This window comes from Podarcis gaigeae (genome assembly GCF_964106915.1).
Source record: "Podarcis gaigeae genome assembly, chromosome: 3".
Taxonomy (NCBI): domain Eukaryota; kingdom Metazoa; phylum Chordata; class Lepidosauria; order Squamata; family Lacertidae; genus Podarcis; species Podarcis gaigeae.
The window spans coordinates 14,481,108-14,553,196 of record NC_139680.1 but is presented as its reverse complement, the minus strand read 5'-3'; the positions used below and the strand labels follow the sequence as shown (position 1 = coordinate 14,553,196).

Here is a 72,089-nt window from a genome sequence, read left to right as displayed (position 1 = left end):
AACATATCTGATTGGAGATCCCAGAAAATCACTGCCTCTCAGTGATGACAATCTTGGGCAAGATGGGCCAATAATTCTGCATACCCACCTGTGGAACACATGATTTTGTCCAGGAAGAAAAGCATAAAAATAGACTCAGGCAGGCTGAAGTCAAAAAGTTTCAGCAATGCTGCATTAAGAAGGATGGACTGGGGGCAATAACATCAGCCTCTGCGATATTTCTTTACTACTCCCTGCTCAGTTTCTGTTTGGGGTTGGCAAAACTGTGGGCTTTAAACATGATGCAGCCTCTTCACTTCACACATAAAGATATTGCGTGTGGGGCATGGTGCCCTGAACTTGTCCAACCCAGCAAGAATCTGCAGGAAAAATTAGCTCATCCTTGACTGCATACCATCACATCGACTTAACAAGGCATGGCAGCAGGAGGAGAAAACTGCAAACGTCCAACAGTTTCCTCATGCAACTTTCCTCATGTATATTCCCACGGCAACAATCTAAACAGTGAATAAACCCCCTTTTTTGTAAAAAAGCAAAGATAGGAAGCAACCTGTGCGTTAGTGAAACAGAGGCCGTGCAACAGAGGGGGCAACACATTGCTGTACAACCAAAGAGAGCTGAGCTCTTCTGGACTCTTTTCTTCTTTGGCGATCACTCGTAGCCAAGTAAGATTATCTTCCATAAACATGGTTTTAACAGTGAATCTGTAAGTGATTGCGGTGGCCAATTCTGGATCCACGTGTCCTTCCACAGTGGGGACATAGGTTTCTGGGCGGGAGTTGATCATGGTGAGGGTTTGCCAAGCGTGCCTTCCTCTTAGCACATTTCTCCCTTTCATCCTGAGTCCAAGGGTCTTCAAAACCCATGACATCTTTGGTAAAGGCTGTTCTACAATTGGAGCACTCGCGGGCCAGTGTTTCTCAGTTGTCAGTGTTTATGCTACATTTTTAATATTTGCCTTGAGAGAGTCTTTAAACCTCTTTTGTTGACCACCAGCATTATGCTTACCATTCTTAAGTACAGAATAGAGTATTTGATTTGGCAGACGATAATCAGGCATCTGCACAACATGACCAGTCCAACGAAATTGATGTTGAAGAATCATTGCTTTCACACTGGTGATCTTTTCTTCTTCCAGTACACTGGCATTCGCTCACAAGGGTCATAGGAACGTGCGAGCCCACTCACAACGACAAGGTGAAGATCCATTGAGTGAGCTGGCCTCTTTTACCAGATCATCAGCAAAGGAACTCTGTACCACAGAGTTGGTATATATCAGGGTTGCCTAATCTGTGACTGTCTAGATGTTATTGGACTACACCTCCCATCCAGGACAGCCAGTGGGGAGGGATGCTCCTTTGTCTCTGGCCTCCCGTCAGCCACATCACCGTGCTTACCAAGAGGAGCAAGGCAGTGAGCAGACCGCTGCGGTGCAAGCACAGTGGCAGGATTGCTGCATTTGCTCTGCTGCAGCACTTGCACTGTGCTGACCTCCCAGCCGCCTTGCTCTCTCTTTCCCAGAAAGCACAGCAACACAACTGATGGGAGACCAGGTGCGCAGTAGCATCTCTCCCTTGCCAGTCAGCCATGCTCCCACTATCCTTCACAATTGGACATGCTGGCTGAGACTGATGGGAGCTGTAGTCCAGCAATGTCTAGAGGGCACCAGATTCCATGCTGTTGCTTTAAATCCACATGACCCCCAAATATATGTGGGGTGGGGTGGGGCTAGGGAAGGAGAAGGAGAAGGAGAAGAAGGAGGAGAAGGAGAAGGAGAAGGAGAAGGAGGAGGAGAAGGAGAAGGAGAAGGAGAAGGAGAAGGAGAAGGAGAAGGAGAAGGAGAAGGAGAAGGAGAAGGAGAAGGAGAAGGAGAAGGAGAAGGAGAAGGTAGGGGGAGATAATATTTAACTGAGCATCAAGCATAAGCAATAGCAAAGACCTATGCCTATATTTATTTTAGGATTCCATGGGAATAGGCAAGATATTAGAATCTGAGCAGATTACAGCCACTCTCGTGTCATGACACCAGGACATGACATCATTAAACATTTTAGTTAGTTTTGACTGAAAGGGACTAGAAAGCAAGCATATTATCCCATGGTGCTTTTTTAAAGTATACTGTATCTCTTGTCTTTATCTCAGCCTGGTGCACTATGGGAATCTCCTAATACAGGATGATATCACAGTTTACATAAGAAAGCACCGGAAAGTGAAATTCCAAGAATCAGGGAGTCCCACTCTTAACTGTGGAAGTTGCTCCTCCTGTGGCTTCGAGTCAGCCTCTTAGTGTTAATGTAACCTATTTTTTTGTGGTTTAATAAATCACATACTTCTGCTTATGTAATGACTCAGAGTGAGTGATTGTGTTCTCTGTTGGCCCAGAGGTGGTGTGATCACATCCCGGCACAGCGCAGCAATGGAAAGCAATGGTTGCAACTGGAACCCTTTCAGACAGGCCGGGGCGTGCAGAGGTGGCAAGGGCCTGGTTTGGCTCGGAAAAGTTTAGTAGTTCCAGATGGATTTGTTTACAAAATATAAAACTTTCTTTTCTTTTTAAAATCAGCTTATGGCAACGTTTCCCTTTCCTCCCCCGCACCCCACAACAGAGGTACGAGGACCCATCTGTGGATTTCTGACGACCGAACCTGAGTAATAAAGCCATGTTTTCTCCTTCTTAATAAACTTTTCCAAGGACAATTACCTGCCGGAATTCTAATATCCATTAAAACTCAGCGCTGAATCGTGAAGTCACTCGCTGCCGGGTGCCAAAGTTTATTCCCTTACACTAGTAGTGAAATCTGAAGCGGCTGGCTACAGTGTACACCCCCTTCAATTAAACAGCTTGCCCATTGCAGTAAAAGTCCCTCCAGTTCGTTTCTGTTGGCGGCAAACAGCCTGACAGAATAATTTTTAAAACTTCGCTGTGTTGTAAGCTGCGTAATTATCTGTGGTGCTACCCACCCACCCCCCTCCAGCATATTCATGCTGTTCTCTCCCATGCTGCTCTCAGAAGTAGGAGCTGAGGAAAGCCTAAATTCCCACTGCTAGGATCAAGTGAAATCTGGAGACAGTCCTGGATTACCTCAACTTGTAATGTGGACAAGGCCTATGAAATTCAGATGTGGGCCAGAACACAAGGAGCATATCGTGGGCAAGTTTCCAGAAGGCGAACTACAGGAAACAAGAGATGTTTAAAAGCTGGACACATGCTACGTATTATTCTGTGCCAACCAGTGGCATTTTAGCCTAGCCTTTCCTAACACATATGCACAGAAGGGCGGTTTTCTCTGTAACAGGGGCAGCTAAACCTTGTTGGCCTGGAGGCCACATCCATACTTGGCTGTCATACCCACCATACACATGAAATGATCACGAGGGGGCTATTTGCGTTGTTAAAAAAATACCAATACAAAAACCTGTTGCCGACAACCTGCTTGCAATAGCTCAGCGACCCTTTGGCAGATTGAATCCCCGCCAAAAGCAAACCGTATTTCTAGGACTCGAAATTAGTGTAAGGCAACAACTTTTCCTTTAGCAAATGCCCAGAGTTCATTGATTGCTCGTAAACCTGATTAATGAAAAAAGGTGACCACAGTTCCTGCATCAGTGGGACCATAAAACAGCCTGCAGTGACAATAGAGTTTTGACCCATTTACACAACGAGTAACGGAAATGGATAAGATCTATACATCACATGCCTGGACATTCTGTTTGTATTTTGAGGGCATTTTTACTAGCAGGAGGCAAAGGGGGGGGGGAAGATTTGTTTCCATACAGTCTTCCCACTGTGACCCACAGAAAAGAAAATTATATCCTTGGGATGGAGGTGGGTCAAGGAAGTCTATCGTGTAGGGAATAGAATGTCTCCCCTGCTCATGCAATGAAATTATCCTCCATCAAAAATCACTTTGATGGTGTTGCATTCAGAATGTTTACCAAACATTTTTCAAAAGGGCTCCTGAGGGGTTTTTCCCAGTTATGGAAAAGTTGGTTTTCTTCTTCAGCAAGCTACCGACCAGTGCAGGCTAGATTATTAGGACAACTATGGCATGGCCTTCTCCTTAACAGCTAATCAACTTCTCAGCAGTACAGTGGTACCTTGCGTTAAGAACTTAATTCGTTCTGCAGGTTTGTTCTTAACCTGAAACTGTTCTTAACCTGAGGTATCACTTCAGCTAATGGGGCCTTCTGCTGCTGCTGCGCTGTCACCACACAATTTCTGTTCTCATCCTGAAGCAAAGTTCTTAACCCGAGGTACTATTTCTGGGTTAGTGGAGTCTGTAACCTGAAGCATCTGTAACCTGAAGCATCTGTAACCTGAGGTACCACTGTAATCTCATACCCTCCAACATTTCTCTGAAGAAAATAGGGAAATCCTATTCCATAATGATAATTTTACTATTTATACCCCACACATCTTACTGGGTTGCCCCAGCAGCTTCCAACATATAAAAATAATAATAAAACGTTAAACATTAAAAAACAACAACCCTTCCCTATACAGGATTGCCTTCAGATAGCTTGGGAACTGAATAACTCCATACCCTCCAACCTTCAATGAAAATAGGGTGTCCTAAGGAATAGTGAGACATTCTGGGATCAAATCAGAAACCGGGACACCTTCTCTAAATCTGGAATGCCCCTGGAAAATAGGGACACTTGGAGGGTCTGCAGTCCCAAGCTGCACCCACTTTCCACACCCCTTTCCTTGCTCATGAGTAGCCACAGCTTCTCAGGAAACTGTCAAGACACCCCCATCTCTTTTGTAATAGGGCCATATGAACCTACCCGGACCCTGAAATCATCTTCTGAGGCCCTTCTTTGTGTGCCTCCTCCTCAAGAGGTCCTGAGGGTGGCAACATGAGAATGTGCCTTCTCTGCAGCGGCTCCCCATCTGTAGAATACTCTCCCCAGGGAAGTTCGCCTGGCACCTTCATTATACACCTTTAGGCACCTTTATGTTGATCTTTTCTGTGAACTGCCCTGAGACCTCCAGGTATAGGGTGGTAAAGTAAAGGTAAAGGTACCCCTGACCATTAGGTCCAGTTGTGACCGACTCTGGGGTACAGCACTCATCTCGCTTTATTGGCCGAGGGAGCCGGCGTACAGCTTCCGGGCCATGTGGCCAGCATGACTAAGCTGCTTCTGGCGAACCAGAACAGCGCATGGAAATGCCGTTTACCTTCGCGCCGGAGCGGTACCTATTTATCTACTTGCACTTTGACGTGCTTTCAAACTGGTATGTTGGCAGGAGCAGGGACCAAGCAACGGGAGCTCACCCCGTCACGGGGATTCGAATCGCCGACCTTCTAATTGGCAAGTCCCAGGCTCTGTGGTTTAACCCACAGCGCCACCCACATCCTATAGGGTGCTATATAAGTGCAATAAAGAAGAAGAAGAAGAAGAAGAAGAAGAAGAAGAAGAAGAAGAAGAAGAAGAAGAAGAAGAAGACCACCTGCTATTTAACTCTGCTTGCTTGTGTGAGTAGTGTGCCTTCTGTCAGCCTATTAGTTCCTGTCCTTTTCCCAGCCTGATTGTCTTCAGAGCATCAGTGCTACCACAGAGAAGTCCCTGCAGTTCCAAACATAGAGTCCCCTTTTTGGGAAGCGGCACATCTGGAATGTTGAGAAAATGCACAAGCTGAGAGAAAACAATGGTTGCCATGTGGAGGTGTGCTCATTCACAAAATGGCTGCTGTGATGGCAGTGGCCAAGCATGAAACACCCTTTTCACAGAAGGATGAGGGTTAAATAATATTTCCTAAGAACCTGAGTGCACATCCAAGATGGCCGAGTCTCTCAAAAACAGCGCCAAAGACCTGCAAATTGCCCCCTGCAATGTTTGGTGGTGGAAATTCTGCATTTCCAGGTAGGCAAAAAATGAGCCCTCCCACTGAAGTTAGTGGGACATGTTTCTGTGTAGACCTAAACAGGATTGTTCTGTCTGTCTTATTTTTACTCACTCGCATCTCCACATCCTCTCACTTTTCTTCAGGGCCAGCAAAACCAGCTCACTCAAGGATACACTTTTAAGGGATTCCCAGGTTGAATAATGCATGTGCTGCAAATCTTACATTCTAGGAAAGTATCAATCAATCTTTCGGAACATTGGTAGATTAACGAAGACTTTGAAATGAATATTTCAAATGAATATTTCAAAGTGAGCGCAACACTCTTTCCCCTTATTCGAAAAGTGAAATGTAATTGAAAGATTCCATTAAAAGGAAGTTATTTCTTAAATTTTTATTATACCAGGGGGCGTGTGTGAGAAATTGTATATAAATGTGTGTGAGAGAGAGAGAATGGAAGAGATACGAGCAGTGTTACTAAATTGCCTCTTCTCCTATGTCCTGATTCTAATGAACATTTTGATACTGTCTTATTAATTCTTTTGCAATCAAATTGCAGTAAGGAGATGATCCAAGAAGACCCACAAGAACAAAATGCAGAAAGATTTATAAATTATGAGTCCTGGCACTTCACATGGAGGCCTGTCGAAAATGCAATTAGGCTTGAATTGAGAATCAAAAGTATTTTCACATGTTAACACAGCTGTGAAGACTGTTTGCAGTGAAACAGCTGGTTTCAAGTTTCATCCCGATCTTAAAACAACCCTCTTTTCTTCATATTGAGAGCAGGAGTTTCAGTATCTTGGATTGATGGATTTGTATTTGTTAAACCAGACTAATTTCTTTTGACAATGATACTCATCACCCAAGTTGTGTGTGGGTGTTTTCTAAACACACTTACTTCAGTCTTACCCAAGTTATGTGTGGGTGTTTTTTAAACACACTTACCACTTTACCACCTTCTCTCTTATGTGATGCATCCCACTGATTCATGTTGATAACTAGGCTTATGATAATAGCTTTTATTGTACTTTACAGTTAATCCAATTTCCTGATCCAATTCACTAACCCTTCCCCAACCTGGTGCCCTACAGACTATGTTGGATAACAATTCCCTTTATTCCTGACCATTGACCATACTGGCTGGGGCTGATGGGAACCTTTAACAGGACCCAGTTGGAGGAAACTGAGTAATCAGAATAGCAGAAGCCTGCGGAAGTGGCACTTCAGATTTACCCTAAAATTCCAAACTTCAGAAAGAACCATCTGCCAACTACAGATAATACAAATCAAATAAATAAATAAATAAATAAATAAATAAATACATACATACATACATACATACATTAGGAATGCCTATTGAATTCTTCCCACCCTAATTCCTTCCAGGATTTTGAAGTATGGAAGCCTTGTTTCCAGAACCACAGTGCTGCAATACTGAGTCATTAGGCGCTCTGTTTAATTTCCTAGACTTCATTCAAACTACCATGCTCATTCAGCATGAAAAAGATCACTTTGCACCTTTCTGTTTCTTATAGGATGCCAAATGTATGCCAGCACAGGATATCAGGGACTGGCTGGACACTGAAGAGAAGGCAGGTTGGAGACTGAAATACATGCCTCTTCCTAACTTGTAAATGTACTACTTTTGACAATAAAATATGTTTCCAAGCACAATTCCAAGTATTGGTGCTGATCTTAAAGCCCTAAACGGCCTCGGTCCAGTATACCTGAAGGAACATCTCCACCCCCATCATTCAGCCCAGACACTGAGGTCCAGCTTCAAGGGCCTTCTGGCGGTTCTCTCACTGCAAGAAGTGAGGTTGCAGGGAACCAGGCAGAGGGCCTTCTGGGTAGTGGCGCCCACCCTGTGGAACGCCCTCCAATCAGATGTCAAGGAAATAAACAGCAATCTGTCTTTTAGAAGACATCTGAAGGCAGCCCTGTTTAGGGAAGTTTTTAATGACTGGTGTTTTAATGTATTTTTAATCTCCTGTTGGAAGCCACCCAGAGTAGCTGAGGAAACTCTGTCAGATGGGTGGGGTATAATAAATTGTTGTTGTTGGTGGTGGTGGTGGTGTTGTTATAAAGTAGGGCTGCCATTTGTCTAGACATAGCCAGGATTCGTTTGTTGAAAAAAGCTTAACAACTTTGGCCCAAAGGAAAGGAAAGGAATCTTAATATGGTTGCATGATGGCACAAATATTCCTTTGGTGCAGAACTAATAATAAAATAATTTTATTTTTTATACCCTGCCCATCTGGCTGGGTTTCCTCACCCACTCTACATAGAACTACTCCAGACATAAGGCCTCAGACCTTACTCCCAGATAAGTGGCTAGAGGACTACAGCCTTAATCAAAATGCACATGTGCTGGACATGCACTGGCAGCCCATTCAAAGATCAAGAAGCAAACTGAAAACCAGGGATGGAGCATCCGTTTTGTTGCTTGAGCAAAATGGGAATGTGCCACCACCCTGCTACTGGCAACACCCCAGTCCCCTTGCATTGCATGGCAGTACCCATGAAACATGGGCAGTGGTCCCATCTTCCAGTGAGAGCCTGCAAAATATTGATGAAAACTGGTGCTGTTGCCACCACGGCTTCTCCAGATGCAGCAGGGTGGGCGAGATGCTTGAGGTGGCCGCCTTACCTAGCCTCATGGGCAGGCCAGACCTGCTGAAAACTGTGGCACACTCACATGTCCCAATTCCAAAATTCAAGGCAGAGACATCTGGAAGTCCAAGCCCACAGAGTAATGGGAATGGAATGAAGAAAACCCCAGCACTCCTATATTGGCATTCCTACTCCCCCATCTTTCTTTAGTCATTGTTTCATGCTAAATAACAACAACATATCCTCCAACATTTCCCTGATGAAAATAGGGACATCCTATTCCACAAGAACAACAACAACAATTTTATTTATACTCTGCCCACCTGACTGGGTTGCTCCAGGCACTCTGGGTGGCTTACAACATATATAAAAACATAATAAAACATTAAATATTTTTTTTAAAAAAACTTTCCTAAAAAAGGTTGCCTTCAGATGTCTTCTAAAGGTTGTATAGTTACAAATCTCCTTGGCTTGGGAGTTGCATAACTCCATACCCTCTCTGATGAAAATAGGGACGTCCTAAGGAAAAGTGGGGCATTGTGGGATAAAATCAGAAACTGGGACGGCTTCTGTAAATCTTGGACTGTCCCTGGAAAGTAGGCACACTTGGAGGGTTTGTTGTTGTTGTTGTTGTTGTGGTTGTTGTATTTGTATTTGTACCCTGCCTATCTGACATAATAAAACGTCACACATTAAAACTTTCCCTATACAGGGCTGCCTTCAGATGTCTTGTATAGTTGTTGTATAGTTGCTTATCTCTATGACATCTAATGGGAAGGTATTCCACAGGGTGGGCACCACTACCAAGAAAGCCCTCTGCCTGGTTCCCTGTAACCTCACTACTTGCGATGTGGAAACTGCCTGAGGCCCTCAGAGCCGGATCTCAGTGTCCAGGCTGAACAGCAGGGGTGGAGACACTCCTTCAGGTATGTAAGGCCGAGGCTGTTTAGGGCTCTAAAAGTCAGCACCAACACTTTGAATTGTGCTTGGAAACGTATATAACATGTTGGTATCCCCGATCCCCAGCCTGCCTCCAGCTATTGCTTCATGCTAAGATGCAGAAAGGAAGTGTTAATCTGATCCATCGCAGTTAGCAGCCCTAAAAATGCACCTCACCTGAAAGCCATGCTAATCTCAGAGGAATATTAGATGTTTCTGTTACAGTCCGACACTGAAAAGGGCCTGTTTTACTCCTTTCAAAGGGCTCAGAGCGACAGTAGGTTTGTTGTGTCCTGCAATGCACAGGAGAATAGATATGAATTACCAGGAATCTAGGAGGGCAACTTCTTGCGCACAGTGATTTATTTACTTATTTGCGCAGTGGATTTCCATCAGTCCACAAAACTAAAAGATATATCCCCAGCATTTCAGGGGCCAGTGGAAACAATAGCGGCCATAAAAATCTTTGGTGACTTCCCCTCGCTTGCTCGCTCATTCAACCCTTTCTTTTGGAAGAAGTTGCCCCCCACGTAAGCAGAAGCGAGAGAAGGGAAATTCACAAGAGAAAGCGGCAAGTGACAGCTTACGCGAAAGAACTGAAAATGAGCAGAAGGGGAGATAAAAGGGACGGCGAGAGAATGAGATTGCACAATGACATATTCTCCTATAAAACCACCTAATTCTCCTATTTGGTATTCATCACTGTCAGGAGCCATTGTGGGACCTGAATGAGGGCTTTATATTTAGCCTCATTATCAGCTCAATGATAGAGGGCAGACCATGCAAATGAAGTTCAGGACCATAGATATGTTGTTAAAATGCTGCAATTTGTCAGCATTTAGATAAACAAATGAGGGGCAAGCTGTGTCTGTGAAATGACCCATGGAGCACTTGTGGAATATTTTCTTTCCACTTGTTCACCAAAATATCTTCAGGGCTTCCGGCTTCTTAGAGATGTTTTTGTTCGGGCAAGTAAAACAACAACAGGAACACCTTTCTCCTTAAAAGAAAAACACCAAACTCCTAAACTTGCATTTTAAATTATGTTCGTGGGTGGGATCCAGAGCACCACTGGTGGTGTATTGCCTTTGCATTTGAATTTTTCAATTATCCCTTCCAGTGGCAACCCCCTAAAGCTTCCCAGATGCTATACATAGTTGGAGCCATTTAGAACTTCATCCCACAAGATGTGAGAGTCTATCACGGGAAATGAATATTGCCCCTCCTGCTTTCCACTTGTGTGTGGGAGAATCTGGGTGCCACCTCCCTCAAACAAGATGGCGGCAGCTCTCACTTTCTCTCTCCATTATTTTGTTGTAATTGAGCTTCATATGAGGAGAAGTTCCTCTCTCCAGGTTCTTATGGGGTCCCTCCCTCCGATACGTATCCCATATTCCAGACCTTTGTAGGTTCTGAGAAGAAGTCTGATTTCAGAATCTTGATTCTTGGTCGAGCAAATTTCATAGCACCATAAGGACTGTATTCCTTTTTCTGCCTCCCAATACCTCCATGTTGTTGTGGTGGTGCTGGTTGTCATCTCCTTCTCAAAGCTATTTTTCCAGTAATTTTTGTTTTATGGCTCACATTCACCTGATCTCTTTAACATACCCTCCAACTGTATTGTCTAACTAACACATTATGTATTTATTCCATTACTTGTGCTATTTGTATGAATTGGTATATATCTTCTGCATTCACCAGTAGAAAAAGGTCTTAGCTAAGTCCTACTGAAATTAATGGGCTATGGCTTAGCATCTCAGTGATCTTCCATCCAGATTTCCAAACAGTTCTATACTGACTTAAGCACCAGTAATTCTGCAGTGTTTGGTGTGTCAGGCCACTGAATGTATCCTACTTGTAAGCAAGGTTTCCTCAATTATGCAAAAAATACTTTAAAATAATATTACCAATAACAACAATAATATGTTTTATATGTATGGATTTGACTGGTACTATTTTGATATTAGAACTAAACATGTGCTAATCTGAAATTCAGACAACTGTAGCACTGGGGAGCTAGATTTGGAAAATGTAAAAAAGAGGAGGGGGCAGAGCAAATTGCCCTTTGGGTGTTAGAGAAAAATGGATTTTGAAGTTATAGATTCCTAAACTTGTCTTGGGAACTGCCCCAGGCCATCGGACCCCCCAGAAGTGACAAGCTCACGATGTCTGTCTATCTTTCCATAAGGATCTATTGTTTTGTTACAAGGAAAAATAAATGTACCTATCTTTATCTGGCAAATTTTGGAAGGTCTGCTATTAATGTCTCCAGCTCCTTTGCCTCGCGCGCAGCTGAAGTGACTTGAACATGCTTAAAGACATGAACAAAGGCCATTGAGTCAATTCTCTAGTTTCTTAAAGGGCTTTTAATGATGCCTTGAAAACCCGAACACCTTAGAAATCTAACTGAATGAATTGTAACACTCTCTGAAAAGCAAGATTAGGCTACAATAGGGTCTCAGTCAACTCTAGAAGCAGGCCTGCCTGAAAGCAGGCCTTCCTAGGATTATAAACAGCTGTTGAGCTACCTAATTCTTTCACAGCTTCCCCCCGCGTAGCTGGAAACTATGGTGGCATGGGATGGCCATCCATCTCAATCATTTTGTACAAAGCAGAGTCACTAAAGTCTCATTTGCAAGCCCTTTCTGTTTCTTGGCCAGCGTGCAGTCTTTTCTGCTCGTTTGAGGAGAATTATGTGGGCTTAATTAAGTGTAGTAACTTATTGGTAGCACAGCACCCGATCAAAGAGAGGTGCAGATGCGGGTGTCAAATGATGGGGCATCGCTGCTGTGAGGGAGACAAACCCGGGTGAGAAAACTATTCTGCATCACCCAAAAGGAGTTATTTGGGACTCAATTATCCCATTCATTGTGACTGTGGAGCACCAGATGGTTACAATGCAAAAGAGCTTTCCATGACCATAACATTACTCTGAACACTTTTTCTTCTTCTCCAGTTCACCATACAACAATTAGTTCCTTATTGGGTGTTTTGTTGAAATGAAGAAGCGGTGGCAAGGGAGGAGTAGGTTTGGGCTTCATGAACAGATTTAGTGCATCTACGGACAAAAAAAGGGAAGGCAGGGCGACGAATCAAAAGAAGAGATTGCAGCATGCCTCTGTTGTTTCGAAGGGCCCTTGGAGTAAGTGGCTTCACAGCTTATCTGGAATCCCCCTCCACAATGTGGGAGATGTAAAGTGTTTCTAATCTGACCGGCTGCTGTGCCGTCTGCCAAGACGTTTCCACCCAGCTGAGCAAGGTTCCTTCCCCCTATTTAATTCATTGAGTTGTCCTCAATAAAAATTAATTCCTTCTCATCAGCAGCATTCAAGCACACAGTGGGAACAAAACCAAATGAGCTCGTGAATATAGTGCTGGTCATTAAGCGGAGGCACCCAACTCCATCATGTTTTTTTGTTCTTCTTGTCCCCCTTGGGACTTGCGAAGACCTCACCATCCAACGAAAAGGGAAAATGCTCATTGATATCCACAAGAAGGACAGAGTTTCAACGGGGAAAATGAGCAGCAGGTTTTTTGAAATAAAAAAAATATATGAATGGGAGTAAATCCTTCTATACAGATCCTGTCCACAAAGTACAAGCTGTGAACTCCTGCCATGCTTGTGACCTGGGGCCTCCGGCTTATCCCATTCTGTCCGAAGCATTCTGTGAAGCTTAAGACTAGTTTGCGCCCATCCGCCAAAGTTATCCCCATTTGGAGTATATTCTAAACATTTTGTTACTTCAGCCTCTGGTGTATTCCCAATTGGTGTTTGCACTTATGCATTTCTTTTGGAAGCCAGAAACAATCTGTTTGCTTTAAGATTCCCACATTGTGCCCATATGGCACCCCATTTTCACATTTGTATCATCGTTCCCTCACCTCTTTTCTTTTCTTTTCTTTTTTCTTCTCTTCTCTTCTCTTCTCTTCTCTTCTCTTCTCTTTATACCATATTCAGCTGAACTGATGAGAAATGCCCATGATATGAGAATCAGGACAACTACTTTATCAATTCTGTCCTGTGTTGTGCTGTCTTCTCACAGCCAAAGGTAAAGTTATATGCTATCACTTTATAACTGATCAATTCATCTCGTGACTCCTACGATGCAATGGCCAGCTATATTAATAGCCCTAAAGTTAGAAATGGAAGCATTTCTAATTCTAGTTTCACTGGGTCCAAAACAAAGCCAGAATGGAAATACAGTGGTACCTCGAGTTACATACATTTCAGGTTACATATGTTTCAGGTTACAGACTCCGCTAACCCAGAAATAGTACCTCAGGTTAAGAACTTTGCTTCAGGATGAGAACAGAAATTATGCTCTAGTGGCGCGGTGGCAGCAGGAGGTCCCATTATCTAAAGTGGTGCTTCAGGTTAAGAACAGTTTCAGGTTAAGAATGGACCTCCGGAACGAATTAAGTACTTAACCCGAGGTACCACTGTATGGGGAACCGCCCCACCTGGAGCATAGATTCTCTGCAGCTTTTGAAAACAGTCCTTTTAACTTGTTTCACAAAGCCTTCCTTTAAGAGAATGGGATTTTTAGAATAGGAAAAAATATCGTTGAAAGAATGATGGCTACCACAGACCAAAGCAATAGTTGAGTTATAGATTACACTCATCTGACATACCCAGTTCTGCCTATCTTGGATTTCCCCTGATTCAGAGTGTTTTTAAAATATCATTACGATTCTCAAGTCACTGGGCAGCCGGGGGCTTCTCCCTTTGACTACTATAACCATGAGCAAGGCCTGGTGCTTACAGAGGTAAGGAGAAGTAATTCTTATTTCATTTTTAAAAGCTATTCATTAAAAGTAGATGAGGCTTTGAACTTAAAAAGAAGCAAATTCGATAAAGTGAAGGAAAATGAACCCTGATCTCTGCCAACTTTTATGTTTGATGTTGACTGGAACAAATACCAATGGAATAATAGAATTGTAGAGTCATGTAGTCCAAACCCCTGCAACAAAGAAATCTTTGCCCAACGTTGGGTTCAAACCCACGACCCTGACATTAAGGGCCTCATACTGTACCGGCTGAGCTACCCCAGAACATGAGCTCATATGCACTAAAATTCAGGCACTAAATTTCTGCTGGCTACCAAGAAATCACTGATGGTTCATTCATTTCTTTGAAACTCCACCTGGAAATATGCTGATCACTCTTCTCTTGCAATGAAGGCTGGCTGCAAGCCAAACCATACCTGTTGTTATGGTGAAAATTGTTTGTTGAACATACTGATGGTATAGATAATAATATATTTATGACTTTCCCATTCAAAACAACAGTACAGCTCTGATGGCGTCTGCTTGAAACCTGATTGTGTGGTTCCAAAGGCTGGCAGCCACATCCTATATTGGGGTTAGCCAAATAAAACTATATTTTGGTTTAAGTGCAGCTAGCTTTGAGGAAATGATGGTTAGGCTATTTGGGCCAGAGTTTATGTTGACTTTAAAACTGCAGCAGCCATGAGACAGAGCTCCTACCCCCAGCTTCAAAACAAAACAAAACAAAAGCTTTTCCAAGCAACATCTGTAGTAAGTTTTCAAGAAGTTAAGAAATGCAGAACACAATTCTGATTGTAACACTTGGGCTCTTATTGATCTCTCTGGGGTATTTAGCTCTCAGGTTCCTACTGCTTCTGCTATTTCTGTTACTTAACATTGATATTAAATACTCCTGCAGCCACTAACATCTTTTGCTAGTTACAACATGTTGAGCTGCCTAACACCAAGTAAGAACTTTGGCCCATAGGGATGGGTGAATATGTCAATTTTTGTTTATCTCTGTTTCTCATTTCTCCACTCTTAAGTTCAGTTCTTCAAATTTCCATATAAGTTTGTGATATATGTATACAGCTATCTCTATCCTCATGAAAATTCATTTTACTGCAAATTTCTCCTATTTTTTTGTATGCCTAACATTCACATTTTTGCAAAAGCAACTGCAAAGCCATTTCCCTTAACACAAATGCATGCTTTTCTAATATAAGGTTTTCTTTATTGATTTTATCCTACTATATGTAATCTGCTACACATTATTTGGCTGGAAAACTTCATTGCAAAATTCAGAGAAATACAATTTTTTAAAGGTTAGCTGTGCATCTGTTCAATCAATCCGTTTATGACGATCATAGACCAACATCTGTTTTCGTCTTCTTTTGGAAAGTAAAAGTTAGATAAGTTTGCCTTTAAATGCAAATCAATTCAAATTTCTCCTCCATTCCGATTGCTCCATCAGCTTGAGCATCATTTTCTCAAGGAGGAAGTAGCTCTCCAATATTTCAGTGACGGAGATGTCAGCATATGGTTGTGAAGCAGTGTTGTACCACTGAGCTACAGGTCCACAGGAACAGATTGGGATCTACTGGCTCTCAACAACAAAATAACTCCCTTTGCCAATAGCAGAAATGAAGAAAGTTGTGTGGGTTACCAGGAGTAGATTACTGAGTTGAAAGATTGCGAGTTCCATTCAGTTCTGGTGTACACATAAAATAAAGATTTCCGGTGTCAGAATTCTTAATTCTTAAGTGTTTTTCTTCTGCATCTCGCTCCAGTTCATGGTTCTTGGAGTTCTATCAAAAACCAAAGTAGATCTGGAAGTCTTCCCTCTCGGACAACACAATCACTACCTTAAGCCACTCACTTAGTTCTTCACTCCCTGTCCCTTCTTAGTTAGAGAACATATTTGGAACTGAGTAGTAATGTCAGCAGTTCTCTATAAAGTAGCAGTGCATTGTAAAGTACATCATAGGGGAGCTCAATTGCTCATAACTCACTCACACTCCTCCCCCCCCCCCCGGGAGGGGTGGAAGACAGGAGGTAGTGGAAGACAGGAGTGCCTGGCGTGCTCTGGTCCATGGGGTCACGAAGAGTCAAACACAACTAAATGACTAAACAACAACATGCATAATATATTCCGTAGTTGGATTCTGTGGATGCTGCATACAAGCTACCCCAAAAATGGCGTGCTGCAGATGTTTTGGATTAAAACTCCCATTATTAGTCATCACTGGCCATGCTGCCTGGGACTCATGAGGTTTAGACTCTAAAATGTTTGGAGGAAAGCTGCTGTATATTGTGCATAAAAAGGTAAAGGTAAAGGGACCGCTGACCATTAGGTCCAGTCATGGCCGACTCTGGGGTTGCGGCGCTCATCTTGCTTTATTGGCCGAGGGAGCCAGCTTAGACCTTCCGGGTCATGTGGCCAGCATGACTAAGCCTCTTCTGGCGAACCAGAGCAGCACACAGAAACACCATTTACCTTCCCACTGGAGCGGTACCTATTTATCTACTTGCACTTTGACGTGCTTTTAAACTGCTAGGTTGGCAGGAGCAGGAACCGAGCAACGGGAGCTCACCCCGTCACAGGGATTTGAACCGCCAACCTTCTGATCGGCAAGTCCTAGGCTCTGCAGTTTAACCCACAGTGCCACCCGTGTCCATATTGTGTATAGTGCATAGTATGCTATAATCACAAAGCTACAATGTGAAAGGGCTGAGGCTCAGTAGTAGGCACCTAGTTTAATCCTTGTCATCTTCAGGTAGGACTGGGAAGGACTTTCTCTCTGAAGTTTCAGAAATGCACTGTCAATTGCTGTAGATGACGCTGAGCTGGATCAACCAATGATCTGATTCAGAGTGATGAAGCTTCCTTTGTAGGGCTGTAAGAGAGATGGCTTTCTCCTCTTCACAATTGTTGCTGAGAGATGAGCTAAGGAGCAGGGCTCTGCCTACAATAGCTACAAGCTTTGCACCAACTTTGCTGAAGGCATATCCCAAGGGAACATGCAAATGGTTTCTTTTCGAAGGACACTTCTGCTCTCCATTTAACGAGCACTACAATTTTGATACAATTTTTAGAGGGACACGGGTGGCGCTGTGGGTTAAACCACAGAGCCTAGGACTTGCCGATCAGAAGGTCAGCGGTTCGAATCCCCGCAACGGGATGAGCTCCCATTGCTCGGTCCGTGCTCCTGCCAACCTAGCAGTTCGAAAGCACGTCAAAGTGCAAGTAGATAAATAGGTACCGCTACGGCGGGAAGGTAAACAGCGTTTCCGTGCGCTGTTCTGGTTCGCCGGAAGCGGCTTAGTCATGCTGGCCACATGACCCGGAAGCTGTACGCCGGCTCCCTTGGCCAGTAAAGCAAATGAGCACCGCAACACCAGAGTCGTCCGTGACTGGGCCTAATGGTCAGGGGTCCCTTTACCCTTTACCCTTTACCTTACAATTTTGATAGGCTTCTTTTGCTTTTTGCAGTTTAATTCTTTGATGAGAATACATTTCAAGTCCATTGCTTGAATTACAGGGCACTTAGCACTTCCCAAGGCAGTGGCAACACCAATTAAAATCCAGTTACCATTTTACGCTCCACATCTGCGATTAATGCATGAATTTAATTGAACCAATTCATTTCTAAATGTGTGTGTTTTTTCTTTGGGGGAGGGGGATTTCTGCCTTATTATTTTCAAATCCTCTGCATTTCCTGGAACACGGAGGAAGTCGGGGCGGGGGGAGAATCACACACAAAGACACACAAACTTTCCTGATGTACAATTATTTTTGACGTGGCTTGTAAACTCGGCTGTTGGAGGGGAAGGCCTTGTTGTTCTGCTTGCCCCTGAAGGTTTCCCTTGCTCCCTAAGGCCCCCTTTGGGGACCAGTTTCTGCCCCCAATCACTGTCTCTTGTTTGCCCTGACCTGTTGACAACAACACTTGATGATTTTTTTTTTTAAAAAAAAATACCCCGTTAAAGCTGGGGAAATGCATTTCCTGATACACTGCAGATGCTGGGCTTTAGCTGGGCTTTCACAGGGAATTCAGACTGTTTAAATAGGTTTAACCTTGTACTGAATTTCAAGGCCCACAAGGCTTGCTTCTCCCACCTCGACCCCCCAAAAACAAATTAATGAGAGAAAGCCCTTCCACCGCCGTTCACAGGGCACATGAAAAGAAACCTAACACAGCTCCCCTCGAGCACACACACATTCTCAATGCAAATTAAGCAATAATGATCAAGGCACCAAGTGTTTCCTGAGGATTAATAACTAACTGGGAGGAGATGATGACCCCCAGACTGTCATTAATCCCAGGAAAAGCCCTGTGTGAAGGTTGTTATTGCTAAGTAATCTCTAGTATGAGAGAAAAGCAGACTAAATGTGCAATTGGCTGAATATATAGAGCACTACACAGAAGTGGGGAAATCCAAAGTCTGTATGAATTGTACACCTTCTTCCCTCCTATGGATTTGACATGAGCTCACCCACAAGAGATATTTGAGGCCTTAAGATTACCTTGTGGAAATGCCAGGAAAGGAAATGTAATGAAATCTTGCCAGCAATGCATTGGATCTGTTGAGAACTAGGATGCCTATTATTTTAAGAGGACTCAAACATTGAAACCTGATGACACTGACTCTAGTCTGTGAATGCTTACGTCATAGTCTACTGTTCTACTTTATTTCAATGAAAGTGACAGTCAATGAAGTATTAAGGATCAGGAAGAAATCACTACCAAAAAGGGGGGGGGGGACTTGTGGTTTCTGGACAGGTGGAATTATCAAAAGGGACTTGGAGGGAAGTTAAGACAGTTTCAGTATGTTTGACCACATTTCTTAAGGTAGCTTTGCAGTGTATCTGTAGATCAGAGTTGTTAGGCTATAATCTTGTTCTGGATTTGTAGGGACTTCCCTGTACAGATGTTTGTGTGATGACAGAGGGAGAGAGAGGAGAGATGGGTTAATCTGCCAATTTTGGTTACTTTTAGGTTCTCATTTTTCCAGTTTTAAGTTCATTTCTCCAAATTTGCACATCAATTTGCATTTTTCAAAGTTCTTAAAAAATTGGCATTTTAGTGTAAATTGATTGATTGATTTCTATACTGCTGAATAGGTTTTTTAAAATATCTCTAGGATATGTACAAAAAACTGAAGCAGCAACAAACTATTGCAAAAATACAGAGTTACATATACAGTGGTATCTCGGGTTAAGTACTTAATTCATTCCGGAGGTCCGTTCTTAACCTGAGACTGTACTTAACCTGAAGCTCCTGAAGCAAAGTTCTTTTTTTTTTAAAAAAAAATATTTTTATTAATTTTAAGAAATACAGAAAAAAGAATAAAGGATAGTTATAAGAAAATAGAATAGAAGAATAACAAATTTCCATATTCTTTTTCCATCCAATCTAAAGGACTTCCCCGCATCCTCCAAACCCTGCGTTCCCTGTCATATAAAACATCAGCAATTTGTTAACTTATTTCAAAACTTATTGTATCTTCCATTTTATCATGTTCCCTTATTTCAATTTTACTATAACCCAATTCTTGTATGCTTTGTATTAAACACAATAAAGTTGTTTCATTATTTTACCTCTAAATTCTTGTGTCTTAATTTCCATTTCATTAACTTACATTTGCTGAAGCTAGAGTTTCCTAAAAGGTGCATTTTTTTTTAACATTCATACAGCTTATAGTGTTTTTTCAAATAGTCCTTAAACTTTTTCCAGTCCTCCTCGATTGTTTCTTCTCCCAAGTCTCGGATCCTGAAGCAAAGTTCTTAACCTGAAGCACTATTTCTGGGTTAGTTGAGTCTGTAACCTGAAGCGTATGTAACCCGAGGTACCACTGTAAAAATGTTACGTTAATGCAAAGTTGCTAATATATATAAATCAATGTCAGTTTATTTTCCTTCTAACACACCCTCCCTCACAGCCTCTGGGTTCTCACCCAGTGTCCAAACAAATTCACAGCTCACCCAGAAAAGCCTTACAAATGAGAAGAACTCCTAGAACAGCAGACATTGCCCTAGTCTCCCACTCTAGACTTGCTTTACCCTAATGTACACGTTTGTTTGCTGTTTTCCCTAATACACATATTTATTTGCAAAGCAATTTTGTCCAGGATTGTACATTTGTTCTTTCCACTAATATGCGTACTTCACCCTAGTATATGTATTTTTGTACACATTACTTGGCGGGGAAACTGCCTTGCAAAATTCAGGAAAGTGCAACTTTAGATGCATTGCTGTGTTTCAGTTCATACATTGTTTCAGAACGTGTGAATTAAGTAGGTTCACCTACTTAATGCAAATTGAATCAAACTTTCCCCCTCATCCCTAGCTGAGAGACACACATACAAACTTGGTTTGCCTTGGTTACAGAACGGCCAACATTATCTGAAATTACTTGGTATCTTGTGTCTTGGAATACAGTCAAACCTCGGTTTTCAAATGTCTTGGCTGCTGAACGTTTTGGAAGCTGAATGCTGAAAACCCAGAAGTGAATGCTTCAATTTTTGAACATGCCTCGGAAGTTGAACAGCTTATGAGACGTGTTTTTCATTCCCCCCCCCCCTAAACTTGCTGACAGCTTTTTGATCCTCGGTTTTTGAATGTTTTGGAAGTCAAATGGACTTCCAGAATGGATTACATTCAAAAACCAAGTTTCCACTGTACACCACAAATATTCCCTCTGTTATGCATCCATGGTTATACTTGTGGCTATCCTGCTAACATCCCCCTGGCACAACCGCTGCTACAACTGCCCTTCAGTATTCATTAATAGGTGCTGAGAATACAGCGCAGCAGAAAAGACCCCCCCCCCATCTACACATCTGCTCATGTAATACTTTTCTTATAGGATAAAGTGAGTATTGTCTTTTTATGTGGAAGAAACGAAAGTGGGATGGTTGGTTTAGCAAAATGTAATGATCATTCAGAATCAATCCCCCACTCCCCACCCACCTCAGCTCCATTCTGCAAGAGCACCTCCTCGGTCTAAAGTTTCATGCTGGCCTATTTCTTATTAGCAATGCTAAGCTGGCATCAAGGGGCTATCATCTGTCGAAACATCAGCAGGAGGAACAATTGACAAAGCAACCACTTGAGAATGTTGAGTAAACTGGGTAAAATGAAGTGAAAGAGGTTAATGTGCAACCTGGCACACAGTGCCAACCCAAGCCGTGAGAACCACTTATGTGATAATTGGTCCCTCACAATATCTTCTGCTCTGTAAAACATTGTCTTGGGCTTGTCTTTCAGCACAGGAACTGATCTCTTTGAGACACGCTGAAATGAAAACCAGCTACCCCGAGCTCCCGCCCTCTCCCAGGTAGGAATTCAGGTGGGAAAACCTGTGCCTTTTGAGCATCTACAAGCTGTTTCGGGTAATTTCAGGTTAGTGCAGCATCAACGTGTGCGATAAAGAAGCATATACATGAATGAGAAACCATTCCGGATTTAGGCCAGAAACAAACGTTGCACTTTTGGTGCCTATTAGATCTTCTCATTCAAAGTCCAAAAATAAGTTTTATGATAGATGCAACCCAACTTTTTCTTCTGTGCATAAACACACACACACACACACACACACAGAGAGAGAGAGAGAGAGAGAGAGAGAGAGAGAGGTATTACAGTTAGAAAAGCATTTTACAAAACTTACTAATGAACTGAGGATTTACAAACTGCTTCCTCAAAAATGCTTCTAAAGCAATGACCAACAAAAATAGCAAAAGAACACCATATATAGTAACACACACCTACACACACCATGCCTTGCAGTATAAAAACTGTATCTTAAAGCATCAATCTAAAAGATTCCAGATTATAGAATATAAAAATGGTGAGCGGAATTCAGGTATATGTTTATTTATGGATCATCCATATTATGATTCTGCTTTCAAAAATGAATAATGGACATTGTTCTACAATACGTTTTCATTATGCTACGTTCTTTGAACCTTTGTCTTAATTTGGACAATTGTTGGACTCTGCCAGTCCATTAATTTACATGTAGGTATTTATGAATTTCTTCTTTTTTGCTATTTTAAGTTTGGCAGCAGTTAGACGGTTTGATATGCAGGATCCATGCACTTTTGGTCAAAAAAGTACTGTTGCATTGGTATGTACCTTGATCATTCTAAGGACCAACTTCTTAACCTGGCTCATGTCTGCATGGCAAGACATGCCCACCACATAGGTAAGCAATTTGCTGTGGGCAAATTTCCCTGCCAACAAGCTTGTTTTATTTTCACTTTGTAGATCTTGTTCACCGTGTTTGGTTTGAGATGCCAACAGTATAATATCTTGCAATAGTTTCCCCTTAAATTTAAACCATACACTTCATTGCTTCACCTGAGAAATCTGCATCACATTCTTCTTTTGTAATTATTGATCCTTGCATCACTTCCACCTTATTTGAATTCAAAGTCTGGCTACCCTTAATGTGTTAAAAGCAGCTATGCATAAGCCAAGAATTTACCACCGTCAGAATACCAACCAGATAAATTGGAGGAGAGGAGGAACATTCTTTTCCAGTCTGGATAAAACTTTCAGCTGGAGAAGAATGTGCGGGTCATAATGCCCACCTCGCATTCGAGGTGTGCATTGCAAGTGCTTAATTCGTAAGGGTCTTATTTCCAAAACCAGAAGCACAAACCTCCGCACATCATTATTTGAAAAGCACATTTCCCATGACATCCATAGATCAGTCTTTTAGTGACTCAATTCCCCCCTGAAACTAACCTGCAAGTATGTGTAGCTGAACTTCAACACATATACTTTCTGTGTTACCCTTGCCTCTGTAGTCCACCCACCACTCTATTGCTGTCTCTTAGTTTAATTTTAGCGTCCCACTCAATACACGCAGATAGAAGCTCTTACTTGGAAATAGGAAAGAGATACTTATTTAGGCAAGTAACTGTTCCGTAGCAGGTGCAGTACATGTTCCGTAGCAGACACAGTGCTCAGGACTCATGATTCATGAGTTAAAGAGCAAGGCAAGAAGTTCAAAACTGGAAGGAAGCAACGAAGATATCCCAACAAGTTTCCCCAACCCTCCCACTCTCTTGCCTTGCAGGAATATCAAGATTGCAAGCACGCACTCAGTCAAGGAAAGTGGGTTTGCTCCCCCTCACAGATCTAGGTAACAAGACTGCACCCTCCCCCTTCAGAATCCCCACTTGGCTGGTCAAAGACCTCCCAAGAGGCTCTCCACTCTGCAGGAGTGTTGTGGGAGGAGACAGCCAGCATCCCTGCTCACCCTTCTAAACTGACTAGGGATGGAATGAGGAGATACCTCCCAACCAAGGCTCCCACAATTCAGTCTGCTATCTGCTTCTTCCTCCTCCTCCTCCCATCCGAGCCTGCCAGCTCAAGCCCAGTCACAACAGTGCTGCTGGGCACATGACATTTAGATGGTAAACTCCTCAGGGCAGGGAACTACCTTGGTTGTTTATGAACAATAGCACAATATCTGTCTGTGACAGAGAGAGGCCATGTGCTTGGGCTACACCACCCATCAGGCCCTGTCAGCATAGCCCATAGTCAGGGATGATGGTAGTTGTAGGCTCACAACATCTGGGAGGCACCACATGAGCTGCCCCTGATTGGTTAGATGTAAATGCCTTGTGACAGCCTTCTATTCTACCCTAATTGTGAAACTGGGTTGCACAGCCGCCCCCTACAAATGCAGATCACTTGGAGTCTGGGAATTGACCTCAGACGCTGTTGGAATAGGGGATATTTTTCTCAAGTGAGAGGCTCTGGTTTGCCGATACTGGAAAGTATGAAGAACATGTATGCTTTGGCACACCTGCAGACCCTCAAGAACCAAGAAACAGACTTCAAATTTATTTTTGATGATTCACATTGCTGCTACTTGTCCTTAAAAGTGTGAGAACTAACCGTTGCTCGAGTCATTACCATTTCCTTTGCAATTGGAAATTTCCTACTGTATATGTCGTCGTATTTCCAGAGGCTTAAGACTCACTCCTCAAAGCTGCTGCCAAAACTGTGTGATTGCACGATGGGATTTTGCTTTAGCTATAGCTAATGACTACACCCCCTGACCCTTGTAAATGGAACTTGATCTTGTCACATCAGATTTAGGAAAGCATCATAAATGAGCTGTGGCAGATTCTTCCTTGATTGTGGGAAGAGTAGGAAGGATGGTTTCTGAACCAGGAAATGGTAGGAAGGGTTCCGAGCCAGGAAGAGATTCAGTGAGGTTTCCCAAAGTCCGCCAAGAGCATTAAAAATATTATATTCAAATGAAACTCTAGCCTCTGGCCTATTTTGTTCTCACTGAGAACGGCTGAGTTGGGGATTTCCAAAATGGCACAACTCCAGTTCGGTGTCTCTGAGATAGGGAAAATAAAGACAGTCGTAAGAACTGTACTGTAGCAGCAAAGGGGTCAGGAAAAGAGCAGCGGGGGGCAGAGAAGGGGCAGGGGTGACAGAGCAAGGGCAGCTTGCTGAATGGCACAGAAATGGTGGGTTGGCATCAGCACCGTGGGAGCTGGACAGTGCAATCCTACACATCAGCTCAAAAGTAACTCCCACTGAGTGCATTGTTGCTTACTCCCAGGTTAGTGGTTTCTTTACATCAGGATTCGGGAACACTTTTCAGTCCAGGGACCACAAGTCAGTGGTGGGTGGGGCCAGAGGCAAAAATGGTTTTAATTAGGCATTTGAAACTCAGCAGGAACAGTGCCTGTCTGACTTAGGAGACCTTCCACAGAGCTGGGTCCACAACACTGAAACATGACTTCACATTGACCTGAGGTGTGCTTCCAGTCCATGGGAGACCACTAATAGTGCTCCTCTGGGTAATCTCAGTGATCAGTTTTGGGTGTACAAGTGGTACTTAAGATATCCACCCCCCATCGTTCTACCCGGACATTGAGGTCCAGCGCTGAGGGCCTTCTGGCGGTTCCCTCACTGCGAAAAGCCAAGTTACAGGGAACCAGGGAGAAGGCCTTCTTGGTAGTGGTGCCCGCCCTGTGGAATGCCCTCCCACCAGATGTCAAAGAGAACAACAACTACCAAACTTTTAGAAGACATCTGAAGGCAGCCCTGTTTAGGGAGGCTTTTAATGTTTGATGTATTGCTGTATTTTAATATTTGTTTGGAAGCCACCCAGAGTGGCTGGGGAAGCCCAGCCAGATGGGCATGCTGTAAATTATTATTATTGTTGTTATTGTTGTTGTTGCTGTTGTTGTTGTTGTTGCTGCTGCTGCTGCTGTTGTTGTTGTTATTATTATTGTTGTTGTTGTTATTATTATTATCCTGGGCTAAATAATGAAGAACCCAAGGAAATGGGCATCTGCAGGGATTTTTCCGAGGCTAAGAGTGAATATTCCAAATCACCCACCATAACTAGCATCAGATAACAGATCTGGCAACTGGAAAGCAGCAAGGCATGGATAGACCTGGCCTCTGAGAAAGTTGTGTTTCAGGTCTACCCTTTTGTTTTTTCTCAATTGATAGGTTTGCTAGCCAACTAAAGGTAGCCTTGACATTCAGATTATGTTTTCCCACCCATACCTGAAACCTTCAATTGCTTCCCTAGCTCCCTTCACCTCCTGCAGATATTGTGCCAGGAATATACTTCAGGGTTGTCACACTTTTCTCTAACTCCCCCAGCAAAAGGGGTGTTACAATATTGGGCTAGTTTGCAATGCAGGTGTGTAACTTATGATGCCTCAACTACCTCTTTTATAATATGGCTATAATAATGGTGGACATGGTCTCCATTGGCAATGTTTACAAATGAGGCTGCCTCAGGTCCTGGCAACCACCACCCCTGGCCAGCCCCCAGAGGCACTATTCACACGGGGAGCTTGTAGCCAGGTTGCTGCAGCAAACAGCCACACAAGCCTTTGGGAGGCAGATATGCAAGAGGGCATCAGAGGAGCGAGGGAAGGAAAGAGGGACAGAGGCTACTGTGCTGGTCCCGTGGGTTACCCGAGAGACAAAGTCGAAATCCAGTCTGTGGTCAAAGGTGCAATGTGGAGGCAGTCTGTAGTAGCTGAAGCTGGGTGCAGGGCAGGAAGTCAGGTGAAGTCAGGTACAGGCAAGCAAGCAGGGAGTCAGGGCGGGTCAGGAGCTCAGGCAAGAAAGCTGGACAGGATTCAGGCAGGAACTAGCAACCAACAATGTTGCTCCGGCGGCTGGGGCTGGACGGCTTTTATCTGCCCCGAGGCATTGGGCGGCCCCAATCCTCTGGTGACTCGCCTTTCCTGGCCTGCAGGCAAGCACTCTCCCTGCGGGAACTTAGTTCCCTCCACCTCTTCCCTGAGCCTCTGCAGCTCAGGAGAAGCTGGAGGGTTACCAGACCCAGAGGCAACTTCAGCTTCCTCTGATGGGGCTGAGAGTGGAACACCTGGAGGCAATGGGTCCTCCATCACCTCCGGAGCCAGAGCAAACTCAGCTGATGCCTGCACCTGAGGATCCAGCACAGGTGAGGACCTTTCAGGCTCATGCTTCCAGCCCCAGCTCAGCTGGTTCTGGAGGCGGGGAATCCTATGCAGGCCGGGATCCCTCAGATTCAGCATCCGAGTCTGAATCCCAGGCCATCACAGCTGCTGTTGCTTGTGGCATGCCACAGCACACTGGTTGGAAACCACTGGTGTAAAAAATAAAATCATACCAAACAGAAATAATTTTGTCCTCACTTATTTGACTTCTAGAGGCTCTCATTTTATATGTCATTTTTTTCCTAGTAGGGCTGATTCCTGTACATTTGTGAACCAGTATGAAATATCTGCTCTAGCTAGATCCTTCCAAAATGGGGCTATTGTGGCTCTGGCTGCAGTAAGCATATGGATAATTGAGACCTTACAACATAATCCTTTATCACTCTCTTCAAAGATGTTTAGATGAGCCAGTTGTGGAGTGCATGCTACACTGCAATTTGGACTTGCACTAATCTCTTTAAACACAGAGAGACAGAACCTTTGTACTTTTCCACAATCCCACCAGAGATGTCTACAAGTACCCACCAGCTGGTATCTCGTGCAACAGCATGGTGATAGTGTAGAATTTATATAGGATAAGATCATGGTGCTAATAGCATTTACGTAACATTTTAACTGTTGCCTCTTTGTCTCTAGCTGAGATGGACCTAAATGGGGTTTTTTTCCACCTTGTCTGGCATTTCTGTTCCTCCAGTTTCAAACCCAAATTCTTGCTCCCACATTATTTTAGGGCCTTCTGTACCATTCATTTATTTTCTGTTTTGCATGAAAACTGGGAATCGGTGAGTTATGGCCCTTTTTGGGGGTTGGTGAAACACCCTCTCCCAGCAGATGCCCATGTCCAACCAAAACATTTGTTTTGTTGTAATCAAATGTTGCTTTTGAGCCATAGTAAGTGGTTGCAGTCGCCCCGTGAAGCCACCCATTCAAGCTTTCCTCATCTGACTTTGCCCAAATAGTGCCAGCTGAAAGAGTGGGTAAGGGCAAGCATTTCTGCTACTGAGCACTTGCCTTTTCTATACTTGTTTTCACAGAGTGTGAAAGAGATAGGCAAAGCACAGCTACTATTTAGGATTCCCCCCAAACCTCAAAACTGCAGTGCTGTCCACAGAGAACAGGTGCACACCTATAAGACTGGGGAGAAAGAAATATTTTATGTCTTATCTTGGGCCATACAGTTTAGAAGCAATTGATATCAACGTTGTTGAGAATACTGGCCTGTGAAAAAAGGCCAGGCAGGAAGCCTGTGGAAAACCATGAACCGACCTTCTAACTGGCAGTCCTGAAATCTGTTCCTCACTGGGCAATTAATATCATTAAGTATCAACATTGTAAAAACTTGAAATAGTTCCATTACAATCACTGATGGGAATGATAATTCATTTTGCTCATATAACCCGCCTTTCTTTCTGGGTTTGAAAAGACTGAACTGGTCCTTTATAAACTCCCTCTCCAAAATGGAAGGGGCTAATTGTTTTAAATGATCTTTATTGTAGGCATCATCTGGAAAAGATCTTGTGAATTTTGAACACATGCTGTAAGTGAACCTTAGATATATGTGCTTTGGCAGTTCCACAGAACTCCTCCACAGAAAATTAATTTGATTCTTTGCATATGGAAGATCCACATCCCCCTCCCTCTCTCTCTCAAGTCAAACTGCACCACAAGTCTTTAGAGGGAGGTAGTTTTATTGGACAAAGACTATATCCACTTGTTATCAGTGGTTATACTGCTTTGGGTAGCTCTGATTGTTGGGTAATTTAGGAATCAGCTGCTCTCATTCAACTTATGCATGTCAAATCATTCAACTGCACTCATGTGCAGTGGTACCTCAGGTTACAGACGCTTCAGGTTACAGACTCCGCTAATCTAGAAATAGTACCTCGGGTTAAGAACTTTGCTTCAGGATGAGAACAGAAATCGCGCTGCGGTGGTGGTGCGGTAGTGGTGCGGTGGTGGCGGGAGGCCCCATTAGCTAAAGTGGTACCTCAGGTTAAGAACAGTTTCAGGTTAAGAACGGACGTCCAGAATGAATTAAGTTCTTAACCCAAGGTACCACTGTATTCACATGCATGACTTAATGAAGCAATTGCAGACCCAATGTGGGGTATACAGTCTGCAATGCAGGACCTAGCATTAACATGGTTGTTGTCCTAGGAAGATGGTATCTGTCTTTCTCTCTATGTGCTTATAAGGTGCTGAAGTGGCTCAAAGAGAATATGGGAAGTAGCTTTATAAAAGGGATAAATAAATGAACTTCCTCTGTTCCATCCTGCCCCCCTTTGTGGGTTCCATCCACCCTGCATTCTGCTTCTCTTCTATGAGTAAGAGAATGTCCAAAAGCAAAGCACATGCACTTGATTGCACCTTTCCATTCATTTGTATCTCTCCCCACTCCAGATTGCCAAGGCACATGCCGTGCACATTGATAATATGCAGGAAAAGAAAAGAAGGAAAGAAAAAAAGCAGTCTTGATGTGATTGGGGGAAAGGCAGCCTTGATTTGATTCCACCCAAACTCTGTGGGGTGTTTTACTGAAGCACCTTGTATGCATTGATGAAACACCTCAAATAGCAACTTTGATGAGGTGGTCACAAGGTTGTGTTAAGATTATTTGGTGTCTGGGATTTCATCAATGCACACAAGTACATATGTGTACTCATAAAACACAGAGTAAAAAATAATCTTGATTCAATCATATTAACATCTATTCCAGTCTTGGAGCACTGAAAGATCTCAGGAGTCCTTACATTTAGTTTCCTTGGAATAAAGGAATAAAAAGATGGATTACATTTTCTGTGATATAAGGTTTATTTATACATTAGCAGGGAGTGTCCAGCACTGCCTGGATATTTTTAGACACCATTTTTTTTTTTGAGATTTTTCAATGGGTTGTGAGTTTGGACCTGTCATGGCCAAAATAAGGTGAAGTAAATCACATTGTGGTCTACCAGCTTAATTCAAAATGGCGCATACAAACATAAATGGAACTTTTGTGCCATGTTTGGTGACAATATCTCAAGAGGCAGCCATACTTACGTAAAAAAAATGGGCAAAGTCACACCAAATTGATATTTTGCTCTGCCATCTTGATTCAAAATGGTGTTTGGTGTCCAAATGGTGACAAAGCCTACTACCTTGCCCCAGGAACCCTTGTAGCAGCCAGAGACAACTTCCAGCTCAGTTTCAATCCTATAACAATCTGTAAAGGTAAAAGGTAGAGGACCCCTGGACAGTTAAGTCCAGTCAAAGGCGACTATGGGGTGTGGCGTTCATCTCGCTTCAGGTCAAGGAAGACAGTGTTTGTCCACAGACAGCTTTCCAGAGTCATGTGGCCAGCAGGACTAAACCGCTTCTGGTGCAACAGAACACCGTGATGGAGCCCCTGGAAATGCAATATGTATGACCACACCTAGGTTTGCCATATGTCCAGAATTTCCCAGACATAGCTGGTATCTGGCTGTTGAAAACAGTGTCTGGGCGGAAATCTTTGCTATGTCCGGGAAAACCTATGTCAGAAGTGATTTTTGGCGAATTTCCTCAACAGCTTTGGGCAACACTGAAAAAAGGTCAACATCTTGTGTGTGTGGATTCTAACTTTATGAAATATGGCAACCTACACCAATACTTCTTTTTCCTTTTCCTTTTTTGCAGTGCTTTGTCAATGTAGACATGCACATTGGAAGACATGCATGAACCAAAGGAATTGAAAACTGCACATGAAACACACTGCATATGAAATAATACTGTATACCTCAAGAAATAGCTGTGCCTTGCTAGTCAACTGTCGCTATTCATAAGATGTAACACTGGCCAGCCATTAGGGATGGATGAACAACCCTTGCTTGCCTCAGAAAACATCTGGGTTTTATGTCTGTTCCTTGTAACAACTTGCAAAGCCTTGAGGAGTTGTGTCACTGCTTGCAATGATCACAAAATGGAGATAGGAACACCCACCCCACCCCTCACTCCCTCAGAAGCAATAATCCTGTGCCGGGGCCACCAGGTGGCGCATTGGAAGATGGCCGACAATAACATCTCTCCGACCCACACGAGGTAATTAAGAGGCTGCTATGGGAAGTATGCAGTCTCCCTCCCCCAAGGATATGGGGGGGACTGCCTTGCCAGCAGTGGCCACAATGCACCCCCAGATTCGAGAGAAGGGGGTGCGCCGGTCACTTGGCTCAGCCCTCAATGTGGTCGGCTCTTCCTGGACGCCGTCTCCAATCTGCGTGTGCTGGTTTGCTTTAACATGAAAATATAATTGGAAATATATAATTGGAAGATGTTAAAGCACATACGTCAAGCAAAGGTCGGGAGATAAGACTGCTGATTAATGGATCTCTGGGATTGGAGCGGCGGGCGAAGACAAATAAATCAAGAGATGAAGCGCCATTAAGAGATGTCTGGAGCTAAGAAGGTGGGGTGGAGGAAAAAACTTTTCTTTCTTTGTCTTATATGAGCATAAATAACTCTCCACCCCAAAGAAAAAAGAACCTCCGTATTTTACTACACAAGCAGGGATCTAAAAATTGTGTGGGATGAATTAATGATGAATGAAGAGAGGATTGGTACAGATCGGAGAATGGAAAAATTTTATGACGCAGTTTTAAAATGGCGTCTCGCAAGACAGGCTTGTTTAAGAAAGACGGGGGGAGGAGAACCAGGACTATTTGAAAGTGAACGATGTTTGGAATTTGATCTTTAACCTGGCAGAGCCCTCTAGGAGATATTTTACAAGCCTGGGAAAACTAAAGGGCAGACCGAAGATAAATTTTCGAAGGAGGAGTGGAATGGCGGCTGTCCCTATGAGATATGACTTGTGGAGTGCGTAAAACCCACGCAGACGATGTTTGTTCTTAACCTGCCTGTGAAGATTATCAGAGATCACGACAAGATGATGAAGAAAGTAAAAAAGAGACTATCTGGATAGAACTGGATAGAACTGTTTAATTAAAGCAGTAATAGAAGTGATGTTTGGATTCTCGTCCGGAGCTTGATGTATGGGTACCCCCAACAAAATTGAAAAATTTGGCTGTATAATTTGGAATTAATGTGATTTGAAATAATGTGATATGATTGGCCTGTTAATAAAAATTATGTGGTTTTTTTTTTAAAAAAAGCAATACTCCTGTGCCAGTGATCTTGTCTCTGAAGGCAACAAGATCAATATTATTTTCTTTAAAAATAATTTATTTACTTATTATCATGCATTGGTGCACAGCAAAGGTAGCAGTAAAAACTATGCAGGCAAAGTACTTATATTCACAGTATAAGTGCCTAAAGCTGAAACAAGCAGAGACATGTCTGCATCCAACACTAATCAAAGGGAGAGAGGAAGGGAGAAGCAGAAAACACTACATGCTCCTTCCTTTCCAGGAGAGGAGAGGAGAGGAAATGACATCACACAGGGCCCTCTCTACCAATTGTATTTCTATGGTCTAAGTACCTGCCAGTCAGCAATACAGCTCTGTGGAATTAGCGCCTTCTTGTGTCAACTAGCAAGAATATGCCTTTGTTAGGTTTGGCTGCTAATCTCCCACAGTATGAACAGTGGCGTAGCGTGGGAGTGCAGGGGGGGCCGGCCGCACCGGGCGCAACATCTGGGGGTTAGGGTTAGGGGGCGCAAATCCACGGGTTAGGGGGCGCAAATTACTTGCCTTGCCCCGGGTGCTGAGAAACCCACGCTACGCCACTGAGTATGAAGAAGCACTGGACTCTCTTTCCCCATCCCTGACATTAAAGCATCCTGACTTGCCTCTAATCAGAAGAAGAGATTCACCTTGTGTCTTCCCAATGAACTTGATTATTCAACCTTGGGAACTGTACTTGTCAGCAGAATCCATATATATATATATATATATATATATATATAGCATTTTATTGAAACCCCAGAGCCTTGTTTAGTGCCCGGAGTTGCCTCTTAGACATATATGTGGAAGTTCAGTGGCTTGTATCTTATTATCTGCCTCAGGCAGACTCATTGCCCAGTTCCCAGTCTGGACAGTGGTTTTGTACATCTTCCAGAGTACAACTTTTGTTTCCTTTTGGAATTGCAAGTTTTGCAGAAGTTTGAATCACTTCTTTCCTGGTTCGTTTGGCTGCTGAATATGTTTTGGGAAATAAGTCCTGAATGCTGCTGAACATATAAGTCTCTTTTCCTCTTTGTCAAATAACCTTTGGAATTCTTTAATGTTAAGATAGGAAACCTATGGTTTTACAGATGCTGTTGTTATTACAATATACATTTAGGACTCACCTTACTTTTGTGATTGTAATTTTGTGATTTCTTTCATAATGTGCCTTGTTGTAACTCGCCCGGGGACCTTAGGAGTGAAGGGTGAGTAATTTATTTATTATTACTGTTGTTGTTGCCAGTGGTTAGAGATGATGGAAGCTGTGCTGTAGCACATCTGGAGAATGGCAGGTTCTCAATTCTGTTTTAATGGACATATGCAGGCCTTTACTCAGAGAAGTTAGTTCCACTAAGTTGAATGGGACCTACTCCCTAATACAGGCATAGGCAAACTCGGTCCTCCAGATATTTTGGGACTACAACTCCCATCATCCCTAGCTAACAGGACCAGTGGTCAGGGATGATGGAACTGTAATCCCAAAACATCTGGAGGACCGAGTTTGCCTATGCCTGCCCTAGTATTTTGGTTTAGGTTTGCATTCAATCCCTCACAAGTTCTCTTCAATTTCATTTTTTTTTAAGCATGGTGTGAGGGCACACGATGTAGCAGGATTGCTGAAACTAAACACGTCTAGAGACTTTCAGTGTCTGCCTCAATGGAAAACTACCTGGAAACACCAGCTCTGTGGGAAAAAATGTGGGATATGAATGAAATAATTAAGCACATTTCTATCCAAAACTGAGCATGAAACTACATGACCTGAATCCTTAATAATATACCACTACATCAGATTCAGTCTCTTCCTCTGAATGATTCAGCCCGTAGTAGAAGATTGCATAGGCATTCACCCGGCCAATATCTGCTGTAATCGTTAGAGTGACTAATTATTACGGCATCTCCCTTCCAAGGTCAAAATCAGGATCCTGTCCTGAGAGGTTCTGGATCAATATCTATGAAGACTGTAGCTTAATCTGTTATATTTGGACTAGAGGGTTAAAGAAAAACACTTCGGCAGCACCCAATTTATTGTTACAAAATATTCCACAAAAACGTCGCTAGCCATTCTGCATGCACATACTACTGATTATGGTGCAGTCCTTTCCGCTTGTAATAAAAGTCAGTGCAGCTGTTTCAGGGGCAGCTGTATAAATGCAACTAAATCACAAGAAAAACTATTTATTCATTAAAATATGGCCGGGGGCAAAAGAAGGCTGAAGTTATTAAAGCAGGACTAAAAGCTAGTCCCAATAAAACTCAGAGAAGTTAAAGATTAAGAGCGGATACCTTGAGTATATTAGTGGTATGAACTTCTAATATCGGAACAGAAAGCCCAACCCCACAGGCCCCCTTGTTTGGGGTAAGGAAGAGAGAGAAAGGCATTTACAACTTAAAATTCATTAAAAGTATGTTGCGGTGCTTGCATGTGACCTTGGCGATTTTAGATTGTCAAGTGGTATACCTTCTGGTTTCAGAAAAGGAAAGTGAAATCAAACCACAGTGGTGCAGAGGAGAAGAAATGCTCACTAGACCCCTGGAGTCAATGGCTAAACTCTCTCTCCCTTCAAGGGAACTAGATTGTGCTCATTGCACATTCTTTAGTTGTCGTTGGGGGGCGGGAGGGAGGACGGCCGACAGTGACAACCTTGTGAAAAGCTTCAACCGGCACCCTTTATCAAGTCCCACTCTTTCCACTAGAGGGATTATAGAATTATAGAACTCTTTAGAAAATACATCAGGAGTTGGCCGGGGCAAACTTTTATCAGCGTTCGGCCATTGTTACTTGTATTTGTGTAGCCTTATGGTAGCAAGAGGTCACATTTCCATAAAGATAAATTCCTTATTAGACTCAACTGTGATCTGAGGTCATTGCATATCTGTGCCAGGACAGACTTAAAAGTGATGGCGAATAGGAAGTTTTTTGTGCTGCATTGTCCTGGTTTACTGAGTCTGGAGCCAGACAGCATTTGGACCAATATCAGCATGGACTAAAGCCGGCATATCTTTCTATTTGCTCATCACGCAACAATGAGTAAATAAACACTGTCCGCCATTGCAGACTGAGCTGTCAGTCCAATTAGGCGTGAGAGTGTCCCAGCGCACCCTGTTCCCTATATCTTTACCTACTGCTTCCCCTGCTCAGATGCCTGGGGGGTGATTTCAGGCAGACACAGCTGTATTCAGGCACAGTTACATGGCTGGAAGGGGTCAGGTCTGCTGTGTCAACACTAATCCTTCCTGTCTATTATCAGCCAGTTGGGCATTTGATTCGTGTCAAGTTTCTGTGTCCACTGGAAGCCGAATATCACAGTCGTAAGATAACTTTTTGCCCTGCTTTCCTCCAATCACAGAAAGGCTTCTGTGTTTTCCTTTACTCAGTTGCCCAATCCAGTAAACGGAGGTTGAGGTCAGTGGCTGCTGATATGTGTGTGTTCTTTGACTGTTGCTATTTTTTCCATGCATGCAAATCTTGCAAGACTTAAAACAGCTCTTTTAAGGACAGTCAGCCACAAGCTATGGATTGGATGTCCATAATACAGCAGCATTTTGCTTGATGTTTGGCTGTCCAGCTCGGAAGCATACTCACCGGAGTAGGTTTAATGCTGTGTGGCACCAGAGACAGAGGTTTCCGTCTCTTGCTAAATAAAAGCAATCCTTCCTAAATGAAGATTTTTCACATCCCTATCTGTGCTGCGAAGTATGACCGCCTGCTCAAGATTGCTCTCTATTACGTGATCATCTGAAACCACCACTGTCTTGGGCCTTCAAAACATACTGAATGCCAGTGTAAAAGCATCTTTCTGTCCATGGAAGATGCCAGGAGCTGCAAGGAGGCAGGTCGTCTTCTGTGCTGTTGTGAGATGAGATTTTTCCACGCCAGGTAGCATACGTTTCTTGGGATTTATTAGTGTGGTACACAGTCTAGACAGGCAAGGAGAGCTGGCTACTCAGTTGTAAGTTATTGACCCGACAGTAATTATGAGTACAGTCATACCTTGGTTTTCAAAAGCTTAGTTTTCGAACGTTTTGGCTCCCGAACGCCGCAAACCCAGAAGTGACTGTTCCGGTTTACAAATTATTTTTGGAAGCCGAACGCCCAACAGTGCTTCCGTGGCTTCCAATTGGGCCTAAGCACACATTCATATTGTATAAAGGTGCAAAGCCCTTCTCTCGCACCCTGTGAAACATAAATGCTCTGAGTTTTTAAAAAACTGGGCAATGGCACACTGCCAAGCCTCCCCCGATCTCCTGCCCCCTTTCCCCTTTATTTTGACTGATCGGGGGGGAGGGCTTGGGAGTCGCGGACGGGTGGCCATTGCCCAGTTTTTTAAAAACACATTTATGTTTCACAGGGTACGAAAGAAAGGCTTTGTCCCTTGCCTGGCAGAGAAACCACACACCTAGCGTCCCTCCTGGGCAATGGTTGCCTGCCCGCGACTCCAGAGCCTCCCCTGATCTGTCAAAAGAAAGGGAGAAGGGGGCAGGAGATCTGTACCCCTGGATGCCCCTGGTTCCCCTTGGCATTGGTGGCAGCAGGCAGCTAGCTAGCAGCTCCTGAAGCCAGCCAGAGCCAACTGCTCTACCAGACTGGCCCCGGGCTGCTGAGGCTGCCACTGCCACATTTCCCAGGGACAGACTTGCAAATCTGGGGACATTCCTGGGACGGAATTTGTCTGGGGACAGATTTGCAAAACCGGGGACTGTCCCCGGGAACCAGGGAAGACTGGTAATCCTAGGCTACATGGGTTGGGGCGGTGGTGAGGATTGATGAAAGCAGGAATTGGTATCTGAATGGCATAGGAAGACTTTTCTAAATGGCCCTAGCAAGGGAGTTGAACCATTTGGTCATTGCTTCAGCCTCAAAATAGCTTGGGCTGTCGCTTGATTTCTTACGGCCATCGTTTAACCATGGCAGCAAAGCTTGGACCTTGGTTTTTGGAAGCACCTTATGGCCACATTTACTTTGGCTTCAGTGTAGTTCCATGAAAACTAATTATTGCTTTAAAATCCCTTGAGTATCTAATAAACCAGGTTGTGCTTTATAATTGATGGTGTATTGTTATCAACAATCTCTTTGCTATCAGATTTGGGCCACAAACTTAGGCATACATATTTTAGACTAGCTCCTCTTGCCATCAGTGAAACACGCATGTTGAGATGGGCCAATCTATAATTAGCCAGCATGCTCCAGAAAATAAATATCTGGACTAGATCGGCTGAGCTGAAGTCTCCACCATGCCACTGGCCTATTGTGTGGTCCGGAAACCCCATTTTCCCAATTGTAAAATGGAAACTTTAGCAATTTAGCTAAAAGAATTATTCTGTGGGGGTGAAACATTGTGCATGTACATAAAACTATGCATGAATGATAAACTATAGGAATAATTATAGTTTATTTAACCATATCTGCCCACTTACTTGCTGGAGCTATAGATTTTTCTCATGATAATCCAAAAACCACGTTCTTAATAACCCTGATTTGTTTTGGCCACAACACTCCCAGGCTCTTCCAAGAACAAACACCTGGGGAATAAAGAAGGAATAAAATCTATTATGTTAAGAAAATCATTCTGGCCTGAGTCATGCTATCAGTCAAAGTCCCAACGCTGGAATGATGTAACCCAAATCAACAGAAATGAATATCAAAATTCATTATATATAGTTTTTTCACAGTGTATGTATTCATATTCTCAACAGAGTGGTAGTCCAATTCCTGTGTGGATTGGAGCAGATTTTGGCATCCAAAAGGTTAGCATTGAAAATATCCATATCTAAACATGTATAATATAAAGAAAATAGAGAATAACTTCTAAAATATACATGGGAATTTGTTTTCACTGATGAAAAAGATAGTAATAGCAATGATAAACTTTGTTAAAACCATTACTAAAAATGCTTCTTTCTTACAGCCTCATCAACTTGTATATAATATACTAGCAGGGCTTTTTGTCAGTGGGAACTCACCAGAACTCAGTTCCAGCACCTCTCAGGTGGGCACCATTGCCATTGTGAATTCTGGCACTTTCCCCCCTAGAAAAATAGCACTGTCTACTAGTATATGACATTGGGATTGATTATTTCCTCTGGGGTGAAGACAGCCCTTTGAGCTGGACCTCAGTGTCAGGGCTGAACGATGGGGGTGGAGATGCTCCTGCAGGTATACTGGGCTGAGGTTTTCAAGGTCAGCACCAACACTTTGAATTGTGCTCTGAAACGTACTGGGAGGCAATGTAGGTCTTTCAGAACCGGTATTATAACCGGGGCTTTTTTTGTTTCAACTGGAAATTGCCATTATAAGAGAACAAGGGAAACATTCATGGTGAGTTCTGGCACCTCTTTTTCTAGAAAGCTAGCACCAGTTTGCAGAGACTATCAGGATTGGGCATTGTGATGAAGGCAAACCTGTTGGTTTCAACCTGGCAGAAGGAAAGCATACACTGTCAGATGCAGCAGGGCTTCAACTTTCTGTGTCTTCCCAACAGGGGGCTTAGGAGAGAGGTAGGAGATGGGGACGGATGGGGACAGAAACGGTAGACTATTGAGGCAGGAAGATGAAGGGAGAAGTGATGGAGACTGACAGGATAGGAGGAGATGAGAACAGAAAGGTACGAGCATGTAAGCAGGCACAGAAATGCTCACTCTTGAGTAGGCAGTTTGTCACTTAAATGGGAAAGGGAAAGGGACCCCTGACCATTAGGTCCAGTCATGGCCAACTCTGGGGTTGCGGTGCTCATATCGCTTTATTGGCCAAGGGAGCCGGCGTACAGCTTCCGGGTCATGTGGCCATCATGACTAAGCCGCTTCTGGCGAACCAAAGCAGCACACGGAAACGCTGTTTACCTTCCCGCCAGAGCAGTACCTATTTATTTACTTGCACTTTGGCGTGCTTTCAAACTGCTAGGTTGGCAGGAGCAGAGACTGAGCAACGGGAGCACACCCTGTCACGGGGATTTGAACCACCGACCTTCTGATCGGCAAGTCCTAGCCTCTGTGGTTTAACCCACAGTGCCACCCCTGTCCTTTAGTTTGTTACTTACCTGAAACAAAAGCCAAGAAAGAAAAATGGCATACAGAAGAAAAAAAAGTTTATTGATCTTATGTGTCTTGGACCCCAATGGTCCTCCTTCAAGGAGATTCAGAGGCCAGTAATTCAAAATTCAGGTGTGCAACCTCTTTTATTTCCAATACTATACACAGCCAATTAACCAGAAACAGAAGAGGTAGGACCTTCTGAAATTTGAATTGCTGTTCAATGAATTTCCCTGAAGAAAGGCTTGAAAAACAATGATTAGAGGAGAGTGCAGGGTCACATCCACACTGAAGCACACATGACCATTCTCTATATAAAATACACATTTAGGAAATAAAATGTATTATCAAAAAAGGGGGGGAGTCATATAAGGGGCATTATGCTGGCATCAGAGTACCTGTAAATTGTTTAATATGCACACGGGAATTCTTCCAATTCAGGAAATGAAAAGCAAAATGTAAAAAAAGGGCCTGAACTGTCTCTCCCTGTTTGAATGGAAATGAGAATGTTACTTTTATACGGAACTGTAAAATCAAGATATCAAGGCTGCATCCCTAACCTAGCTTACCTTAGTGTAAGCCTATTTACCTTAGTGCAAGCCTATAAACTTAGCTTTATATTCAAAGATCTAAAAGCAGTTTACATCTCAATAAAAACTCCAAATACAATATATATTATTAAATATAAATTCTGCATTCAATATGGCGGCTATTACTACTAAAATTCCACATTTTAAGCAATAACCATCCATACGTCTGTACTCCACCAACCAACCACACACTCTGAATTTAAACATGATGGGAGAAAACCTGAATTTGAATACCAGATTTTGCTAACACTACCAATTTTTGTTTGGACTTGTGACTTGATTTGAACCAGGACCTCCTGGCTCACAGCTCCCACCATTAACTGCTTTCTGTGCCAGCTCTCTCAACTGTACTTAGTTCTATTTATATTTTCTCCATCCTCAGAGACTAAAAGAGAGATAGGGCTCTGATTTCAGCGTCCTCTGGCTTGTTGTCATCTCCAAGCACTTGCCTTCACTTTTGTAGCTGCCGTTTTCTGGCTTACCATTCACCCTCTCTTTGGAACTAATTTCACTCTTGATTAGCAGGAGTCAAGCGCCAATGATTGAGAAGGAAGGCTCAAGTATCCTCTGTCAACCATGTTTATTTGCCCTTGTTTCAGTCTTTCTGTTTGATGTGAAGTGGACTTTCAGCAAGTCCCTTGGAACAGAGAGAGGGGGAAGGGTCAATGGCCTGGTAGAATAATGGCAAGAAAGGAGAACTTCTGTGTGCTCCTTTAGCATTCTCTAATGAGAGGATGGAAGGAGTGAAGCTGAAACAGCTGGCAAAGTATGTTCCCAAAGGCCATTTACTTGAAACATTTTCCGTGACCCCCAAATATTGGCCTAGTCTGGGAGCAACATGCCTTGGATGTTCCTTCTACCTCTTTGTCTAAGGATTTTGCAAACTGATTGCCTACCTATGTTTCTTTGCTGCTGTGTCATGTGCATCATAGAAACCCACTGTGCAAATTTGGCGCTGGAAAGGCCCTAGGGTTGGAATTTGCTGCATGGGTAGGCAAACTAAGGCCCAGGGGCTGGATCCGGCCCAATCGCCTTCTAAATCTGGCCCACAGATGGTCCAGGAATCAGTGTGTTTTTACATGAGTAGAATGTGTCCTTTTATTTAAAATGCATCTCTGGGTTATTTGTGGGGCATAGAAATTCATTCCCCCCCAAAAAAAAAAATAGTCCGGCCCCCCACAAGGTCTGAGGGATTGTGGACTGCCCCTCTGATGAAAAAGTTTGTTGACCTAGGACTCTGACTGTGAGAAAGTACCTGAGACAACAATCTTGTCTCACAGACAGAAAGAGAGAGAGAGAGAGAGAGACAGAGAGAGAGAGAGAGAGAGAGAGAGAGAGAGAGAGAGAGAGACGAGGGCAATCATATCCAGCCAAGGACACTTACTGAGAAGCTCTGTTAGTGGGAGATACATTTGCTGCTGAGTCATTATTTGGCCCTCCAGTCATGGAGCTGGACTGTTTCAGGGGTAAAATTCATTTTGTGTCTCAAAGCTTTTCTGTGTTAGCATCTTTGCTGCCAGCAATAAAGAGAGATTAGCACCATGTCGTCTGAGTCATCAACCACTGTTTCTCAGGCTTTTAACATCACAGGGCCATTGATGCAGGCCTTTCCATCTGCATTCAGTTCCTTGTTCTGAGATACCTTGTTGAACTTTATCCTGATAGTTCCTCAGGCATCTTCTTCTTCTTCTTCTTCTTCTTCTTCTTCTTCTTCTTCTTCTTCTTCTTCTTCTTCTTCTATATTTGGCCACCCAGTGCGACTCAGAATAAGAGCAGTCTTCATGGAATTCCCAAGGTTCCATCTCTCTCCCTTTTTACAATACAAAAGCTAACAAATTTTTAAATGGAGCCCCTTTTCTAAGTGGCATATCCTTCACTTGCTCATTGATCATTCATTGGCACATCTCACTCTGCCCTTCAGTGAAAATGAAGCTCTTAAGAGTTACTATTCAAAATGCAGGAGCTGAGCTAACCAGAAAATGAAAATGATTCCAAATGCACACATCTAATATGGATGTTGGCATGATCAGAATTAGTTCGGTAAAATTACTGGGCATTCTTGAACTAGGCCAAGTGTCCAAACCCAAACATTTTGGAGCTATATACAACACGAACCTGTATTAGAAGGAGAGGCTGAATTATTTGCGACAGTATTCTGCCTGTGTTTCTGATGAAAGGGTTTGGTATTTCACTAAGAGGAAGAATTGAGGACTCAGTCTAAAATCTCTACTCCAGATCTCATTCTTGTGGCTTCTGGAAAATATATGTTATTTCCATCCTTCTTTGCTTCAAACCAGCTTTACTAGTATGGGAGCAGTTTAAGGCTCAAATGGAGACACTGGCAACAATGGCAATTGTGGCAACCATTATGAACCAGTTTGAGAAATCCCAGTGGTTCAAGAATTTGGGGTCCCCCTCAGGCACAACACTTTCAGTGGGGAGGCCTAGCCTAGAAGAGGTATGCCATGCAACCTAAGAATTCTTGTAAGCAGTATCTAATTGTCTTAGATTTCCTGGGCACAGTGGAAAGGATAGCAGTGGCAGGGAAGTTGACATTTCTTTGGAGCCCTGGGAAATCGCCAGTCTTTGCTTCCCTCTGGAGCCAGCCCTGAATCCAGCCCAAATCCTACAATACATTCATGCCAACCTTAGTACGGCACCGTGGGCTTCAGTTCCACCACTGTGCTAACTAATATGCCCCATGGGTAAGACTTCTCTTCTTTTTCACTTTGTCAGAAAGGTATTCATATATCCTCTAACACGTCAAGGAGAAAAACTGGGATGCCGCCTTCTGGGGCCGTGCTCCTGTATGAGTCACATGACCTTCAAAAGTTCATGCCCACAGGAAAAGCATTCCCCCCCCCCAGCGTGTGATTGCAGTGTCCAAAATGGCCGCCGTGCTCTCATGTGAAAAATTGGGATGTCCCAGTTTTCCCAAGACAGTTGAGGGGTTTGTATTTGTAAACAAAGCAAAATAAATGAAAGCAAATTGCACCAGTTGAAGGCTTTACCACCTACATGGCGAGAAGAAAGATGCTTAAGCTTTCCTTGTGCTAACAGTCATTATTATAAAAGTTATGCATGTTAAGCGAAAAGCAAACCTGAACCTTTGTTTCCCTGGTCAGCTTAAACAATATATCTGCCAACATCTTTTCTGTTCTGCTGACAGTTCTTATCTTATCGCATTAATGCTGGCATAAATTGTCCATCAATATTCAAAATGATGGGCTCACTAGCGCATGACTGGAATTTTCATTGCAGCTGTGATCCCCCCCCCCAAGCTCAGATGTGTATTGTATGAAGCGAGCCTTTCCCAGTCTCTTGAGAGCTACAAAAACAGTAAAGGAAAAGGCCAGTTGGGGAAGAACTGTTCACCATTGTAGATAAATGCTAAGTATTGTCAGAAGCACAGAGCAAAAGAACTTATATATGTTTATCCCAAAGTCTCGGCATGGGAATCTGTGCACAATAAGTGCATATTTGTTCCTTGTTCACAAGGCACCTATGGACTTTACTTAAGGTTTAGCTTCTCTTGTCAGAAACTGCTAATGTTGAACTGAGAATTATCCATAGAGAACTTTTAACTTGAAATTAAGGTGGGATGAAATTAAGGTGGCGGTGGATCCCAAAATGGATTTCAGCGGGCGGGGTGGGCATTTTTGAAAGTTTATGGGACTGAACCAAGGGATTAAGGCAGCATTCCCCCCCTTTTTTAAAAAAAAGCCCCAAAAATGAACAAGCAAAAAACTTAATTTAGCAGCATTAACACTGGAGCTACGGACAATGGATTAGAGGGGAGATGAAATGGACCAGCCCGGAAGAGCAAGGAATGTGTCCATTTGGCAGCATTGGGAACAGGAGACTATTGAGGATAGCAGAAAGGATGCAAAGTGAATTTCTGAGGAGGGGTGAGATTTGTCCCACATATGACCCCCCCCCTTCTGGGGGGTGGGGTTTCAGTTCCTGGCTGTCACACAAGTCATCCCGCCCCCTTTCAGCACTGAACATGGTGCGCATATCAGTGACACATGCTGATCGTGGGCATGTGGGCAGGTCCCTGCATTCAATTTCAGAAAGAGAAATAACAATATATTTCATATTAATGCTCCTTTGCTAAATACGTGGGACTCTAGTTTCCCAGCAGGTGAGTCGCTGTTGCTTACCAGGAGGGCTGGGCAAGTTGGTGTGCTGCAAACACACCAGCAGGAATGCCAAATTGAAGGGCATTTGCACCGTGCCTGCTTCCCGCTGTTTATTGCACATTCATCTTGATTTGTTAATGTGGACATTATATGACATTGCCAACAAGTGGTTGTTATTTTGCATGTTTGAGTGCAAATTTACTGAACTTTTTCAGTGAAGAAAGTGACAGGATTTTTAATGCTTTCAGATTTTTGCCTGGGCCTTCATGAAAAACCTTAAAACAGTGCTCCATGAATGCATTGTTGATAATGGGATTTCTTTCTTTCTTTCTTTCTTTCTTTCTTTCTTTCTTTCTTTCTTTGTACAGTGGTACCTCAGATTACATACACTTCTGGTTACATACGCTTCAGGTTACAGACTCCGCTACCCCAGAAATAGTGCTTCAGGTTAAGAACTTTGCTTCAGGATGAGAACAGAAATTGTGCTCCGGCGGTGTGGAAGCAGCAGGGGGCCCCATTAGCTAAAGTGGTGCTTCAGGTTAAGAACAGTTTCAGGTTAAGTATGGACCTCCAGAATGAATTAAGTACTTAACCCGAGGTACCACTCTATATAATTTTTATTAAATTTTCTGTTTTACAATTTAAAGTGCTGGAGATGCAAAGAGGTAGACAGAACGTTCTTTCATATGGGGTGGACTTGTAAAAGGGTAAAAGAGTGTATTGGGAAATGATCCATAATGAATTGAAAAAAAAATGTTTAAAAGTACTTTCCCAAAACAAACCAGAGTCCTTTCTGTTGGGGATAATTCAGACTGAAATTCCCAGGTGTCAAAAAAGGTTATTTACGTATGCATACTGCATACTGTGTTTTGTTAGCCCAGAAATGGAAAACGAGCAAGGTCCTAATCAAAGAAGAGTGGCAACTTAAGTTGACAGAATATGTGCAGCTTGCAGAGTTAACATATAGAATAAGAGAACAAGAAGAACATATGTTTAGAGAAGGTTGGATAACGTTTATTGAATATATAGGAAATAATTGTGTACAGTTGAAAACACTGACAGCATTAAGATAAATTCAACAGTGTTTTGTTGGATGCAGTAATGGAATACTGAATGGTATAGTTTTTTTGTAAAATATGCAGGGATTTATGATATGTAAAATGAACCATGGAAAGAGAAGAAGGGAAGTCATTGATATCTTTCATTTAAAGCATCAACATAAAGCAAATCCCTGTTTACTGTCAGGCTGTTCCCAATTCCTTTCCTGCTTGTCCACTTGAATTTTAGTTAAAAACAGCAATAAAGGAGCAGCCAACATTTATGACGCTTGGCTCTTCCAACTGGGCACCGATCCGAAAGTTTACAGGTGCATACAGAGAAGCAGGATGTTTTGTGCAAGGGTTGGGTGTGATTGCTGGAGGCATCAACAAGACGAATTTAGGTAGCTGGAAACTGTACAGCGCAGTCTTGAAACATACCTTAAAAAGATAATAATATTTATACTGTCTTGGTTTGGCTGCCCCTTCGCTTTTGTCGATGGCTAATCAGCCTGTTCTGCTAATGAATGTTCATCCCTTACACCAAGTAATAGGCAAAGACATCACTATGTTGCTTCACATATTTATAGCCAGGCCCAAATGCTGGCCTTCTCTGCTCACTTTGATTCATTCAGGGAAGCTCTGTAAAGTGTGGGCATCCCAATTCAGCAGCAAAAGTGGTGGCAGAAGAATTTCACGGACCCAAGTGACAAAGCTGCCATTTTGCACTTCCTTTCCCCTCTTGTTACTTTTAAAGCATCACCTGAAACTCATTAACCAAATCATTTTATAGTGCCAAAACCTCAGGATCACATAAAAATGCATTATAAAGTATGTTAGGGTTGAGCCAGGGTGTGTGTGTGTGTGTTGGGAGAGAGAGAAGTCTTGCATGATTAATGCAAGATTTTTAATGACTCTCTCCAAACTCTTGATTATTCTCTGTGGCCAGAACCACAGAGCTTGGTACGTACAGAGCAGTTTCGCTGCTATAGGACTAAATTAATGAAGGCCAAGTGAGATACAAAGAATGAATGGTATTTAAAAGGCTGATCCGGATCTGCATCTGGCATCAATTGGACAACTCTACTGAACATATTTGCAGCTGATCCAAATAAGCACTACACAGCACCTTCTGCTGATGTCAGATGGGATTACACAAGAGTAAGAGCCATTCTGCACTAAAGTTCTGCAAAGAAAATTATGTGAACATTGAGTCTGATTCAGAGGTACTCTTCCATTTGTGGAAAGAGTGTTTCTGTCAACAGTGTCAACAGTGTCGTTCTGCCCGGACACTGAGGTCCAGCTCCGAGGGCCTTCTGGCGGTTCCCTCACTGCGAGAGGCCACGTTACAGGGAACCAGGCAGAGGTGGTTCCCTGTAACTTCTCGGTAGTGGCACCCGCCCTGTAACCTTCTCGGTAGTGGCACCCGCCCTGTGGAATGCCCTCCCATCAGATGTCAAAGCGATAAACATCTACCTGACATTCAGAAGACATCTGAAGGCAGCCCTGTTCAGGGAAGTTTTTAATATGTGACATTTCAGTGTATCTTTTATCTTTGTTGGAAGCCGCCCAGAGTGGCTGGGGAAACCCAACCAGATGGGCGGGGTACAAATAATAAATTATTATTATTATTATTATTATTATTATTACAAGGGCCTCCAGTCTAGTGGAGGACTCCACTAATGTATGTAGGGTGATGAGGACACAAGGCATTTTTTTATTAATTTCCACCCCCTTCACTGCATCCTCTGGTCCACTTCCCAAGCTATTCTAGAGGGTCCGCCAAGCATCCAAAGCAGATTTTCAGGGACACAGTGAAAGGAGGAATCGGCGAGGGGGGAAATTCACCTCCCCACATCTCTTAGTGGAATGCTCTTGCTGTGAGAGGCTTGGCTCCAGCCCAGGATAAATAATGAAAGGAGCGAGTCAAGAAGGCGCAGGCTTGTGGTTTCACAACTGGCCTTGTCGTGTGCTCAGTCTGTGTCCAATGTGAATCTTACCTAGACCTTTCCTGGTTAGAAGCCCTCACCAGAGACTTGCCAAACAGCACACAGGTTCTGGGTCCATCTTGGCCACAAACACAATGGACTGAGCTGTTGGAAACTATTCTGCCTATGCACAGAATTATAGTGTCAATTCTAAGCTCTCTCTCTCTCTCTCTCTCTCTCTCTCTCTCTCTCTCTCTCTCAATCTCTCTCTCTGTGTGTCTATGTCTGTGTATAACCATATCCCAGAATCATAGCGATGGAAGGGAGCAGAAAGGGATCTTTTGCCCAATGTGGGCTTAAACCCACACATCAAGTTTTTAGCTCTTTAGGTTGTAGGGGGGGAAAATGTCCTGAGCTCATAAATTAGAAGATGGCAGATTCTGCTTAGGGACAGTTGACTCTGTCGCTTTGGGTTTTTCTTCATTTCTCAGTTCCCCCCCACCTCAGTCTTAAGCTCATTTATGCACATCTCCACATCACTTTGATAGCCTTGTGAAAATTCACAAGGAGTTGAATATATGAATTCTACTACACATCTACTTGGCTGCATTGCAAAATTTGGGGAAAGTGTGAATTTCAAAGGATGGTTGTGTTTCAGATTGCACATTATATTTAGAAAGCTGCAAATTAGGTAGCAGCTTTAAATGTGAACAGAATCTTGTTTCTCCCTCCCTAAGTCATCGAATTTCACCACTTAGGGGGTTTGTTACAATCAAGCAGTACACAAAAGTTGTGAGTTCTCATCAGTGCAAGCAAGATTTCCTCTCCTTTTTATTTTTTATGAATAAGGAATTAGAATTAGCATTTTTGCTGCCTTTTCTGTTCAAAAGAATATGCAGAAGGGCCAGAATTGGAATCCTGGCAATAAAAGAAGCAATGGACATGAAAGCATGGGCTGCTAATTAAAAACCTTAAAATCATATCACAATGACTTTAAAATGAGAATGATCTCAGTCTAATCACATAATACTTTCCTTTGTCCTCTGGGTCATGCAGTCACTCAGATGCAATATTCAGGAAGCACATTTCATTAGACTAAATAAAGCTTCAATCATGTGTAAAATTTCCAAGTTGAATAGGCAGCCATCATATCATTCATCAGTCCCCATGTATTTAATGGGTGTAATTTCTTCCTCATATTTCTGTGTTTATTGTTTCATTTTTCTCTATAGGAATCCAGCCACCTTATCGAGATTGCTTGTTGTCAAGGCCAGGCTTGAGTAAATAATGCAGCTGAGGGTGGACTCGCTAATATGTTTCCTCTAGATTGTCAAGGAATGGGGGGAAATTTGATTGAACTTAGCCTGACATTCAAAGTGTTTGGATGCAGGGAGACTGCGCAGAGGGAGCAACGAGGAGAGGGAGGGCTTCCTAGCAAAACCTGCTGTTCGCTGTGAAATCTCAGCGCTTTATTAGAAGCTAAACGTGTAGCCTTGTCGGATCGTTATCTGTCACTAAATACAAGCTGCTGGGGATCACAAGTGGGCACTCGGATCATGCTCTCAGGCTTCTCAGATGTGCCTGGTTGGCATGATAACCACACAGTCCCTGCTGCACATGAGAATCCCTTGGATCTATCATAAATTATTATTATTATTATTGAGTTTATATACCGCCCTACACCTGGAGGTCTCAGGGCGGGTCACAGAAAATATTACAACATATATAATCAGAATAAAAACAACAACCCAATGACAACCCCTCCCCCCGAAAAGAGCCACATTTTGAAAGGGTACAGTGGTACCTCGGGTTACATACGCTTCAGGTTACAGACTCCGCTAACCCAGAAATAGTACCTCGGGTTAAGAACTTTGCTTCAGGATGAGAACAGAAATCGTGCTCTGGCAGCGTGCAGCAACAGGAGGCCCCTATAGCTAAAGTGGTGCTTCAGGATGAGAACAGTCTCAGGTTAAGAATAGATCTCCAGAGCGAATTAAGTACTTAACCAGAGGTACCACTGTACAGGATGTCAAACAGATCAACCAAAGGCCTGGTTAAAAAGGAACGTTTTTGCCTGGCGCCTAAAGATGTATAATGAAGGTGCCAGGCGAACTTACCTGAGTAGAGCATTCCTCAGATGGGAAGCCACTACAGAGAAGGCCCGTTCTCATGTTTCTACCCTCTGAATCTCTCAAGGAGGAGGCACATGAAGAAGGGCTTAAGAAGATGATCTCAGGGTCCAGGGGGGTTCATATGGAAAGAGGCGGTCCTTAAGGTATTGTGCTCCTGAGCCATTTAAGGCTTTATAGATCAAAACCAGCATTTTGAATTGGCCCCGGAAACAAATTGGCAGCCAGCGCAGTCGGACCAGAATCAGTGTAATATGCTCAAACCATCTTGGTCTGAGCAACCTGGCCACTGAATTCTGCGCCAGCTGAAGCTTCCTTGACACAGTAATAAAAATGTGACCTCCATGCTCAGAGACAATATAGTACTTTTCACTTGTGCAGAGGTATGTATAAGCCATGGTCCCCAACCACATGCCCAAGCCTATATGTAAAAAGTTTGTATGCATGATGCAGACATAGAAATGAGCACCTATGCATTGGGGATGGGTGAGATTTGCTGCTGTATTCCTGAACCCTCCAGAACCCCTTTCCTTGATTAAGCATGTGAATGGAGCAGTGCCAAGTAAAATTCAACCTTTCAAAAATTCCTGTTCACAGTGGTTAAAGTATGATTCAAGTTTATGCAACATTCTTAAACGGGTGAGGGTACCTCACAGTATTGCTGATTCTCTCTCTCTCTCTCTCTCTTTCTTTCTTTCTTTTTGTTGTTTATATGGCTTGGGCAGGAGGAAACATATTTTTTTGAAATATATGTAGGGTGGGCCTTTCCCTGGAAAGAAAAATTCCCAGTGGTCTGACTTCAAGGCTAATAAAAAATGCTTTATTGTTTCTTTTGTTGATCCTACTAACCAGACAGCAAGCCTCTTGGGCATAGTTAGGCCAACAAATTCAAGCTTGTGTATCCAGTGTCTCATACTGCTTTGGTTAAAAATCAGGTTCCCGGTGAAGAAAAAACAGCTCTTGGGTTCCTTGTGATTCCTCATTTGCCTTCTATCCAAGTTTGTGATGCAGACAGTTCTGCAATGGAAGTGATTCTTTAGCAGAGTCTAGATTTAGACTTTAATCCTATACACTTTTACCGGGGAATAAATAAGTCCTATTGAAGGTTTTGGGAAAAGATGAGTAGTGGGAGGACAGGATAGAGGTATGTAAAATTATACATGATGTGGACAAAGTATATATAAATATATATAAATATATATAAAATATATATATATAAATATATATATATATATATAAAATTACATTTCTGTACTATCCTTCATCCATAATAACAAATAAAACAACCCCCCCACCACCACCAAAAAAGCAGGAGAGGAATCTGAATGAAGCAGTGCTTTGGACACATCCATATTTCTGCAGCAGACACTGTAAAATCTGCCCTGGGTGGAGCAGACAGAGAGGTCATAAGTGTCAGAATAATTACATCTGAAAGGAAGCAGGAACAATGAGCATAGAGCAGGCATAACAACCACAGGCTTGATACTCTTTAGCATTACAGAATGCTTGGCATTTGTCAAGAAGCTGTCTCTGCGCTTCTGAAATATCACTGTGACAGCACTGATACAAGTGAAATGTGTTCATGAAACAATTGGGAAGCTCGCTTGCCTTAGATTTGCCATCTTTGCAACTAAAGTTCATATAATACATGAGTGGGATAATAATAATAATAATAATAATAATAATAATAATAATAATTTATTTATACCCCACCCATCTGGCTAGGTTTCCCCAGCCACTCTGGGCGGCTTCCAATTGAATATTAAAAACAATACAGCACCAGACATTAAAAACTTCTCTAAACAGGGCCACCTTCAGTTGTCTTTTAAAAGTAAAATAGTTGTTTATTGCCTTGACATCTGCTGGGAGGGCGTTCCACAGGGCAGGCACCACTACCGAGAAGGCCCTCTGCCGGGTTCCCTGTAACCTCGCTTCTTGCAGTGAGGGAACCGCCAGAAGGCCCTCAGCGCTGGACCTCAGGGTCCGGGCTGGATGATGGGGGTAGAGACACTCCTTCAAGTATACAGGACTGATCACAGTGACTGCTGTGATGACAGAGACCTGTAACTCATAATGGCTGCTTCCCGCATTGTTTTTGCTGCATACGCAGCACCAAAGGGACCTCACCAGGGTGCAAGGCTGGGCAGTGTGTATGGAGGTCCTGGGCAGCGCAGATGACAAGACCCAACTCTCACCCTTGATGATGTGGTCCAAAGGAAAGCAGAGGATGACATTTGGCACCAGCTTGGCTGCAAGAGTTGCCAGAAGGAGGCATACAAGGTGCTGTCCGACTGTCTTAGGGACCCTACTCTGGATTTGTTTGCAGAGTTTAGTCCTTAGCTCTTTCTTCTCCAAAAGATGTCCTGCAAGGCATCAGGGAAGTATTCTCCCCTCTACAGCACATGCAGAAACCACCTTACCGAGTGTTGGACACACCATTAGTCTCGTCCGCTCAATCTGCCAGAGCCTGTCTTCACCTGCAGTGGAAGTCCCTAACTCAGCAAAGGTTTGAGACCTTCAGCTACCCATATCTGGTTTAGCCGGTGAGTTGAAGTCGTTTCCCATGGTTGTGACTGCTGTCACATGCTGACAGCTTCTAGGAGCCACAGGTAAGAGCTGAGTGCAGGATGGGGACCAAAGATGGACAAACAAACCCAGAATAAGCACAATGTGTTCCCCACAAGAGGTGCTACCCCTCCCCATACACCCCATAAATCCCCACCATTGATATATGATATAATATGTGGAACCTTGTAAGAAACTAATGTCCCCTCCTAAGCCAAGGAAAAATATTTTGGGCATCCTCAAGTAGAAAAAGATCCCTCAACTTTTTCTTTTTCCCAACCAGTTTTTGACTGATATTGTTGCAATTTTGTATGTTGTATGCAACCTTTATGTGTTTTTATGAAAAGTGTGGCCTATAACTATTTAAATAAATAAGGAATGCAGGCACCCTTAAATGTCTAGAAGGCTTGAGGGTAGCCTGTTTGAAGTGGTGTCAAGGAATACCTACCATATAGGGACCGTTATTGCTCATGCTTACTCTATGGCTATGGAACGCGGGTGGCACTGTGGTCTAAACCACTGAGCCTCTTGGGCTTGCCGATTGGAAGGTCAGCGGTTCGAATCCTCGCAACGGGGTCAGCTCCCATTGCTCTGTCCCAGCTCCTGCCAACCTAGCAGTTTGAAAGCATGAAGTGCAAGTAGATAAATAGGTACCTCTGCGGCGGGAAGGTAAACAGTGTTTCTGTGTGCTCTGGCTTCCATCACAGTGTTCCATTACGCCAGAAGCGTTTTAGTCATGCTGGTCACATGACCCAGAAAGCTGTCTGTGGACAAACGCTGGCTCCCTCAGTCTAAAGTGAGATGAGCACCACACTCCATAGTTGCCTTTGACTGGACTTAACTGTCCTTCGCCTTTACCTTTTACCTTAGCCAGTCATCTACCTGTAAAAGATCCCTTCTTATGGGCCATTTGCCATGAATGAAGCCGACTGTGTGCCACTGTAAACCTCCTCAGTGAGAAGAGAGTAACCGCACGCAAAAGGGTAGGTTCAGGTGAGATGATCCATTTGCACTAGGAAAAAGGAAAGAAAACTCCCATTATAAAGAGGGAGGTCACATGTGCCAGTTCTTAGGTTGAACAGGTGCTATGCTCACTCTGACTTTGTTTAAATAAAACAGCAACCAGTTCGGTAGTGTATTTTAGACAAACAGCTTTGTTGTATCCTATTAATCAGCCCATTTTGCCCGATGCACAAAGTGGTCACCCTGTGGCGAGCAGCTGAAGGTGACTCGCACGTCTCTTTTCATAGATAACTCTTGAGGGCAGGATTGACATGGTCCGTGAAAATTAGTGCAGAAACTTTCATAACGAAAGGAAGATCTAATCTTTGCAACCATGGGGACTATATTTGGTGCATGGGAAGCAAACGGGAGTTTGGGAATTGCCCTTTCCATTTCAGCGGGACATTCACCAGGTGTGGCATTACTGAACAGGGAAATAGAGAATTTTGCTAACCTAGTATCTCCAGACTGCAACAATAGCAGTTGAATAGGCATAGACCCATATGCTTAACAGGACAAATAACCAGGACTTTATATGAGCCAGCTTGCTCTGTGCAACCTATATGGGGAGCAGATGGCCTTTGTTGTGGGCCCCAACTCTGGCTCAGAGGTTTCTCCAATTAGGTGGTCTGTGGTGTGTGTTAGCTCTTTCTACATATTACTTGTTTGGGATACTTGTTTAGGATGTTGAAGTTGCAAGTACACTTCCTGAGTGCAAACCTCAGGTTATTAACACGCCCTCAGACTCCCACAGTTTCCTTGTTTGAAAACGTCTCTCCTTGTAGAAATATAATGTTTACCAGTTCTTCTTTCAGGCTCCCTTTTCCTCTCCCAAGAAGATGTTGCTTATGCATCCTCTAAGAGGAAGTTAAAAGGAAAAATTAACCTGTCAGAGAGGAATAATAAAGCTTCCATCTTTTTTAATGTAAAAAGAAATAAAGCATAATCAAAAGTAACACATAGAACAGATCAAAACACAAAAATATAAAATACAGTAAAGAAAAATTCCACCCAACCAAGTACAAAAACATAAAAACTCCAACTTTTTCGATCATACTTAATTAACTTCCTTTCTTGGCTTCCTCACGCCTCCCTTTTTTGTGTTCCTCTTTACCCAATCAGATACAGCAAATCCTTACCCTCTTTCAGATCTCATTTCTAATTATTAAGTTCATTCTATTATGTCACCAATCTTTTCTCCTCGTATTTAATCACCTTTATAATATTATTTACTTTCGACATAATATCTCTTTAATCTTTCATCCTTTTCTATTACATTTTGCATACTTTTTAAGCTATGTCACTAATGCCTTATTATTTCCAAATCCAACATTATTTTAACATTCATAAACTTTACATTATTTCTGCAGATAGTCTTTAAACTTCTTCCAGTCCTCTTCCACTGATTCTTCTCCCAGGTCCGAGCTTCCATCTTTTTTAAAACACTTTCTTTTTTTGAAAGGCAGAGACTGGTGTGCTTTCCCGCCTCTTCATCAGCTCAGCAATCACTTCCATCATGACCATAGCAGCAGCAGCAGCATTCAAGGTGCCTCTTTGCCACTGAAAAGGGGGAAACAGAGACTCAAGCTGTGTCTCTGAGTGTGTGTTTAACATTGTTGCCTTGTGTTGATGTTGTTTAGTTATGTCCGACTCTTCATGACCCCATGGACCAGAGCATACCAGGCACACCTGTCTTCCACAGCCTCCCGCAGTTTGGTCAAACTCATGTTAGTAGATTCAAGAACACTGTCCAACCAACTCATCCTCTGTTGTCCCCTTCTTCTTGTGCCCTCAATCTTTCCCAACATCAGGGTCTTTCCCAGGGAGTCTTCTCTTCTCATGAGGTGGCCAAAGTATTGGAGCCTAAGCTTCGGGATCTTTTAATTTCGTGACTGCTGTCACCATCTGCAGTGATCATGGAGTCTTGCCTTGTAGCACATGGGTAAAAAGGTAAAGGTAAAGGGCCCCTGGACGGTTAAGTCCAGTCAGAGGTGACTATGAGGTTGCAGCGCTCATCTCACTTCTCAGACTGAGGGAATCGGTGTTTATCCACAGACAGCTTTCTGGGTCATGTGGCCAGCATAACTCAACTGCTTCTGGCCATGACGGAAACCAGGGGATTCAAACTGCCAACCTTCTGATTGGCAAACCAAAGAAGCTTTGTGGTTTAGATCACAGTGCCACCTGTATCCCTGGCTAGGGGACTGGCTAGGGGAAAGGAGCAAAGCAGTTAGCTTATTACATTTTTTTAAATTAAAAAATTCCTTTGCCAAGGACATCACAGGGGCACACATGGTCTCCTCCCCCCGTGTCGATTTTTGACACATGGTTGCTGATTTCATTTCCATCACAGTGTCTCCGTGGCACTCAGTTAGATCTGAGCCAAAATGAGGGCCCTCTTACAATGGAGATGCTCACCCCTGTGTGAACTGATCCCTCTTCTTGCAATGAGGACAGGGGAGAAACTGTGCACATACGCCCTCCCCATCTGTAGCCAATGAGCACTTTGCCAAGAGTGGGAAGAAGAAGAAGAAGAGTTTGGATTTGATATCCCGCCTTTCACTCCCTTTTAAGGAGTCTCAAAGCGGCTAACATTCTCCTTTCCCTTCCTCCCCCACAACAAACACTCTGTGAGGTGAGTGGGGCTGAGAGACTTCAAGGAAGTGTGACTGGCCCAAGGTCACCCAGCAGCTGCATGTGGAGGAGCGGAGACGCGAACCTGGTTCCCCAGGATTACGAGACTACCAATCTTAACCACTACACCACACCGGCTCTCAGAAGAAGGCCTTACACTATTATGGGCCTGTGGAAGCAGTTTGGTGCAGGGATACCAAAGTGGGGATGCCCAAAAACTCCAGTTTGGCCAGTTCTGGTGCTTTATTAAAGAAAGGTGGAAACTTACAACACAGCCTGCAAAGACCCACTGCTGTTACAGATGCAGGGTGAACACCGCAGCAGTGAGAGGTTGTCATGACTTGTTTGCAAAGTGCTAATATGTTAAGTTGGACCATAAAGAAAGCTGATCGCCGAAGAATTGATGCTTTTGAATTATGGTGCTGGAGGAGACTCTTGAGAGTCCCATGGACTGTAAGAAGATCAAACCTCTCCATTCTGAAGGAAATCCGCCCTGAGTTCTCACTGGGAGGACAGATCCTGAAGCTGAGGCTCCAACACTTTGGCCACCTCATGAGAAGAGAAGACTCCCTGGAAAAGACCCTGATGTTGGGAAAGATTGAGGGCACAAGGAGAAGGGAACAACAGAGGATGAGATGGTTGGACAGTGTTCTCAAAGCTACTAACATGGGTTTGACCAAACTGCGGGAGGCAGTGGAAGACAGAAGTGCCTGGCGTGCTTTGGTCTATGGGGTCACGAAGAGTCGGACACGACTAAATGACTAAACAACAACAACAATACGTTAAGTGTGACATACAAATACAGCATATGCCAGTTTGGACAGAACCTCCCATCAATCCCTCTGACCAATGTGGCAACTACCCAAGGTTTACAGAGAGGTCCCCTCTCTGGGCCATTAGCCCAGCGCCCCAGGGCCCACAGATAAGCACAGCACCAAAGCAAGCCAATTAGCATATACCAAAGCAAATGCATATAAAAACAGTGACAGACCTTGGGCATCCCCTGTGGTGCCCCTGACGCTCCACACCCAGTGCGACCAAGCCAGTTGCAACTCTCCTAAATCCATCTTGGGTATAAACATATGTGAGCTCATCCTTGCAGCAACTCCCATTGAGTCTTGGGGTTATCCTGACTACCAAGACGACATTTGCATGCCTTCTGGAACAGCCTCACCTTTGCTTCATATCCTTGAAAGCAGTATTTAGCCTGTAAAAGGGTGGGCAGAGAGGGAGAAGGCAATAAGCAATATACGGGCCCTGTCTCCACCATAAGGCAGGCATGTCACAAAACCTACACTACTGATGCTTGTTTTCATCCTCTGAATTCTGTGCAAATCTAAGACCATAGAGCCCCAGCAGTGGGTTGACCTCAGGCTGCTCCTACAGTCTAGTTTGCAATTCAGCACAAGCCAGCATCACAGGCTAATCAAGGATGTTACCAGAGGCCAGCCAAAAACCAAACCAAGGACTAGGTGGTCAGTGCCAACATCTACATTCCAATGTCAAGAATCGTCATCGTGTTGCTGTCTTGTTTGCTCCAAGTGTGCCCACATCCGCTGGCTCTCGAGCCAAAGCAACTGGAGGCCATTAAGTTTTATCCTGATTACCAGTCAGAAAGGGATTCTTGTAACTCTTTCTCCCCCAAACCACGGTCGCTTTTGCTGTTTTGAAAAACAAAAAGTTATTACATTAAGCCATGAAGTCCTGTAACTCGCTCAAAAACGGGGGAAATGACACATAGTTTCACCACCTAGTAACTAGTGGTTCAGCCTCCAGCATCAGGTAACACTAAGCAAGTAATAATAATAATTACAAAACATCATTGAAATATGAGCCTAATGTATAAGGTTCTCTACTCCCCACTAGGCCCATACTAACAGAAATATGTTTTTTAACCAAAAGGTAAACTGCTTTTTATTCAACCAGCTTCTGTTAGTAAGAGATTTCAATCATCGGCACTTACAAACTTAGGTAACATAGACTAAAGGAGTCACTTACTTTTGAAAGTATAACAATTTCCCAACATTCAACTTTTTTGCCCTGCTGCAAATATTCTCCATCATTTTTCTGTTGCAGTCATTCCTGACTTCCACCACCAAATGCCCTGGAATGACATGAGATCTTGGGCAAAATTTCAAAATGGGCCAAATTGTGAAATGGTGGCTAGGAGACCAACACAGCTAGCTGCTGGTGTCACTTGTAGCAGCAAAAACTACAAAAAAATTAGGAGAAGACAACAAAGCTGACCCCACAGGGTGTTTTTCCCCCAGCTGGAACTCACTTCTTAGGGGCGTTTTATAATAATAATTTATAATTTATAATAATAATTTTGGCACTTATTTGGTGTGGTATGTTCTGACAGCTCTTTAGGAATGTGAAGGTTGGGCAGCAGTGTCGCCTAAAAAAAGGTCAACAACCTGGATGGGTGCTCAGCAAGTTCCACCACCTCTTTTCTAGAAACAAAAGCCCTGGTTGATCCCTCTGGGGAATTTCAGTGAGATAATCTCCTTCCTACATGCATACACACACTTCTCTGCTCACAAGATGTTGAAGAATTTTGAGGAATCATTTGTGCATAGCTCTAGCCCTATCTTGGTCCTGAAAAAAAAATATTTCACGTAAGAAGTTGGTCCATATACTTGGACCTACATCAACAGTAAATGAGTTTATCTCGTGCACTGGTGGATTATGAAGATCAGGAATGAGGCCATAGATCAGATATAAGGTTACTGTGACTTTTCAGATATTGTTGGAGTACAAATCCAATCTTCCTTGACTACAGGCCATTCTAGTTGGGGCTGATAGGAGTCCAACAATTTCCTGAGGGCCACAAGTTCTCCATCTCTGCCGAGGATTATGATCCAGCCTATCCCTTCCAACAATATCTTTATCAATATGGGAGTCTCTAGGGTGCAGCCCCCTCCCCCATTACTCAGCAACATTGGAAGCCTGTGGTGTGTTGGGAAGGTTCCCCACCAAGTTCTCATTCCCATGCTAGGACCACCATTTCTGAGAAATGGAACAAATCTGATGTTGAGAGGGCGCCTTTGCTCTCAGATTTCCTACTGGTCATTGCTCCTGCCCATAAGGGGAGGTGCAAAGGATTTCAGTAGTTCCATCATTTACAGAGTGGACTCTGTCATTATACAACTCTAAAGGAAGACATCTTTCTTTCAGTTGGCTTTTAAATCGGGGATAGCTTATACTCCCTTCAGTTTGAGAACACTTTGTGTGGGGCATCGAGAATGAAGGAAAACAGTGACCAAAAAAAAAAATCACATGCAGAACATCTGGTCCAATACATCTCTTGCTAATAGTATAGAGTCACAAACACTATACACATCTGAGAGGGCTCACAGCTGTCCAAGAATCCCATTACTTTCCCAAAACTGGCATAAAAGGAGGAACAAACTATGACTTGTATAACTTAAGAGTTATAGAATGTGATTAGGCAAACCTTCAGAAATATGAAACTGCTTTCTGGACTCTGGAGCAAGCCTTTTGATGAGGCCCTCCAAGGCGAGGACCACCTTTGGCCTACTAGAATTTGGAGAAATAAAATACTGCTCTTATTAATGTCCAAGGAAGAAGCCAAACACAGGAACTGAAGACAGGAAACCCAGTATTTGTTTTACATGACAAGTATATCAGAGCTATAAAGCACTTAAAAAAAATATCAGGGTGTCAAGCAGTATTTATGTACAAGACTCTGTTCCATAGGGAGATGGGTTATTGGCATAAAGCCCAACATGTTGTGTGTACAGGGCCAGATTTGCTGTGGTATAAAAAGGAGGGAGAGGGAAATTGAAGGTCTTGCTCACAGCATCTTTTGATACTTGCTGTTTTGCCCTGGTTTTCTTTCTTTAGTTCAAATGGTATAACTCAAAAACTAGCAACACCAACAGGAATTGATCCAATCAATCAAGGATGTCACCTCACCTACTTGGTGTTTGGAATGTGCTTTGTCACGTAACACTCACAGGTTAAGAGAGCCCAAATCTCTCTATTTAAACTCTCACTTCTTTCAATGTTCCTTTTAGCTTTAAACTTTTGTCCTCCAGGAAAAAGCTATTCCTGGAAAGTTTGCTCCTTGTGCATAAACTTTTCCATATGGTCCCATTTGAAGCATGATGGGTTGCACTACTTGAAAAGTTAATGGAAAGTTTCCGATGTGAAAGAACATGTCACCTACCATGTTTTTACAGGACTTTCCATGCCAGTCATTGAGTTTATGAAGCAAAATCAGATGTTCACTATACCAATCTTAGCACCATTCCATTTATCCTCTTTAGTGTTGCAAAACCGTTTTGCTATTTAATCCTTAAATAATGTTGTCTTAATACCTCTGCATCTAGCACTTTTTTTATAATGACAGTAAGAAATCTGGCTTCTAGTTCCTGCACTTGGCACCTTTGAGGAAACTTTGGCTGTATATTTGCTATTTATTAGTAGTGAAGTTTACTGGCAAGTTTTATTGTACCTGGCTTGTCTTCTGTATTCTAGCAATTGATTGACATTATTATCAACTTATAGTGTGTCATGTTTTAGTGACTGATTCTGCCAATCTTGCAGTGGATCTGTACCAATATTTTTAAATCTGTATTTAACTGATTTAGACTACAATTGTAACCCTATTTAGCTATGAGTGAGGATGGGCAAATTGGTGGAGACTGTCATAGCTTTAAGAAATGTGGTTTATTCACCTGTTTACACCTTCAATCTGCATGGATGGAGTCCAGATCTTACAGTATGGTCATTTCAACAAGGGTTTGGCCCCCACAACAGTGCAGCCCTGGAGTCAAAGGCATCTCTCCCAGCCAGCCTGCCCAAGATGGATCTCTGTCTTCTCCCTCAAAGCATACCTTGCTCTAAAGTCTCTCGTTTCCTGACCACTTAAACACCCCCCCCCCCATCACCATGGCATCCTCTGTCTGTCCAGGCCCAAAAATTCCTCTTAGATGGGCCACCAACGCCTTACGTGAGACTGTCCTTAGACATCTGTTTTGAACACACGACTTGACAGTCCTCGCTACCGCTCTGTTATATTGTATATATGAACTTTGATTGGCTTACTCCTATAATTTGAATGATATCATTATTCTATTATATGTTGTTGTTGTTTAGTTGTTTAGTCATGTCCGACTCTTTGTGACCCCATGGACCAGAGCACGCTAGGCACTCCTGTCTTCCACTGCCTCCCGCAGTTTGGTCAAACTCATGCTGGTAGCTTCGAGAACACTGTCCAACCATCTTGTCCTCTGTCGTCCCTTCTCCTTGTGCCCTCCATCTTTCCCAACATCAGGGTCTTTCCCATGGAGTCTTCTCTTCTCATGAGGTGGCCAAAGTATTGGAGCCTCAGCTTCAGGATCTATCCTTCCAGTGAGCACTCAGGGCTGATTTCCTTCAGAATGAATCGGTTTGATCTTCTTGCAGTCCATGGGACTCTCAAGAGTCTCCTCCAGCACCATAATTCAAAAGCATCAATTCTTCGGCGATCAGCCTTCTTTATGGTCCAGCTCTCACTTCCATACATCACTACCGGGAAAACCATAGCTTTAACTATATGGGCCTTTGTTGGCAAAGTGATGTCTCTGCTTTTTATGATGCTGTCTAGGTTTGTCATTGCTTTTCTCCCAAGAAGCAGGCGTCTTTTAATTTCTCGGCTGCTGTCACCATCTACTAACTATTAGCCTACATGTCGTGTTTGTTCCTGTGTTGTGAGCATTTGGGGCAGATGTACATGGGAAAGGAACATACAAATTGAAATAAAAGGTAAAGGTAAAGGTACCCCTGCCCGTACGGGCCAGTCTTGACAGACTCTGGGGTTGTGCGCCCATCTCACTCAAGAGGCCAGGGGCCAGCGCTGTCCGGAGACACTTCCGGGTCACGTGACCAGCGTGACATCGCTGCTCTGGCGAGCCAGAGCCGCACACGGAAACGCCGTTTACCTTCCCGCTGGTAAGCGGTCCCTATTTATCTACTTGCACCCGGAGGTGCTTTCGAACTGCTAGGTTGGCAGGCGCTGGGACCGAGCAGCGGGAGCGCACCCCGCCGCAGGGATTCGAACCGCCGACCATTCGATCGGCAAGTCCTAGGCGCTGAGGCTTTAACCCACAGCGCCACCTGCGTCCCTTACAAATTGAAATAGCATATGGTAAAATAAAAGGATAAATTGTAGCTGATAACTTTCAAAAATGTGCTATATTTGGATGCCCACTTTTCTTTAAAAAAGCAAAACAAACAAACCTGGCTGTCTTTCGATGGAAGAGCCCCTTCATTTACAAAGTTGTCACTTGCAATCTTTTTTTCTTTAAAGCCAAACACTTGGAAGGAATTCCTAGATAAGGTAGGTGTGGACCAAAATAGTCGTTGACAGCCCCACAATTCACTCATTTCCTAACATAGCTGGCTGTGCACTGTATTTTAGCCTAAACAATAAGGTCATTGTTCGGACATGAAAACATGCCCAGTTTATTTAAAGGTTAGCAAGACTCAAAAGCTATAGGCACTAGCCAGGCTTTGGCATGCTCGGTTTTTTGTCATCGCAGGTAAAATGTTCCCAAAATGTCCACAGCTATGTGCAATTGATAGAAATATCATCAGAATCCTACTGCACATATTCTCAACCATGAACAAGGCATGGGTTGCTAGCATTTGCACGCACACATGCAAATTGTTGCCAGTGGTCTAGTTCTGACTGTAAGCAGGATGTTGACTTGGTTTGTACATTTTCCCCACTAAGGTCAAGTCTAAAAATACTTCAGAATAACTTCTTTTTGCACTTCATGAACTGTTTGGCATCCAAGGAGTCTGAGTCTCGCTATAGAAGACATTTCCATGTATTATGTAAAACTTAACAAGGGTCTTTAAATCTGGAGGGCACCTGTATTCTTCTCTCCTCCATAAATATTTCCAAAGATATATGCACCTGAATCAAAACAGAATTGAATTAGAACACATTTGGGGAGGGGAGGGAATGTCTTATAATGAATCATGTTCCTGAAGGTAAGAACAAAATTATTTTCTCTATCACAAGATGAAGGCTCTAGTACAACTGTAAAAAAGAAAAAGGTAAAGACCCCTGGATGGTTAAGGCCAGTCAAAGACGACTATGGAGTTGTGGTGCTCATCTCACTTTCAGGCCAAGGAAGTCAGCGTTTGTCCACGGACAGCTTTCTGGGTCATGTGGCCAGCATGACTAAACCGCTTCTGGCACAACGGGACACTGTGACGGAAGTCAGAGCGCATGGAAATGCTGTTTACCTTCCCGCTGCGGCAGTACCTATTTATCTACTTGCACTGGTGTGCTTTCAAACTGCTAGGTTGGCAGGAGCTGAGACAGAGCAATGGGAGCTCACCCCGTTGCGGGGATTTGAACCGCCAACCTTCTGATTTGGAAGCCCAAGAGGCTCAGTGGTTTAGACCACAGCGCCACCCACATCCCTACTCATTATCTGGAATGGAGCATGACCTGGTGGTCCTCTGCACGCGCTGTTCACATGCAGAGCACTTGCATCAGGAGTGGAACCATGAAACTAGCCCTGTCCCAAACAGTTCATGGATGGGCTAGTCCCATTCCTGATATTCTCACTCAGTGCCTTTCTATTTGGCACCTGATGATTCCGTGTCTCCATGCTGAAACCACAAAGAACATATCAAAAGCACCCTAGCACTCAGGAGAGGCTGTGCAAGCCCTTGATCTGGACTAACTGGTGGGCTGGATGAGAGCCAAGAAGTTTGGCTTGAATCTTGGCGAGACAAGAAGCACTGTGGGCGAGTGGTTTCTGGGTCTGGGTGAGGTTACATCCCCTATAAAGGAGCATGTTAGTGGTCTGGGGTACTCCAGCACTGTCACTGGAAGCTCAGATAGCTTCAGTGGCTCAGGTGTTCTTTTAATAAATAGCCTTGGCTGGTGAGACAGCTATGATCATTGTGTGGCGAGGCCCCGTTACCACCATATTACCTAAGGTACAAATAACCAGACAATGCACCGCTTATTGGGATTTTGGGATCAAAGAAAGCCACAACTTTATTGGTTACAGATATGAAAGGTTTGGCCATAGGCATTAAGGTAAGCAACGACACATGTTACTCCCGCCTGTCTGCCAGGAGTATTTCGAAGGGTGAAGCCAGCGGAGGGAGGGAACGCCCTATGACCTACGTCAAATCGGGGCAGCCCCCAAGCAGTCCTCGTTGGAGGAGTGGTATGGTCACAGCCCCCGTCAGACAGGAGTCACTCCTCCTGGATCCTTTTAACAGGATACCCTTACCCATGGAGGGGCAGGCGGGGGCTACAACCACCCCTGTAACCAAGACTAGGCTAACCCAATGCCTCAGAAAGTTGTGACTATTGCTATGAGGTAGGAGAAAACCCAAATGGCGGTGCCATTTTGCCAGATGGGAAAAATTCCTGACCGGCTCCTGAATCCGGCAACCAGCATTGTCCATAACAAGGTCGTACCATTGGTAAAGAACCCTAATCTGAGGGATGGTGGATGGGAGAAATGGCGCAGTGAGAGAGAGGCAGAAAGGCCGAGCTGGCCAGCTATTTATCCTTCCCCTGGGTGCAGTGGCAAACACCGCTATTAGTGGACTGGTACCACGCCCAGGTGATGCCCCCTGAATGCCTGCAGTTATTGGCCAATTCGGCGGTAGGAGTACTATCTGCCTGACAATAGGCTGGTTCATAGGGGAGACGTGGTGTCCGCCCACAAAGCAAAGCCACCCCCCCCCCCCGCGGAGGGTAAACAGACTTCCTTGACCAGGAGAGGTTACACATAGTTGTCCATCCAGTGGTTGTATGGCTTGATTACTGTCATCGGCTTTATGTGGTGCTACACTTTCCGGACCTGGGAGCTTCAGCTGGTATAGAATGTAAGCAGCCCAACTACTTGTGCAACAACTTTCTGACAGCAAATAACACCTGCACTGGCCAGCCTAGGATCAAGGTTTGGGACGTGGGTGGCACTGTGGTCTAAACCACTGAGCCTCTTGGGGTTGTCAGTCAGAAGGTTGGCAGTTCGAATCCCCACAACAGAGTGAGCTCCCATTGCTCTGTCCCAACCTAGCAGTTGGAAAGCACACCAGTGCAAGTAGATAAATAGGTACTGCTGCGGCGGAAAGGTAACCGGCATTTCCGTGTGCTCTGGTTTCCGTCACGGTGTTCCGTTCACCAGAAGCAGTTCAGTCATGCTGGACACATGATCCAGAAAGCTGTGGACAAACGCCGGCTCCATCAGCCTGAAAGCGAGATGAGCGCCTCAACTCCATAGTTGCCTTTGACTGGACTTAATCGTCCAGTGATCCTTTACCTTTTTTTAAAAAACAATATTTGGTACCAGTTTACAAAGCCCTAAACAACCTGGGTCCAGGGTTCCTTATAGACTTCCTCACTCCCTATAGGCCTGCAGAACTTCTGGAGCTGCCTCATGACCCAGAAATCAAATTCCTGTATGCTCATAAGAGAACATTCAACACAGTAGCCGCTTGCACTATGGATTTTGGCATGTCATGAACACATTTTTATTTTACCAAGCATTTGTTGAATATTAATCTTATCTGATCGCCTTTAAGACCCTTCTGTTTTACTTGGGATATATGCTGTTCTGAAATTGTTTCCATTCTAAATCATTTAGCAATCCATGCACGTAATCGATTCATAAATATTTAAAATAGATAAATAAAACAGAGTCAGTTTAATGGCTGCTGCCGAGAGAGCAGAGATGGCTCAAGAGATATTGACTAATTCTCCCGAATTAAAGGATATAAATAAAAGACACTTTTGTACTCACACCATCTTTTGAAGATGCCACACAAAAATGAATACTTCCAGATTTTTAAAATCGCATAACTAGCAAGGAAGACATCTGGAAGACTCATCGGCTACATGTAACTAATTCTTTTTAATGGTCTCAACTGGATAGCTTCTTCTATTTTAAATTAGATTTACTCTTAAGAAATAAGATGCGGTGTTCGTTTTTAACAGCACCACTGCATCTTGCCTAATGACAGTGATCTTTCCCTCATTTTTAAAGAATGTTAATGTTGCATGTTTTTTGGACGCGGGTGCCGCTGTGGGTAAAAGCCTCAGTGCCTAGGGCTTGCTGATCGAAAGGTCGGCGGTTCGAATCCCCGTGGCGGGGTGCGCTCCCGTTGCTCGGTCCCAGCGCCTGCCAACCTAGCAGTTCGAAAGCACGTAGGTAAATAGCAAGTAGGTAAATAGGGACCGCTTTCTAGCGGGAAGGTAAACGGCGTTCCCGTGTGCAGCTCTGGCTCGCCAGAGCAGCGATGTCACGCTGGCCACGTGACCCAGAAGTGTCTTCGGACAGCGCTGGTCCCTGGCCTCTTGAGTGAGATGGGCGCACAACCCCAGAGTCTGGCAAGACTGGCCCGTACGGGCAGGGGTACCTTTACCTTTACCTTTTTAATGTTGCATTTGCTAAGTGCATGGTTAGGAGCTTGGAGGACGGTGCCCACTTTTCTCTCCCTGCTTGTTCTCTCAAAGTAGATTTCACATTGTCTTTGATTCCTATGTTATGAAACCCCACTTCCCTCCCAGAGCTACAATTCCCAGAGTTCCATGAGAAGAGGGATTGGCTGTTAAGCCACTCTGGGAATTGTAGCTCTGGGAGGGAAAGAAAGGTCTCCTAACAACTCTCAGGACCCCTAACAAACTACAGCTCCCAGGGAAGCCATGACTATTTAAAATAGTATGAAGATGCTTAAAATATATGGTGTGAATGTGGCCTATAATAGCACACAGGGCCGTCTTTACCCGGGGCACTGAATTCTGGGGGGCGCCAGGTGCCCGCTGCTGAAATCGCCTAAGCTCTTAACCATCTACCTGTTATGAAATAATAAATAATTTTGATCAAGCTGACATTCAAAGCTGGCTGACGCTGCTGCCTCCACCCTGGCTGCTTTCTCCTCCCCGGAGTGCCTCCCTGAATGGAGAGGCATTGCTCTCTCACCTGCTATTGGCACGGCTCTGCATCCCTCTTCTTCTCCTTCCTCCTCCTGGGGAGCTTTTAAAAGCACCCAAATGTGAAGCTGCGCACCTTTGCGGAGCTCGGGCGCCTGGCTCTTGAGGGGCGATGGCAGCAAGACTCGGAAGAGCATGACGCTGCTGATGCCACCATGGCCTCACCTGCAACTGTAGAGAAGTGTATCTTGGGTGTAGACGCGGGGGTGCTGGGCGGATCTTTGCACCCCGGCGGCGCATATGGTAAAGACGGCCCTGATTGCACTACATGAATTGGCTGGTGTGTGATAATACTAATAATAATAACTGTATTATTTATTCCCCACCCACCTGGCTGGGTTGCCCCAACCACTCTGGACGGCTTCCAATGCATATAAAAACATATATAGTGAAAATAGCGGCAGTCTAGAAGCACCCTTTGTCATTTTTAGCTGCTTGCCACAAAAGCAGCAGAAGACTTCTCCCAGAGAATCACAAGTACTGCAAATAAGCATTGCAAAGGTTCAAAGTTTCAAATCAGCAAAAGAAATCGGATCTCCCTGTTGCACGTAGAAATGTCTTAAGAAGTTGCAAGAAAATTCATAAAAATTGTAATAAAGCAACACTGCTAGGGGACACTATTAAGGGACGTAAGATGCCCATGCAAAGTTGGGTTCATATAGGTTTGTTCATTTTAGATGTTAATACCTATTGCTACTTCAATAATAGCAAACTAATTGCAAGAAAGTGTTAATGATTGGCTTTTTAAAGGAGGGAAAAAGAGTGCTGATTACTAACTGTGATCTCAGTGGAAAAGAAGAATTAAGCATGAATAAAATTATTAAGCTGAGTATTGTTCACTGTTGGCCATGACTGCACAATCAATAAATCCCTGCGATAGTTGCATTGTCTACCTAGAATCATAGAACTGTAGAGCTGGAAGGAACCCTGAGAATTATCTAGTCCAACCTGCTCCAATGCAGGAATCTCAATTAGATCATACATGGCAGATAGCCATTCAACCTCTTCTAAAAGAAACCTTCAAGGAAAGAGAGTCCACCACCTCTCGAGGTAGTCTATTCCACTGTCACACAGCATTTACTGTCAGAAAGGTCTTCCTGGTGTTTGGTTGGAATCACCTTTCTTGTAACTTGGATCCATTGGTTTGGGTCCTATCCTCAGCAGCAGTTGGAATCCCACAACATCATCAGGAGAGCCACAAAATCCTTTGTAGGAACTTTACACTGTATGGAGACCTTGATCGGAGTTAGGTAGGTGTATTGGTGCAGAGACATCACCTTGCCGACAAAGGTCCATATAGTTAAAGCTATGGTTTTCCCAGTAGTGATGTATGGAAGTGAGAGCTGGACCATAAAGAAGGCTGATCACCGAAGAATTGATGCTTTTTAATTATGGTGCTGGAGGAAACTCTTGAGAGTCCCATGGACTGCAAGAAGATCAAACCTATCTATTCTGAAGGAAATCAGCCCTGATTGCTCACTGGAAGGACAGATCCTGAAGCTGAGGCTCCAATACTTTGGCCACCTCATGAGAAGAGAAGACTCCCTGGAAAAGACCCTGATGTTGGGAAAGATGGAGGGCACAAGAAGAAGGGGATGACAGAGGATGAGATGGTTGGACAGTGTTCTCGAAGCTACCAGCATGAGTTTGACCTAACTGCGGGAGGCAGTGGAAGACAGGAGTGCCTGGCATGCTCTGGTCCATGGGGTCACAAAGAGTCAGACACGACTAAACGACTAAACAACAACAACAAATGGGTGCTTAAAAACACAACAGTTCACTTTCTTGGGTTAGGAATGAAGAAGGGAGCTTGGACTTTTGTTTGCTCACTAAGGCACAGAGATCCCTCTGCCCGATCAACTTGCCCATTTAGAAGAATAAAAAAAGGGCTGCTAACAAAGCCACATCAGATGTTTGAGCAGGATTACACACACTTGCATTTAACCAATAGACCATAATTATAAAGGCAAGTTCACCTGATTAGTATCAACTTTACATCTTGTTTTCAAACCAAAGCCAAATATAATTAATAGGTATAAAAAAGTGGGAAGGAAACCACCATCACATTGCCTACAGTGGTTTTCTTTTAATGGGAGCAGATGGACAGTCTTCAGGCATGGGCTTCATTTATATATAAATAAAACAAATCAGGACTAGTGAGCCAGTTGTAATTAAACTGTGAAGTTAGCAATCATGTAGGGATGCTGCTCCCTCCCAACCCCCAGCCCTACAGGGCTCCTGTGTCTGTCAGGGCAGAATTCAGCAAGGGAAAAGTTATTCATCAACTGTGGGGAAAGCTTCTGAAGTGCGATTGTTAGGGGCCTGTTGGTCTCCCCAAAGAAGGTGCTCCTGGAGAAATCTTGGAATTGCTCTTCACATTTAAGACAGATGCAATTATCTGAGCATAGTAGTGACTACTGTTGGCTGAAAGAACCTCTGATTGCTCATCATAGCATAGTGGCAGATCATCTTTTCTGCATAAACAAGCTCCCAGGTTCAAGCATCTCCAGGTATGGCTAGGAGACACCTCAGCCTGAAATCCTGCAGAGCCACTGCCAATTAGTGTAGACAATACAGTGGTACCTCGGGTTACATACACTTCAGGTTACATATGCTTCAGGTTACAGATTCCGCTAACTCAGAAATAGTACCTTGGGTTAAGAACTTTGCTTCAGGATGAGAACAGAAATCGTGCTCTGGTGGTGCGGCGGCTGCGGGAGGCCCCATTAGCTAAACTGGTGCTTCAGGTTAAGAACAGTTTCAGGTTAAGAACGGACCTCCAGAATGAATTAAGTACTTAACCTGAGGTACCACTGTACTGGGCAAGATAGGCTAATGGTCTGACTGGTATATGGCAGCTTCTTATATCCTATACTTGTGGCTCCTCTTATTGCAGATACAATAATGTTGCTGAAGCCCAGGAAGCCTTATGCATCGAAGACTGGAAGATTATGACGAAGGGGATTACTGATCCAAAGAGACCCGGGGAACCTGGTTTTAACCCTTTGTTGTTATGGCTCCTCTGGTTCCCGTTTTCTTTTCAAGTTAGCACACCCATTGCCCTCCATTGTTCCGTGTTCCCCAGTAAATGCAAAAAGTTTTCAACATACCCCTCAGTTACAGATTGGGAACATTGGCCTGGTAAAACTCTACCCAACCTGGTGTCCTCCAGATGCCATTGGATTCCAACTCCCATCAACCTCAACCAGCATGGCTACACCCCTATCTGGACAGGGATAGCCTAACTACTGTTGTCTATCCGCTGGAAACCTCAGGGTTAGATTACTGCAATGTGTTATACATAGGGCTGTCTCTGAAGACGGTTTGAAAACGTCAGCTAGTGCAAAATTCAGCAGCCAGGTTGCTCACTGGAGCAAGACGGTTTGAGCACATTACACCGATCCTAGTCTGACTGCACGGGCTACCGATTAGTTTCTGGGCCCAATTGAAAGTGCTGGTTTTGACCTATAAACCCTTAAAAGGCTCAGGACCACAATACTTCAAGGACGTCCTCTTTCCATATGAACCTACCTGGACCCTGAGATCATCTTCTGAGGCCCTTCTTTGTGTGCCTCCTCATCGAGAGGTCCGGAGGGTAGAAACATGAGAACAGGCCTTCTCCGCAGTGGCTTCCCATCTGAGGAATGCTCTCCCCAGGGAAGTTCGCCTGGTGCCATCATTATACACCTTTAAGCGCCAGGCAAAAACGTTCCTTTTTAATCAGGCCTTTGTTGATCAACATCCTATACCCTTTTCAAATGTGGCTCTTTTGAGGGGGGGTTGTTATTGGGTTATTGTTTTTATTTTTATTTTATATATTTTGATCTTTTCTGTGAGCCATCCTGAGACCTCTGGGTATAGGGCAGCCTTTAAATTCAATACATAAATAAATAAAATAATGGTCAGGAATGTTGGGAACTGTGGTTCAACAACATTAGTGGGTGCTCAGGTTGGCCCTTGTCCATGAGTTAGGCTGCAGATATGGCAATCCCTGTGTCATTCAGGCAAGGGCAAACTGTGTGTGTGCACCAAATTACGAAAAACGTGAGTGGAAAAGGGAAGTTCTTCTCTTGCTGTGCTGGGCACAATCTGGCAAAAAGGGATGGGCTCTGGACATTCATTGCACGCAGGGATGGATCAGAGCAGAGCATAAATCACATAGTTTCTGCTATCCCAACTCTAAGTGTGCTTGAACAGATGTGTAGCCTCATGAATGGCTCATTTTGGACATAACACTAAACCATGGTTTAGTGCAGCCTTCACTACTATAGTGGCCTCCAGATATTTTAGTCTACATCTGGGAGTTGTCATTCAAAACATCTGGAGGGCATCAGGCTGACAAAGGCTGCTTTAGTGTTTTGTGGCCCAATCCTACCTGACCTTTAAGCAAGGAAAGAAGGGCACTTCGTGATCTTAAATAGCTGCAACCCATTTGTTTCTCCTTGCTGGGTCCTATCAACACGTGTGCTTATATCTCACAAAGTATATTTCAATAGATCACATGGCCTAATTAGAAGTGGAAGCAAAGTGTGCCATTTGCATATCTTCAACAAAGTGACTATTAACATGCAAGGTTTTGTACAGGGTTTATTTTTGCAACTTAGATAACACACACACATTCCAGCTCATTTTTGTGTGTATGACCCCTTTGTCTAGGTTATGGGTAAACAAAAGCTAAGAAAAAACAAAAACTAAATAACTATGTGATTTTAAAAGGCAATAAGAAAATATTGTGATCTAAAATAATAGTAACTTTTTAAAAAGAGGGTGCCAAAGCAGGGCCATGTAAGGAATGGTCTTTTTCCCATTTGGGGAAAAGGTTCCCACTGGAAACTGTTTAGAGTGCAATAATGAGTCATTGCCTAAAGAATCTTATCCCTGCATTATATAAATCATTGTTCATTCTGGAAAATAACACCACCAGCACATGGCATACAAATGTATTTATCGAAAACATGCCAAAACAATTTGTATAATTAGATTCAATTCAGTGAGAAATTTTGCCATTGAATTTGATAGACTTTAATACTTGTGGCTTCCTCTCCCTCCGATCATTAATTGGCTGAGAAATTCCTGCAATGGCAACAAATTAAACTCCAGACAGCTAATTCTCATTGATTATTAGCAGCTGTTGAGCTGGGTTTTTTTTCCTTTTAAAAACTTAACATTTGTGTGACACAGTGGTCAGCTTTAGTGTCAAGAATGAAAGAAACACTGGATCTTCATTACAAGGTTCGAAGAAGTGTTCAACATCCTATGCACATCACCCTTTTAGTCCTTCTTTTGAACAAATGAACTTTTAAATCCCTCCAATATGCTGACTCCAACCCTCCCTCCCCTTACACACATTCACGCGAATTCCATTCTGTACAAAATCAGCTGTAATGTTCGTTCCTCAGTTCTTATGCTGTATGCCTTAGACATGGCCACTAGGGGAGAGTTCCTACACAATGGTCATCAAGAGGCAATGTGCCTGCTTCATGCATCTGGACCAGTGGGAGAGTGGCCCTGGTGCATGAATTTAAGATGGAACTCTCCAGCTTAACCTGACTGAGTGCAACACAACCCTCTTTCCCTGATTTCAGTACAGCGCAACATAGGTTCTCCCACACACCCCAACCTGCATAAACCATATGGATGAGGGCTTTTTCACCTCTACATTTGGTCTTCAATAGGTGAATATGGATGCACTATGAGGTTGCAACTTAATATAATATGGGTGGCACCAATAGCACTGCCACCAGGCAAACGTATGTGTGCTGGTCCTGGGGGGGGGGGGGGTTACTGTGCTGTGTGGTCCATGTCCGGTCCGAGGCTGAAGCAGGGTCCAAGGCAGGGAGTCAGATGTGGTCAGGAATTCTGGCAGAAAGCAGGATAGGGTGCCGTCAGGAACAGGTAACCAATGATGTTGCTCCCGCAACCTGGGACTGGGCAGGCTGGCCTTTATCTCCTCTGAGGCATAGGGCAGCCCCGGTCCACAGGTGACTCGCCTCTCCTGGCCTGGATGCGAGCACTCCTCCTGCGAAAACTTAGTTCCCCCCGCCTCTCTGCCCTGAGCCTCTGCAGCTCCGGAGAGGCTGGAGGGTTACTGGACCCAGAGGCAACCTCACCTTCCCCGTACAGGGCTGGGAGAGAAGCACCTGCAAGCAATGGGTCCTCGATCACCTCCAGGGCCAGATCAGATGCAGCTGGTGTCTGCTCCTGAGGATCTGGCGTAGGTGAGGGCCCTTCAGGTTCAAGCCCCTGCCCCAGTTTAGCCAG

General features: G+C 43.7%; 2 long non-coding RNA genes across 2 annotated transcripts; one reads left to right on the top strand and one right to left on the bottom strand.

The window, feature by feature from the left end:
• Positions 1-26,035: 26,035 nt before the first annotated feature.
• LOC310840796 lies at positions 26,036-30,514 on the top strand. The gene is made up of 3 exons (XR_014562145.1): positions 26,036-26,181; positions 28,153-28,193; positions 30,311-30,514. It is a non-coding gene; the product is annotated as an uncharacterized lncRNA (long non-coding RNA).
• An 18,930-nt stretch (positions 30,515-49,444) lies between these two features.
• Positions 49,445-56,688, bottom strand: LOC310840795. The gene is made up of 3 exons (XR_014562144.1): positions 55,839-56,688; positions 52,070-52,223; positions 49,445-49,663 (listed from the first exon to the last, which is right to left on the bottom strand). It is a non-coding gene; the product is annotated as an uncharacterized lncRNA (long non-coding RNA).
• Between the last annotated feature and the right edge of the window lie 15,401 nt (positions 56,689-72,089).